General features: G+C 39.4%; 2 protein-coding genes across 2 annotated transcripts in view; both read right to left on the bottom strand.

The window, feature by feature from the left end:
- Positions 1–4,383, bottom strand: part of LOC146328737 (proton-coupled zinc antiporter SLC30A1) — a 7,053-nt gene extending 2,670 nt beyond the window's left edge. Inside the window, exons 1-3 of the mRNA XM_084716488.1 lie at positions 4,255–4,383; positions 2,384–2,995; positions 685–969 (exon numbers count right to left, since the gene is read on the bottom strand). Coding sequence (XP_084572614.1) covers positions 685–969; positions 2,384–2,987 — 889 coding nt within the window. The 5' untranslated portion in view covers positions 2,988–2,995; positions 4,255–4,383. The remainder of the gene's footprint in view (positions 1–684; positions 970–2,383; positions 2,996–4,254) is intronic.
- Positions 4,384–12,295: 7,912 nt separating this feature from the next.
- ppp1r37 (protein phosphatase 1, regulatory subunit 37) lies at positions 12,296–71,775 on the bottom strand. Its single transcript, XM_084717731.1, has 13 exons — positions 69,970–71,775; positions 45,946–46,043; positions 36,900–36,945; positions 36,641–36,741; positions 30,268–30,387; positions 26,184–26,334; positions 25,847–26,002; positions 24,695–24,807; positions 20,296–20,437; positions 20,026–20,192; positions 16,528–18,112; positions 16,322–16,421; positions 12,296–14,235 (listed from the first exon to the last, which is right to left on the bottom strand). The coding sequence occupies exons 1-12, from the start codon at positions 70,730–70,732 to the stop codon at positions 16,345–16,347; spliced, it is 3,519 nt and encodes a 1,172-aa protein (XP_084573857.1). The 5' UTR covers positions 70,733–71,775; the 3' UTR covers positions 12,296–14,235; positions 16,322–16,344.
- Between the last annotated feature and the right edge of the window lie 314 nt (positions 71,776–72,089).

The following is a 72,089-nucleotide window of genomic DNA, read 5'->3' as shown; positions in this document are numbered from 1 at the left end:
AAATCCTAAATACTCAGTCCAACATCGCTTATCAACTTATATATCTGTTTTGATCTGTTTTTTAGAAAGTCATACAGATTAAACAGGTTAGCCAACACCACTATTAACTAAGATTACGTTAGATACTGTGAGCTAACACTACGTTATACTACCATTAGTGAACACTACTGTCTGGTACTGTTAATGACTATTAGTGAACACTGTGAAAGCTAATGTTAGCAAACACTACAATAAGCTAAAATTAGCGAGCCCTACCATGAGCAACTGTTAATAAACGCTACCGTTTGCTAGTAAATGTTTGTAAGATAGCTTCTACTACAGGTGGGAAAGTTCAAGTTAGGGCAGCTTAACGGTTGTCCAGTTTATACTTTAACTGTTGATCTGTAGGGTCTTTTTTCTTTCTTTCTTTCTTTCTTTCTTTTTTTCTTCACTAAATCAGGCTCTAACTCAAATTACCGTGGTTACCAAACACTAAGGATGTTCAAAAAAAGTTTCTGTAATACGGCCCGTGGACAACAAAGAAAACAGAAGAAGAGCATTTTCCTTAATAACCTTTGACTATCATATGAATTTAAAACACGAACCTCTCTGGTTGACTTTGGATTCATTGTATGTTGATATATTGGAAGTGGCTCTTTTCTTAAGGAACACTTAGATGGGAAAGGTGACAGTCCGCTCTCTTACCAAGATGTGCCACGCAGGCGTTGTCTTTGGAAATGTCTGTGATGTCTTTTGAATGGCTCAGATCTGTAGCACCACTCCCTGGTTCACAGTCCTTGCCGTCCTGTGGAGCTGCTGAAGGCAGATGGACCTCTGGGGTTTGAGAGTCAGGGATGCTGGAGGTTCCTGGGTTACAGAGGACAAGTGCCCCGTTGTGGAGCGAGTCGTCCACAGCGGATTGGACTTGGGTAAAGTCGTACAGGACTCTCCCCGACTCAGCCTGGCTTTTGGCCTCCTCTTCAACCAAGACTGTGGGAGTCGAACAGAGGAATGAAAAACAAACATGGACACTGTTTGATATTTCTTACAGCTGAATATACACTTGGCAGCTACTTCAAAGTGAAATCTGTCAGGGCAATAGCATCACCTGGACAGGCACACTTATTCTTCTGTATTATTAGGTAATACCAGTGTAAGTATATACTTTAACAACTTACAAGTAGTTAATTTTGATAGCATCTTAGTTCTGCTATTGAATGTTAATGTTGGAAACAGGATGTTTGTTGGGACCCAGAGAGGAGCTCTGCAATCGTATTTAAAATCTTAAGTTAAGCAGCAAAATGCTAGCTAACTAGCTAGGTAATTATTGTAGAAGATTAGCAGGCTAGTTAGCTACCGTTTTGCTAACATTAGCTAATATGATGTTTGTACAGGTCCCCCAGCAACATCTTTTAACCATCTTCAAAATTTGGTTTTCTTTTCAACATAGATTAGCCTAGCACATAGCGCATCTAAGTACGTGAAACAGGAAAGGAGAAAGGTTGCGCTGGGTACCAATTTTGCTCAACTGTTGTTGGAGCGCAAAGCAAAAATGAGCGGGGCTTAGACAGGGACAGAGCCAGGCTAGCTGTTTCCCCTCTTTTCCAGTCTTTACGCTAACCTAAGCTATCTAGGTACTGGCTATAGCTTCATATTGACTCTATCACAGTAACAATCTTCTCATCTAATTTTATTCAAAAAGAATGTTTCTCAAACCATCAAAGTATCTTTATATCCCTGATTAAAGTAGTTTGTGATTGTTGTTTAGTTTGAAAGTGTGAATGTGCAGGTTTCATGTGTTTCATGTTAAATATGTATCTGAAACTCCTACCACACCTTTTCAATGGTGCAATTGCATCTGAGCATTTTTGTAACTTTATTAAGTTACAAAAACCTATCCTCATGCTGCTATCCCCACTTTCACCACCTAGTAGACTACTCACCTTGTCTTTGAGGCCATTCAGTACAACCATAAGCACTTCTGCTGCTACTTTTTTTCCAAGATCTTTCTGCAGAAGAAATGGCCTAAATTGTTCCATTTTCCCATGCAGACATCGCAGAGATATTTTTTTTTGGTTCCTTCCTATGCATATGTTAGGTATAAAAGCCCTATACTGGCCCATTTCAGACAGCAGCTCTCTCTTGGCTCGGTTTCCAGATCTTTTAACCATCATCAGATCTTTTCAGAGCAGGAGCGTCTGATGGTCTCTATGAGGAACTGTGGAGCTAAAAAGATAAAGCAAGTGTCCTGAAGAGTATAAACTCCAGCTGTAACCTGTTGTTCTCATTAATTTCTTAGAACTCACCAGAGAAGCATTTGTAAGTGTATTTATTGACCACTTATGAAACTATTTATTTGTACATCAGCTCTCATAATAAACAGGTAATCTCTCTGTAATGTTACCTTTGTGGTTCACTTCAAGGTGAGATTCAGTCTCCCGGCCTGGCTGATGATCCCAGTTTAGCCAGACCACAAGCATTTTATGAAGCAGGCTGACAGCGCTAACCAGCACAAGCAGCAGGGGGCGCTGCACTGGATGTGGCTCCAGGGAAAAGCCGATGATTTCCATAACATAAGAGAGGCAGAGAGAGGCCAGGAGGAGAGCAGAAATGAAAGCCCCTACAGTCTGAATCCTGCAGCTGGTGTACGAGAGGCCGCAATCCAGAGCTGGCGGAGAGATCTGAGACTGAGCTAGGAGGGTTGACCCATCAGTGGTGGTCAAGGGAGTGCCAGGTATAGGTCTGATGGGTGACCCTGCAGGCAGGTTGGCAGGGGGTGCTGCTGAGGAGGAGGAAGCATGTGGAGGAGACGCAGTGGCGTCCAAAGAGGGGAGAGGAGGTTTTATTGTGCTTCCAGTTTGAGGAGTGAGAGCCATGCGCATGAGGATGAAGAGCGTGTGGAAACCATCCACCAGGATGATGAGTGAGTTGCACAGTTGACTGATTGTGACCTCACACACCAGCAGCAGCATGGTCACTCCCAGCATGCACCAGTGTAGCACCCTCATACCTGCAACTGGAATAAATCATACACTCAAACACAAATGCTATCACTTATATATGTATATATATATATATATATATATATATATATATATATATATATATATATATATATATATATATAATATTCAGTATTAATCATCCCCCCAAAACTGAGGCCAAAACATGTTGATCGCCCCCTGGTGGCTACAGGTCATAAATCCAACCCAATCTATGTTAGCAAAGAGGACATGGGCCGAACTAAAAACTCAAACCACACATCAAGTAATTTTTTTTTCTAGATATTATTGTATTATTGTTTAATGATATACATTTTTGTCAGCAATTAAATTTAGATGTTTGTTGGATGGTTGTTTAATAAAATGAACTCACACACTTGACATCTGAGCAACACTGGATGTTGCAGCTGTTACACTTAAGGTCAGGATGTTCATCAGCTCACGCGGTTCACACAAACCACTGTGCTGTCTGAGCTGAGCAGTTTCCAGCCTTTTTGATGTAAATTCTTTCTATTATTGATCACAGTGACGACCCCTGACAAAGTGACAGATTTTATGGATTGTTCATGAGTGTTCCTCATATTTTCAGGAATTTTTATACAATTCTTGTATTAAATATGTTTTTAATTGTAACAATTATACATACTGAATAGAATTTTGATATATACCCACACATACACCCATGAAAATGGAGAAGGTCTTACAACCCCACATTAAGCTTTGGTGACCCCTAGTGGGGGTCGGGACCCCCAGGTTAATCACTGTCTTAACTGATTAGATACTTAGTTATGATGTATTCATGCTGCTGTTAGCTTAATCTATTAAATTTTTTTTTTACATTGATCATGAGCTTAGAGAGTAAAATATTTATATATATATATAAATGTAGTCAAGTAAAAAGTATAAAGAGTATTTCCCTCTGAAATGTAGTTGACAAGAGTTATAAAGTGGCACAAAATTCCAAAACTTGAGTACCTCAAAATTGTATTTATGCAAAGTTCTTTAATAATGCAAATACTTTTCTACTTTTAGTCAAGTAAAGTTTTGAATGCATCCAGTGTTCTTGCAAAAGAGTAGTTCTACATGGAGGTATTGCTACAATACAAATAAGTAAAAGATCTGACTTCTTCTTTCACCACTCATGACTAATCCAGCATGTACATATAACACAACATCTATCTGCACAAACAGAACTTGGAAATCAAAATTTAAGACAAATGCAACAAATATAGACAAGCTATGCTATTTTTTTTTCAGTCTAAAGTTGAATTACCCCAGAAAAGTGGACGACCCTCAGCCAGCAGTCAAAGGCAGGTTGGTTCCTTGGATGTGATCTGTGCGCTGAAATCAGAAAAATGTCATTCATGGTGCTCAGCACCATCTCTCCCTCTCTCTGTCCCACCACACTCCTCCTCTGCTCTAATCGCAGTCATGTGAGCTGGGCAGGGGGTGGGTGGGGGGTATCGTCCTCTCCTCAGTTATCCCTGTTTGCATTCCCTCCTCAGCCAGTCGGTGGGAGAAAATGCCTTCAGCGGACACATCACACAGCCCACCCACCCTTCACACACTCCCCGAGCACATGGAGTGAAGCTAATTTGTGCTAATTAAATCCCCATTGTGTTGTCAGGATTACAGATACCAGATCTGGTGTTACGTAACCAGATCAACCAGAAAACTTTGCCCTTTTAACTGGAAACATCAGGCAGTTTAATGTAGAATACATAGAATAATCAGAATGATGTTATAGTTCTGCTACAAATACCACAGACTCACAGTACATCCACATCTTAGTGATATTTAAATTATCATCAGGTTGGCTGCAGTCTGGGCTGCCATTGATTTGATTTTGTAAAGAAGTTTCTATTTCTTGGTAGAGCTGTAAAAAAGCCTCTGATGTTCCCCTCAACTGTGTTTTACCCCTGAATAATTAGAACATCAGAATATACCATTAAAGAAAAGAGGGAGCACTGTGATGTGAACAAAGCAGGTGCTACTATATAGTTTCAAACTGAAACATTTCCAAAGGTCAAAATGCAGCAGTGCTGAAGCTGCTCTGAATTCCTTTAGCTGACTGTCAATACAAAGTCATGCTGTGACGACAAACATTGTTCAAACAGTTCGCCGCAAAATCAAAAATGCGTATTTTCCCACTCGCCTGTAGTGCTACTTATCCATCTAGATTTGTTGGTCTGAGTAGCAGAGTTTTGAAGATGTCGGCCGTAGAGATGCCTCCTTCTTTTGACTCACTGTAAATTCAGAAAATGCCTTTTGTTCCACAAATTATTTAACTTTTAATGGATCGTTATTATAAAAATGCATGAAGAAAATGGTCACTGTATGGACCTTCTAGCAATGCATAAAGAAATCTTAAGTAGCTATGGGTAAACACAGGATTGAAGGGTTTTCCCTTTTAACATCCTAAAGAAATCCTGGTGATTTTATGCAACTCATTTTTTCCTCTTATCCTAAGATGAAAATTTAAGGGACTCCTTAGCCTAAGTAGTTTTATGCAACCAGGCACATGAAAATTTATCAGGAAATCAAAATTTGGGGATCTGATGCACAAGACATTCAGAATATTTCCTTTTGATAGAATAATGCTGTCTTAAAAAAACAAAAAATGTAATGTAAACATCATATAGGCTTATTCAGGTTCAACTTATAGCTTCAAGAACTGGAGGAAGCTGATGAGGAACATAAATGTGGAAGAAAGAATAGGATGAACTGTCCAACAACTTACAGTGAGTCTGCATGACAGTTTTTCTGATCAGCAGCCATTGTCACAAATAATAATTTCAGGACATTGATACGTCTTGAATTGTATACATTTAATAACGTTAACCTCCGTATTGGTCATACTAGACCAAGTATGGGTGTAACAAAAAAACCCTCAGGGCCTCGCTACTGAAGTCAACAAGAGTCCGTTTTATTGCTCATGAATTCAACTCTTTGTAAGAGGAGGAATGTGTTTTTCTTTCTTTTAATAGCTACATGGTCCCGCTTTAAAGTTGCTTAAAGGTCAAAGTAAAGGAATAATTTGTGGAAAAGCACTTACTCATTTTTTTGCCAAGAGTTAGTTAGTAGTTAGATGGAATGATTGATACCACTTTCAAGTGTGTACAGCAAATATGAAGTTACGACCAGGAAACAGCTAGCATAATCACTGGGAACACAGGGGGAAAAAAGCTAGACTGGCTCTGTCAACAGATAACAAAATCTAAATACCAGCACATTTAAAACTCACTGAATAAACTAAATATTAGGCTAATGGTAGTTGGTCATCTGTAGAGTTTTAATTTTTGTATTTATTAGCTCTTTCAAGCTCTGTCGAAGTGGTGTAACCTCTCTGTCCCCCTCTCAGACCTCATGACCCCGCAGATGATGCTACAGTCCCATCAGCCCCAGCTCTTGTGTGCCAGGGGTGGAGGGGTTTGTTGCAGTCCACTGGTCTGCGAATCAACATGCCAGATAGGGGCTGACACCACAGATAAATCCCTACTGTTCTACCAGCATGCCAGCACATTCCTGAGGCACGGCTAAACCCAAGGAGGGTCCCAGTGAGGAAGCATTTGACCACTTGCCACTGTCCCCTAACGGAGAGAAAGGACCTGGGAGCTCGACCAAACTTTAAGCAGCTACAAAGCTGGTTTTTAGTTCTCGCACTGCGCTTATGAGAATTTCTTTAAAGCTGCTTCCATAAATGTTTTGGCCAATCTGAAGCAGTGGAGCAATCTAAAACCACAGCTCTGACATTTCATCGCCTCATCATCTTATATCAAACCTGTTAGTCAGTGCTTGTGTATTCACACATCTAACTCACATGGAGCAACACAAACTTTAGTTATGCTTTGGCAAAGAAAAGTAAATTCAGTATATACTCTTAATTTTTTAGAATTTTCTTTGGTGTGGATTATTTGGGCCATGTGAAAGTTTAAAGCCATAATTCTTAATTCATAATTCTGAGAAAATGATCCTCAGTGAGATTTAACACAGAGTTCTGAATTTAATGTCAAAATACAGAAAAGTCCCCTGCTCTCTGTCTGTATTTTCTTATTTTTTGCTCATGGTTTTGTTGTGCTAGGGAGCATTTGACGTCCTGGTGTGTTCAGGAAAAACTCAGGAAAATCCTACTGACTCTAATATCAGACTTAAAAGTTTAAAGCCACTACATGGAACTTTCATATTTTGTTATTTTGGAGGCCTTTGCGGACAAAATCTGTAGTGTTTCCACCGTTTCTTTTTAATTTGCTAACGTAGTACTCGCTGTAGCTTTGCCTGGGTGTGTGTGGAATTGGACTCACTGGCTCTTAAAATGTTCCCTGAGTCTCTCTTTACATGGGTGACAACGCAGTCGTGAAGGGTCCAGTCACAGGTCATCTAACCTGCACAGGCACACTAGTAGTTGGTCACTCTGCACAACCACAGTCCACAGCTGCACAAGGAGAGCAGTACATCCCCCAGATCCTTTCTCATGAGGTCCCAAGGTTATGGCTTATCGGGCAGACAGACTGTCTCCACGCTCTCTAGTAGAACAAAATACATGAACAAGGCCGACAGGTACAGTGATTTAGAGCAAAGAGGAGCTTCTTGTTTTTCACTTATGCCCAATAGAATTTGTGCACACATAGATAGATGCATCAGGCCCATACAAGGTAGTGTGGCAAATTCCCAGGAATGTCAGGGGACAGTTAAATACCTTCACTTGAAAAGTAGCCTTCAGAATTGGGTTGGCAGTCGCAATATTCTCTGTGTAAATTGTATAAATAGTGTTGTCCCAATAATTTCATTCGCCCAGCACTGCGCAGATGAAAAATAAATTCCCTCTGGACCTTTGAAACGTCCAGAGGAGAACACAGTGCAGCCTATAAGGAGTTAATGTTTACATAACAACCTGATCCTGGTCCAGTTTGAGTCCCCGCTGGCTCAGAACAGGCATCAATCAGTAACAAATAAAGTCCTGCTTCTTCTAACCGTAGACTGAGGAAATTAAAGTGGCTCGCCGTCTGACTGTCTGTCTATGAATCTAACCAAGCAGCTTCACAGAAAGAAAACTTCAAGTTGATGGACTCTTCAGCTGTCCACCCTGAGGCGCACCATCACATGTTTCATGTGTGGACTGAGACGGAGCCTCAGGGTGAGGACATGAAGAAGTCATGAAAAAACAGAAGACAGGAGAACAGCAGAACACTGGAAAACATGTTATTTCAACCAGAAGATCATAAGACAGAGGCTATCAACGCTTCCATTAGAAAGAATAACTTGCATATTAAAGGCTAAACAGGACAACTTTGAGAATATATGGAGGCCATTCATAGATTTAACAATGATCAAGATTAATTTCAACTAAAAATCTGAAAAAAAAAATCATTTTCATTTATTAGGTATTGTGTCGTATTTACATTATTTTCCTCGTATCTTTTATGCTGATTTCGTCTTGTTATGTCGTTAACATCATTTTTATTGAGTTATGTCTGTTGTATGTGATATGCACCAGTGGATACACCAAGGAATTTATCTGTTTTGTGTTACTGTCCTGTCAATTTAGGCTGAAATCAGTATTGATGTTGGGAATAATATAATCAATTTGATTCAGTTCAACCCTTTAAATGCCTTAAAACTATAAAGTAACAAGCTGCTTTTGAAAATGTAGAAAGTAGAAAGTATAGAAGTGTGTGTTAAAATGTGGAGAGAGTAAAAGTAAAGTTAGTAAAGTAAAAAGTTGTCTGAAAAATAAATACTGAAGTACAGATACCTGAAAAAACTCTGACCCTGTGTTATATGTTAGAGACATTTGGCTCATTGGGGTTGACAGTAAGTGTTGACGGCAACATAAAATCACCTTTCAGTAGCTTCTGATTGTTTCACAGTCTCCCCTCCCTGTACCGCTGGGAGTGGATTAGTCTGGAATTCCTTCAGAGGAGAATTTACTGTACTGTACTGTACTGTACTGTACTCGACCCCCCACCACCACTTCACACCCTCACTGCAAGAGACATGAACCCAGAAACCCATGTCTCCTGGAGACAGGGTCTCACCAGCTGTGGGGCGCGGTGGTGAGAAGTTTTCTTTGCTTTATTTTATGTGCAGGTATGAAACACACTTCTACCTTTTCTTAACCTGCTGGTTTACTTTTTGGAGAGAGATTTTTTTTTGCCACATGGTTCAACAGCAGTGTCGGTGGATCAACCACTCCAGACTGAACTATTTCAACAACTATTGGCAGGACTGCCGTGAAATTACGCACAGAGCTTGTGATTCTCTAGCAGGTTAACATTAGTGAATATCATCAGACCCTCCGGGAAGTTGTGATGTTTTCACTGCAGCTTTTCTGCAAATTTGACAAATGATCGTAGCTTCCTGTGAGTTCCACCAATCATAGCCGTCCCGTCATACAAAGAACACGAGGTTAGTAATTATTATGGATATTTATCAGCGCTCTGTGCAGTTTTATATTTCACAATTTGTGCTGTTTTGCTGAGTTTGAGCTCCATAAGTTTTTGCTTTTTTGTAGAATACCCTGCATGTGCACTTCATCATTTACAAATAAATGTCAGTTCGTTAGAATTTTTGCAATCCTGAGCCATTTTGGTACAGTTACCTCCTCCAAACAGAGTGCAGTATTATGGAAACTGTTTTTTTTGCCTTTTGCTTGCTCTTGCAATTTTATTGTGTAAAATGCCTAAAAACATTGCAACATGCATTTGATTTTTTGAAGTAGAAATGAGACATTTTAGGCTCCAACAATCCCCCCAAAACCCCACAAGATCCTGGAGAGACTGATTAGTGAAATATCTCAACAACTATTGAATGGATTTCCATGAAATCTGGTTCAGACATTCGTGTCCCTCGAGGGATGAATTGTAACAACTTTGGTGATTCCCTGATGTTTCTTCTTACACCATGATCGGGGCAAAGTGTCAATTTCTCCACAACTTCAATGGACCGATGTTGGAAACAATATTGCATGACTTGTTCACTTTCACTGGATCTTCCCCTGAAGAATTAAAGATGAGATAAAAATGGGCAAAAGTTATAGAATAACTTTTAACATTAGAACTACCAGGGCAGCCAGTTTGACTGTTCTTAAATTTCCCAGTGTCATAAGTTTGTTAAAAAAAAAACCCATGTAAACCCATGTGAACTTAATTGAATTTGACATGGCAAAGATGACATTTTATTCTAGTAGTTCATGACGTGTGAATGAGAACCAACAATCAGCCATCTTCAAGCCACTAAATCCAAAGTGTCATTAACGTGACGACCTCGTAGTTAAGACTTAATAAACAACCATCTTTCTACAGAACTGCCTACTGCACATTTAAATGAAAATTAAACCGAGCTAATCTAGTCACTCCAAAGCACATTTTAATGAATAAATCTGAAGGACTATTGTGGAGGATTTAGTGGCATCTAGCGGTGTGACATACAACAAGACATGAATGGACAACTAACAATGAAACAGAGGCTCAGGACTTGGAAAATGTCTTTTTTTTCTTTCCACTGTGTCTTTAATGATTGCTGTGTCAGACAGTATTCATGTCAACTTCAAAGTTGTCATTTCAAATGATATATCTGACTTAACACTCACGCCTCATATCAGCACAAGACTAGTGATGTAAATAGAACCAGATTTAATAGATATGGTGCTAAAATGTCACTGTGCAGCATTTTAATCCTCATAAAACCAACTGTGTAATCATACAACCATACTGATGACACAGAAGCTCCCTATGGCTTTATTTTATTTTTATAACCTTTAAATGCATTGAAGCATTCAAAATTATCTAAGTTTGTCACAAGAAACCAAAGCAAATATTTCAGGAATGTAAAAAATAAAATTTCCAGCTTTTCTACTGACAGGTTGGGAACTGGTGGCAGATTTTTGTGTCAGTGCCAAACATACAAACTACCTTCATAATGTCTCACTGTAACAAAACACTGATTGTCACGTTGCACCCAAACTGCCAGATGCTAATTTGCATATGTTGGGAAACTTGTATAATTTGCATAACTAGCAATAATTAATGAAATCACCTATATGTCATAATATTTCAGTAACTGCTTTGCTGTATTGGACAATACTGGTGTGGCTTGGGAGGTTATTGAAGATCCTGAATTAATTTCTGACATTTTCAAAATTCAAAATGGACATTTAAACCGGATGCAGCTATATTCCAACTCCTGTGGACCGATTCTGATGACGCTCCTGTCGATTTAGAGGCTTTAGAACGCACTGAATCAATTTGTTTGCAACGATAATGTATTGAAATAACTTCAACTTGGTTATAAGTTATAGAATGTTTATGAACACAGTTATCTCATTGACATTAAAATTTCTTTGAAATTCAAAATGGATGTTTTAACCAAAAATAGCCTTATTTTAACTCCTGGTGGGCCGATTTTGATTAAGTTCAATTTAGAAGTTCTAAAGGATGCTGAGAATCGATTGATAACTTATTTAAATAACTGCATATGCATAAATGATGATGATGCATAATGCACATTTTCATGCACAGCCCATTACACTGTGAGGTGACTCATAACTGGGTATCAGAGGGAACAAAGGACAGAACCATACTGAACTAGAATAACATGTCTATGGCTAAATAATATCCTTACATAAAGAGAGGAGGAAATATAATACAAGTAAAATACGTCTAACAGCTGGAACATGAGTTGTTGAACGGGTTTTAAGCAGAAGAACCTTTGGGTTCAGTGCGATCTAAAGTTTTTATATTGACTGGAACTTCATCAAGGTGAGTTGGAATATGGCTACTCAAAGATTAAACATCCATTTTGACTTATGAAAATATCAGAAATGAATTCAGCATCCTCAATAACCCCCAAGCCCACCCCAGTATTTTCTCAACTACTGTTCATATAAGTGATTATCCTAATTATGCAAATTGCCCAACACATGCAAATTAGCATCTGGCAGTTTCGTAACGCCGGGGACTCAATCTTTACATTTCTGACATAAAACTTTGGGCTGCTCAACATTTCCGAATTCATGATTCTGGCAAGTAGATTAACAGTGAATCACAGCGTACGTATTAGTTCTGATAAAGTGAAATAAAAATATGCTTTTACAGGGACTTTACTTTTTAATATTGTATTATATTAATAACTGTTTTACTGAAGGGATATTTTGATTCTCTGCAAAACTGGTCTGTGATCAAATAAAACATTTTCATAGAGGGTTCAAAGATCACACATTTGAGGAAAAAAAAAAAAAGAAAAAGTCACCGGCAGTCACCTGCAGGATCCAGACAGTCCAAAACTTAGTAATTTCATTAAAACATTCAGTCACATCATTAGTCATTACATGCATTTATTTGAGAGGAACAAATTTCGCCATACATATCTTTGTGATTACCAGCACATTTCAATTAAGTTAACAAATTATTATTAAAAATTTCTAAAAATTAAAGCATAACAAACAGTGGGGGGCACACTATCTGTTGGGTGGAGAGGAACAGGAGGGTTGAATGCTGCTCCTTTAAAGAGAAAAGAAAACAAACAACACACCTGCCTGTGTCTGATTCGGGTGGGGTGGGGGGGGGGGAGAGAAACAAAGCAGTGTAACGCAGCTCTCTTCACGAACAAGTTGACATTTCATGTAAAGTTTCACTGCCTTGCTCCGGAAAACTCAGGACAGGAGTCGGATTTTGTTGTACATGATGCTTTTCAGTCTCCACTGGAGGAAAACAACACAACCACCAGCGCCCCCTTGTGGCCACAGCTTCACCCAGCAGAGTAGTGTTAAAACAACAAGGACTTCGATGAGAACTGTTCGCTCCTTCCTTGTGTTTGCTTTCATTACTGCTCCCCGACTGTTAGTGTAGTCAACCATTCAATCGTATTTACCTTTCCTCCCAGTACAGATTTACCCCACCCTCCCCCAAAAAACAACAAAACTAAATATTTGCTCTAGTCTGAATCTGAAATATACATCAAAAAATGGGGCTAATCTTTAAAAGCAACCCCCAAAATGGAAAAGAAAAGATAAAATGAGGATGAAAGGGGGAAAACATAAATCAGAAAAGGCTCATATAGCTATAAAATAAATACAAAATAACTGATTTCTCAAAGCAGCCAAACAAAAAAAAGAAAAAAAACAAAGACTGAATGTAGTGAGTTTGAAGGCAACATGAATGATGAGGAGCTGGAGAGAGGTGAGATGGCACAAGGTACCAGTGGAAGACTGAGGGACAGGAGGAAGGACAGAGACTGAGCTGCTTTAACACAACGACAAAGACTGGTCGAACAGAAGCAAAAATAGTATCTGAAGTTAAAGAAAAAAAAAAGATAGTTTGTTTTACTGTAACTCAACCAGAAGCAGACATCTTGCTTTTCGACATTCGCAGAAGTTCTGGGGAGCAAACTACTGACTACCGACAGGGGACGCTGATTCCTGAGGGGCCAAAGTGAGCAGAGGATGAGACAACAGACAAAGGGGGGTGGGAGGTCACTTTGGCAGAGGTCCCTTAAGAGTTCATCTTCTTTTTTTTTTTTTTTTTGTTTCCGAAGGGGGCGAGTGGGGACACGGACATAAAACATTTAAACAGACACGTTAACATCTTCACCTTCCTCGGATATAAAAGCCTTTTGACAGCGACCTCAAGTGTTTAAAGCCAGCAGGTCCGCTCAGCAGGGTCCGTCACCGTTTGCTTCCAACCGCGCCGTCAAATCCGCTTCTCTCGGGATCACCGTTATGTCTTTGTGTGTGTGTGTGCGTGTGTGTTGCGACGACAACTTTAACTGCTAGTTGAAATCTACACAAGAGAGTGAGTAGGGCTGTGAGAAAGGTCCTTTGTGTTCTGTCTTTGGTTAGTGTTTTCTCCTCCCTCCTTTGTCCCCCCGTCTTTCTCTCTCACAGGCGACTGCTTGTTTTGTAAAGATTGCAGATTGACAGAATGTAGTGATAACAGTGATGATTTTATTTCATCTTCCTCATTCTCTGTGTGCATATGTACGTGTGTTTCAGTGGTTGATGTAGTGTGGATTCCTCATTAGTCACAGCCGAGCTCCAGAAGTTGAGTTTGTCCTTTGCTTCTTGCGATAACGTTTCAGAATTTGCTTGTGTTTTCATGTGTGGAGAGCTTCGACTGTAACACCAAGTCTTCTGTCCTCTATGGGAAAGGTTGTGTTGGTGGTAAAGTCAAAGAAACGACAAAAACATTGTAGGGCAACCAGTCATGTAGTAGAGCCAGACAAACTATCTGAGTGCTGTTTTCTCCTGTCCTCACAGTCCCTGTGGAGAGAGGAGATAAATTAGCAGAATGTAGCAGAGAGCATCTGTAAAATCAAACACAATAACACAATAATCCATGATTGATAAGCTACATATGTCTCATGTCTATCGTTTTTCAGTTAAAAACAACTTTGATAAACTGGCTGTGTATGGTTAAAGAATTTAAACAGTGGGTAAACAAGGAAATCACAGAGTGGTGAAGTTTACAGGAGGATGTGGAGAATACGCAAGATAAATATGATTTGGATAAGTATGAATTCTATAGCTAAAAGGAAAAAAAACTAAGACAGATCCCTCTGTGGAAGTGAATGCCGTGATCCAAATTATAAACACTTCAGAAAAAGGAATAGAAATCAGAACCACATCTGCTCTACACCAAATATTGATGACGGACATTCAACAAATATATTAAAGAAAAATGAGTACCAGAGTTTAACATTTCGGATGATGATTGGCAAGACCACGAGTACAAAGCAAACCAAATATACAAGTACAAATTTACCATGTCTGATAGAACGTGAAGCAATAAATGCAGATAACTCACACATACTTTGGGAATGCCACAAAATTTTAACATTTTGGAAAATTGTATGTGAAGCTACATGGTACCGTACTTTTGTAATTTGAACCTTTCTTAAAATATAAAAATAAGGGATAGGTATTGGGAAAAAAACTACTGTTAATAGCCAGTAAGAAAGCTATCACAAGGAAATGGGGTCAAGCGGATCCTCCTTGTCAGGAACAGTGAAATCTACAAGAAACACAGCTGGTGGAAAAGTGGGAGAAATGGACATTATTCAAAACCCCAAACAGACTACTGTCGACTACTGACGGGACCAGCTGATTTAGTGGAGGACGCTGAGGGCGTTTTCACACCCACCTCGTTTGATCCGGACTTTTGGACTTATCAAATCAGTCTGGACCAAAAAGCTGGACTGTGGTCCAGCAAAAAGAGGTGGTCTAATAATAATAATAATATTATGGTGACAACAACGTGAATCTGTTCATTCGTCTCTCCATAAACGGCCTCTGAAGTCAGGTAACCTGGTGAATAGCAAACACGCCTGATGTCAAACGTACGGCTAGAGGGAGATGCGCCCCACGTAGGTGATGATGACAGAACGTAGGCATGACATTAAAGTTCTTTAGACTGTTTGGATAAATGCAATGTGAAACCAAAACTAACCAGACCAGAAGTAAACAGTGTCTCAAAAAATTAACTTTTTAGGTGTGAAACGGATGGTAACCCCCAAACAAACATTTATAATTTTTGTATAATTTTATTTTTGGGTGTTTGTTTGTATTTTATATGTGTATAAATGTTGAACAATAAAATCTTACGTTAAAAAAACAAAAACAACTTTGATAGCGTGGCATTGAAATCTATCAATCAGTCTTCACGATATGAATTAGTCTGAGATCTCTCATTTCATTTTTGACTTCCAAGGGTCACAGACCAAAATGTGATGTGGCGCTGAGCAACACATACACATTGATCTGGTTTCAAGCGGGAAAAAATGGCGACCTGGTGGCAAACTTTGTTAAATTGCAGCTTAACAGTACTCTGAAACGTGTTTCTGAAAATATTTTAAATTAGAAATAGGTGTTAACTGAGTGAGCCTGACATGTTACTGACATGTGACTTTTCAAATCTGGACTGGTGACGCTCCTCCGTCAGTCATCATATCAAACCTACCCATGAATAAATGGTTGTGATTGTTCCGACAAGATCCAGAACGAGTGGAAATCTGCGGCCAGACACATCTGTCAGAGCAAATGAAACATGAGCTCGCAGCTTCGCCTGTTTCCTGGGCTACCACTTTGGGTGACTGGACGGTGTTTTAATGTCGAATGACAGATTATACACAGCCTCTCTAGGTTTATAAAACTATCCATCTTCTTGAACGTAAAATTATTTTGCTCAGCCTGAGGACACTGTGGTGTCTGAGGCCACTGCAGCACTTTTTGCAGCAAAAGAAGTCACTAACAGAGATTCAGTAAGTTTGGAGAAATTAAATTAAATTCTGCAAAATAAAGTCCCTGCTTCACAAAAACTTTTATTTGTGTTTTTTTTAATTGTACATACATATAGATGTTTTCCTCAGAGTCTCATGGTGCGTCTCTGCCCGTCTCCAAACTGGCTTCTAGCAGCAGCTCCTCCAGCTCCTGTCCACAGCTGACACTCACTACACAAATGACACATAACACACATTATCAAACAGGGTTTTCACACCTTAAACCAACTGCACATCTGACTCTGTCATTCATAGATCAGTGATCACAGCTGCTCACCGTGCTCCATAACACAGCTGCCAGGTTTGGGGCTTTCAGTGTCGAGAAGATGCAGGGAGAACTCTGGCTTCAGGCCGTTGGGCAGAGCTGAACCGACCACCTCCCCCTCCGGAGCCTCAGCGAAACACTCGCCCTCGTCTGCAGAGCTCTCGTCGGGAGAATCCTCGATTTCGACCAGGGCAGGTTCAAGACTCTTGGAGGCTTTTGCTGCCGGAGGATTTGACTCTGGAGCTTCACCTTGAGTGACAGGTGGTGCTTGTTGTTCGGTCTGGACAGACAGACCAGCCTCCGTTTGCTGCTGTGGTTCCCCTTGGCCTAGCTGACTAAGATTTTCATTTTCTGGCTGGTTGGCCTCCTCCTCTTCTTTTCCTTCTTCTTTTTCCTCTTCTGTTTGGTTCTGTGACTCCTCTGATGCAGATGCCAGCTCGTTCTGCAGCTGTTCAAGAGCAGATGTTAACGGCTGCTGCTGCGTTTCTCCAGCAGGGATACTAGTCTGAGTTTGACTCAGTTCATTTAACTGTTTACACTCTCCTTCCTCATCTTCTCTACGACGTTCCTCCTCCTTCCCTTTCTCAATTCCTTCTATACTCGTGAGCCCAGGTTGGGGGCTGTTAGTGCACTCTGTTGCCTCCTCAGTGAGCTGCCCTGATGAGGCGTCTAAAGGCCGGGCTGGTGCTTGTTGACTTGGATCCGTCTCTCCTGGGTCTAAAGTGCTAGCTGTCACCTCCTCTGTGGGCTGACTTGCAGATGGTGGCTCTAATGTGTGGTTCTGTGCAGTATTTGGTGTGTGTGCTACAGGACTCTGCTCCGTCACGTTACAGTCTGTTGACGGAGCAGATGAGCTCTCCTTCACGCCCTCCTGTGTCAGTTGTGTTTGTGTTTGGGATGATGGCGGCAGCGGCGGCTGTGCCTGCTGCGTGTTGACATCTACATGCTTCTTCGAGGCCTCTTTAGCCTGGAGGTGTAGCTGCTGCTGCTCGGGCGGGCTCTCCACCCGGGTCACCATGAAGATCTTATGACCCCTGCCCGGACTGGAGACGGATATACAGCGACCAGGAGATGGTGGCGTGCCGGGAGGAACCGGGGATTCTGTGACGGTGATGCCAGAGATGACGCTCGGCCCGCTGGCAGGTGAAGCCGACGGGGACGAGGGCGCACATGAGGCACTGAGGAGGGGCTGTGCGACCCCTGTCTGTGTCTGGGGAGCAGTCTGGTTTAAACGAGTAGAGGAGTTTGATGTGGAGGAGGACTTTGTTACCACCTCCTCTTCCTCCTCATCCTCAGTGTCTGAGTCTGACTCCAGGCTCAGTGGAGGAGTGCTGGTGTCAGTGCTCGCTTCTGACTGGCTGCTTGTCTGTCCTTCATTTGCTGTTGCTTCTCCGTCTTTCCCCTCCGTTTTCTGCTCTGCTGCTGGCTGCTCCTCTTCTTCCGTGGTCCCATCCTCTGTGGCTATTTCAGCCATGGAGGCCGACTGCCTCATCTTCTGCTGTGTTTCCTCCTTCTCCTTCGCCAGGATGAAGTTCCTCTTGCAGCCATTCTGGATCTCAGCCAGCAGGGCACGCTGGGTCTCAATGAAGCTCTTCACCTAAGCGACAAAAACACACACGTTTTCTCTAACATGCACCATAAACCACAACAACATCAGAAAAAAACTAAATCAAAGCAATCCCTACAATCTCTTTTGAGCCCCTGCCTTCCTTCAGTCAGCTGTTTTAGTCATATTTCTTTCAAAAAACAATTTTCTTTAAAAAAAGCTAAGCCTGGAGGCAGCCCATCTCTTTCCCCTCATTTCCTGTCATCTCTCCACTGTCAGCTATCTAATAAAGGCATAAAATTCTCAGAAAAAATCATTTTAAAAACAGACAAAAGATGGTTTATTCTGCATTGTTGTTACACAACAACAAAATTCAATGACAAGACCAAAACATCTCTGTCTTCTCTGTCTGACTTCTCTGTAGCCCATTTGTTTCTTTCGAAGGTCTAAATCTTGAACAAGAAAATCACACATATTTACTTTCACTTTCAGAAAAGGCTCAATAATTTCATGTAACAGTAAGGCACTGTAGTTTTTACAAAACATCACCCTAACAGGAGTAAAATGTGCATTTTTTCTGATTAACTTAAACAGAAGATCTGGTGCTCTACTAAGTATTTACAGCAGCAGGGTGGCACACTTAGAATTTGTCAGTGTTCAGTAAAATTAAAAAAACATTTCATCCAGTCCAAGAGTGTCGTGCTGAGTCTTGCACCGGGTCAGATCATCCGCAAAAATGTTGCATAACAGGTAAAAAAAATATATTAATGTAAATTCACGGGTACAGACGCTGATAAAAATGAACTAACTGTGGGCAGGCAGTGGGTGAGATCTAAAATGTATTTTTTCCTGGAGGAATCAGAAATGAAAATGATTGTGCAGTATTTTTAATATCTAAAATCAGCCAATCAGTCATAATATCAAGCCTAATCAGCTGCCAGAATTTTATTTTATTTTATTTATTTATTTATTTATTTTTTGTGAAAACCTACTACACAAACCTCGGCCCCCCCTAAAATCACATCCGGACGAATAATGGGACAACACTGATTTGGCAGCGATGTAGACGAGCTGCTAGCTTGTACATGAAAATGGACGACATTGAGGCAAAAACAGAACATGGAGAATACCCAACTGTGGAAAACACATAGTTGGAGGCCAATTTGGACGTTTGGGAGAAATTTGGTGGCATCAGAGACTGTGAGAAGAATGTGTAAGCAGCTTTGGTGCTTGTAAAAAAGTGCCAGAAAGTATCAGCTTTTGATAGCTGCGAGCTTGGCAGATTGTAGCTGAGGAAACACTCGACAGCTGCAGGAGTACAGCTGCTGCACCAGTTGACAGAAACTTTGCCAAGAACATCAGTGAGTGACAAGATGCTGACTACGAGTGCGTTTAGTTCTGGGCTGGGCCACAGGACTTGATTTGACTTGGAGATAATTGTATACAACGGGTCATGTCAGGTTTGTTAAACTGGACCCATGCAGCACTCTGGAATAAGTGATATCAGGCTTTCAATTTGCTGTTCGTTTTGCTCTTTTCATGGGATTTGCTGACAATATGAAAAATGAATGCCCACAAATGCTCATGTAGATACCAAATGTAGGAAAAATAGAAATGTGTGCATGTCTACGTCTGTTTGGGACTATATTCTATATGATGTTCATGCCCCCATGCTCACTAAGGTTGTCAAAAGTATCAATACCACATTGTTAAAAAAATACAGTACTAACATTTAACAGGGTTGAAAGTACCACAGCTATAAAACTGGTCATTTAAGTGCTCATTCAAAACTTCAGTTCAGTTCAGTCTTTTTTTTCCTTCTTGAAATCTGGCTAGCAGTATAGCAAAAGCAGAAAATGTTGAGTGACTTCTTTTGTACCAGCACTGCATTCAGGCTGTTTTTAAAAAAAAAAAAAAAATTGTGTATTGAAGTTTAAAATTCTGGATTTGTGAGAACCGCTTACAGTTTCTTTCTTGGGCTCCCGGTCCAGGTCGAGACGCAGCAGAGAGGTGTTGACCTTCAGGGCAAGCGACAGGGCCATTAGTCCGCCTGTTTTGATCTCATTCTCTCGAAGGTCAAGACGCAGCAGTCTGGGGCTCTCAGCTATGAATTCAGCCACAGCTACAGCTCCTATAGCACAGATGAAAAAGGAGTCAAAAAATGAAAGACAGCAAAAAAAAAAAAAAAAAGAAATCCTCCTCAGAAGCAGAAGCACACAGACACCAGCTCCTACCTTCGCAAGACAGTTTGGTGGAAGCGAGGCCCAGTCTGAGCACAGAGCGGTTGGCAATCAGTCCGTCTTTCAGCTTGTGGACCCCTTCATTTCCCACCGAGTTATGGCCAAGGTTCAGAGTCTCCAGACTCTGGGTGCATGGCTGAAACAACAGAGGAGAATGAAAAGCTTTGACAATCTGAACAGAGATATAACACAGTTGAGCGTTTCCTTGTAGATGGGAGGGTGCAGGTATTAAAAAAAAAAAAAAAACACATTATGCTAATAAAAGTGTAAAAGAAACCTGTGTATTATACTATCAGCAAGTCAATTCCAATAAAATATCTCATGCATAGTTTTATGTGCAGTTTTTTGTATTTACATTAAGTATTTGGGATTTTTTATTTTAATGGAAGAGAGTTTTGATATTTGTATTCCTCTGGAATAGATCAGATAGATTTCCTCTGAATTAATTAGACTCCTTCCAATTATCCTTCCTGTTAAGCTACTAATATGTTTACTGCCCATTTAAACCTCTCAGTGAGTGTTTCTGGTGGTCTGAGACCTAAAACACATCTTTTTCACAATGTAAGAAATCTTTATTAATGCTTTCAGTGTACAGGCCTTCTCTTTGTACACTGTTTACTGTTACATGCCCAGCTGTACCTTCTCATCACATTGTAGCAGTAAAGTACCCTGTGGTCACTTCCATAGTAATGAATCAGCAGCAACAACAGTCATGGGATGTTATCTATCAGAACGAATCGGGGTTTTAGGCCATTTTTTGTGTTCCCTGCAACATCTCACAAGCCACAGTAAAAGGAAAAACAAACAAAAACCCATCAGACAGATTTCTTGGAAGAGCTTGAAAATGTAGCATTTTATAATCCAAATGAAAACCACCATGTGTTTCTAAAAATAAGAGGATTGCTGAGTTGTAATACTCTATTATTAACAACACGAGAGAGGTTAGAGGCATTTATTAGCCCGTGGATCTCAGGTTTAATATTTTTGTTTAATCTGATCAATAGTTACTAATCACTTCACTCAAAGTGCTGATGATTATTTTTAGATTGCAAAGAAACAAACATTAAATTCATTTAATTTCCAGCTCAACACCCCTTCTGTCTCTGTAAACACTCATCTACATACACTGCCATTATAGTAAGAGTTCATAAATATTTTTTTTCCTGGGTTACTGCTTCATGCATGAATGACACATTAGATGAACTACACATCAGGCTTTCGGGGGAAGCTGGTGTTACACGTGTTTGGGCATAAAACAATTGCACACCAAATACGTTACCTGCCCACCGCCCTTACAACTGTTTTGCTTATTTAAAAAAATCTTCATTTTTTAATACAAATCAAACCCATTTAGTTGTTTTTTGCCTTACAAACAAACAAAAATACTAAGGCTTTTATCAATACTTAGTTGGATGACAAAGGCTACAATTAGAAACTGAAAGTTTCTGCTCAGTAGAGCAGCAGCAGAGTCACAGGACAGAGTATCAGGAGTCAGATATCAAACGTAACGCTGTGGGCTGATCACAACCTGAGATGAGGTTGCCAGAAAACTTGATATGGTTGTACAGACTGAAATCAGCTGGAAGGGAAATTATGCAGAGCCAAAACAGAGTGGTTATTACCAAACAGTCGTGGGGTGTGTGCAGACATACAAGTGAGTATTCTGTTTTTCAATACATTATCATGAAAGCATCAGTGGGTGCTGACATGGCTAAACCAAGGCTAACTTTGCTAAACCACGCTAGTCTTAAAAAGGAGCCAACATTACAACCGCCATCTTCTCAGTGTTAGTGTTATCTTACAGCTCGTCTGTGGACGTCAGTTACAGTTACTGAGGTCTGTGTGTGGGATGTTTGATGCACCCTGCAATTTCAAACTTAGTAGTGAAGCAGCTTTCTAAACACTTGTTTTGTTCAAAGTAGATCAAATATCTGATGTTAAAGATCAAAGTTAAGCACTCTAACATTACTAAACATTGAACACAGGGCTCAGCAATAAGGGCTGCTTGCTCACAATGGCAAGTAAAATGCAATGTTGAGCAAGTAAATCTGGCAAACCACTTGCCCAACCAGGCAAGTGATAAAAAAATAATTAAACTATTTTGATAACAGATTAAGTATTTCATGAAGAATGGCAGACAATGTTGTTTCAGCCTCTCAATTATGGAGATTTCCCACTTTCCTGTGTTTATTATGATATTAAACTGAATATCTTTGGGTTTAAGACTAACAAGACATTTTAAGAACGTGGACTTTGAAAAACTGGGATGGACACTTCACTAATTTTAGTCTTTGTTGTTATATTATAGCTGATGATAAAACAGTTCATATAGGACAAGTAAAAATTGACTTTGGGCAAGTAAAGATGTGACCCATTTGCCCGATCGGTGAAAAGTGAAAACAAAAACATCAGTGTTGAACCTCATTTTTTTGGTAAAATGTTTGGTGTAATTTGTGACACTGGTGTTTTCATGGTTTTATTAACAGGGGGAAAATTCCTCATTCTAGCATCTCTACTACACACATTTACTTATTGTCAAACTGAATAAGTATATAATACCAGTGTATGACAGCTGTATGTTACAGTGATATATTGCTTTTAAACAAAAATACACATTTTGTTAATACTTTTTGTTGATTATCTTGATTGACAACGCTCTGTGTCATTGTGAGAAACAATACAATTAAAATTAAATATGCAGCTAATTTCTGGGTTAAATGCTTGTCAAACATGAACAACATTCAAGCTTCACTATAACACTGTTCATACTGAAGAAAAGGCAGTTTTGTTGCAGTTACACTTGGATAATAAGGTTAATCTCATCTCATAAAACAGTATCAACAAACTGTGAATAAAGTGAGTAAGAAACATGAAGCAGATGCTGCATTATAGTCATTAAATATTATTCATGCTGTGTTTGTCAAAATTTCTGTGGATCCATTAATACGACAAAACTGTGACAAAACATTTGAACATTAAAACAAGCAGAAAAAAGTTTATCTCACTCTGACACGACCGAGGCTGTAATGACTCAGCGCTGTCCACATTTAAACGCTGTCGTGTTAAAACAATGAGTGTGAAGATAACAACGCTATCATTTAATAACAGACACGAGACCAGTGACTTTAGTAATGGATTATCTGCACCAGGCTGCTGTGAAATCGAACCAGGAAGAACGGAGAGAAACGGCGAAACACAAAGAGCAGGTCCTGAGCTCACATCTGTTCACTGTCTGCACAAAATGTCAGGAGTATTAATGAAAAGCTTACATGGAAACGTTCGCTCATATCAGACGTCATAACAGCATATTAATCTCTCATCCACACAACTGTCACTTTCAAGTTTACACAAGGAAGTAAGGTGGCAGGTTCTCTAGTGAAATGCAAATATGAGTCATTAGTGATACCGTAAATGCAAAGTTCTTAATCTTATTTGTTTTAAATACGATCTCTCAGATGCTAAGTAGGTCAATATGCTGCTTGGATGACTTTTATGTTCACATCTCGTCTTGAGGAGATAATTTTCACCACCCCTGTGCTGTCAACTGGGATACAAATCAGCAGCCACAGGTGTGAATGCACACTGGTGCTGCTGCTGCTGCTGGTGATGGGCAGACTGCAGAATGGTTGGTTTATTACCTGTAATTATCCACACAAAGATGACTTTTTTAATTAGTAAACTATAGCCTTAAAAAGACAAAATACAACACATACTAGGCGCAGGAGTATGATTATTTGAGACAATATTAGGACAACATTAAGGAAAAAGAGAGAAGAGGAAGTTTTTTATTTTTATTTTGTATTTTGAAAATTAAGTTGACATGTCGAGAATAAAGTAGAACTTTGAGTATTAGTGCCAGGCATAACAAAAATAAATTAATTTAGCATTAGCATTATTATAAATTATAAATGTTATGAATAAATTCAAAATGGTGATAATAAAGTCGAAATGGTCTTTTGACTTTATTCTCAATATTTTGACTTCATTCTGATAATGAAAAAAAATCTTCCTCCTCTGAGATGTTTTTTGTTGAGCCTGGCACTAATGCTGAAAATCTGTCATTCTCAAATAATAAATAATTAAATTATTTTTTTTACCCTAATAGCTGGACCTAGTACCCTTTCACAGTACGGGAGATTTGAGCTACAGTAAAATGTGCACATGTGAAAGTAAACTGAGATCCAGCTGCCCAACATGAACACGCAGGAGGAGAAACGAGGTAAAACAAACAGCAGAGCTCTATTTTGATCACTTCTCTGATAGAGTAATGAGGAGAAAATTGAATTCTCCCTGCCTGAGCTGCTACACACACATCTGATAAGTGTGCAGACTGGCCTTATTGTCTGTGATTGTGAGCGTGAGTGTGAGTGTGAGTGTGTGTGTGTGTGTGTACCAGTGCAGCAGCGAGGTAGCCCATGCCGTTGTGTGTGAGCTGGTTGTTCCATAGCACCAAAGTGACAAGACCTTTCCTCTGTTCTTTTAGTCCTTCACACACGTAGGCCAGACCTGCGGCCACAAACAGAGACACAGACAGCGTCAGTACAGCTGTGTTTTACTCAAAAATCCCACAATTTTAACAGAACGTCATATTAATTAAAATAAAATGTTTAATTTGAGGGATGATGTTTGCATTACTTTATATATTTTCTTGACTTTCTATTTCCAGAAGCCGTTTTTTAAGACCTAATTTACTGTAAACTGTAAACAGTGAAAAGCGTTATCCTGCAGGAGCACAAACTATATATTTGAATGAAAAGGGACATAAAATCTGTTTTGGAATTTCTCTTTGGAAACAACTAAAAAGCAAAATTGATAAGGCTTAACTACACTTCAGACTACAGTTTTAAGAGCCCAGTTATAAAGTCAAATCCTGTGTATTTGGAAGTGTTCATATGTGCCAAAAAAGCATTGCAGTGTAACTTATTTTAAAAGGCTAGACTAAGTTTGACCATCAAAAACTGTATCCCAATGCTCTGAATGACCCTCCACTGTTGCTACATTTAGGCTTACTTTGTCTAGCAAATATTGACTACTCAGCTCTATTACTCGCACCACTAGTCACTAAACTACTACAGCACATTGCCAAAGTAGATCAAATTTAAAGGGAAATTGGAGAGCACAGTGGAAGAACATGTAAATCAAAAATAAAAAGTGAAGTGGCAATTAACAGATCAGCCAAAAAGTTAATTTTGTACCCTGTGCTATATTCAGCAGTGACAATTACAACACAACAAAACAAAGAGAGCAAAGTATCATACTTTCATTAACTGTAGTTTGCTTCACACCCTGAACAGTAATCAGAATATGAATGTAAATGAAACCAAATTATCAAACCTAATAAGATGGTGACTGTTTAAAACAAGTCTCTTGATAAGCCTGCAGCCATTTACAGATGAGATCGAAACACTCATCTGAGTTTGTGTAAAAGGTATTGAGGTTTATGCATAAACAAATCTTTTTGTTAACACCAAACAAACAGCTGCACCTTGAGGAAACATTCAAGATATATTAAATAACTCTGAAGTGCTGAATCACTGTTGTGTACCAGAGTCTAGGATGTGGTTGTTGCGCAGGTCCAGGATCTGAATGTTGTAGTTGAACTTAAGCAAGTTGCCAAGTTGAGCTGAGTCCTGCAGGCCATTGAGCTTGTTGTCTGCCAGATACAACTCCCGCAGGTTCATATTCATCTTCAGAGCTGTAGCTATAAATGATAAAGGAAGAAGAGGGTCATGTGAGAGGCAAAAGAAAAACAAAACGCCAGGAAAAGAAGACTAAAATCAGAGATAAGGATGACACTGAAGGCGGGGCTGGAAAGAGAAACCCCTCATCTTCCTTTTGTACATCCTCTCCCATCACCCCCCCTGGCCCCCTGCCATTCTTACCCAGTAACATGAGTGGTCTGCCAGACAGGCCAGCGTTCTCCAGGTGGAGGACTGCCAGGCTGCCACTGATCCTGAGTGCTCGTGCTACAAAGGGAGCCGAGTGGTCCAGCAGGGGAGTGTTACGTGCATCGAGATACTGCAGAGAGCTCGTCTGAGGGGGAAACACCAACGACAGACGTACCGTTAATAAGGTGTGCTAAGGTTGAAGTACCCACGCTCAAAAAAAAGAAAAACATATCAAGATGAAAACTATCTTTGTGCAATAAAGCAACTCGATTATAAAGGCAACAGAGAAAAATCATGCAGGTTAAATGTAGTAGTGTTGACACAGGTTGCAAATTTTGTGTTTTGTCCTTAACAGACAGTTGATGAGCATTTTGCATATACCTAATATTGTTAGCGTTTTCATTTAATTTTTTTTTATTTTTTCCCCTGTTTTTCCTCATTCTCACAAGTTTCCTTACCAACAAATGGCTCTGCCAGACAAAACAATGTCCAACGAGGCATAATTACTGCGATTTCTAGACTATTGAATAATTATACATTAAAACATTGAAAAGTAAATTCTTTATAACGATTAATGGATTAATGAGTAATCATTAACATCCCTAGCTGTCACCATATTGGCATTTTAATACTATCAGGAAAAAGTTGACAATCTTAAGGGCATAAAATTTTAGATTTTCAATAAAAGATAAACATAACAAGGCAATAACATGACAACAAGAAACCTAACTGTTTTTTTTTAGAAACATTGTTTATCAATTTAGGCCTTTAAAAATAACTGTATTAACTAATTAAGTAATCTTAATTAAGTGCCAACTAACTGTTGGAGAGAACACACATTTCACACCTCTGAATGCTCTTCTCTAGTTGGATACCTTTGATCTTTATTCCTAGCCCAGCAATTTCTCGTTACCTGTGATTATAGCTGCTGTAGCAAACTGACAGCTAACTACGAGCTTCATCAGACTCCATACATAAAACATTATCCTCGAATGAGCAGATGCGAATGATAAAGATGACGTGTATGCACACTGTCGCCCAGATGGAAGCACTTATCATCCTCATCTCAGGGATTCAAGGCCCTGCACCTGTCCAAAGCATCAGTGCGTTAAGATGCAAACTGAAATGAGCTACTACGACTATTTATTGACAAGCTACTGCACAAACAATCTTCACGCTGGAATAGACGCGAGGTGTCTCATTAATCATCCGACAGGGGAATGCCTTTTGGTACAAACACTGATCAGATGACAAATCAGCTTCTCACACAGTCATAGTTGTGATTGCAGTATGACTGTGCTGCTCATACAGTTTTGTAAACATGGGTATCTTATCATTAGTAACTGTGATTAAGAATATGCTGTTTATCCCTCTAGGAGAGAAAGCAATGAACCGGATCTTAGAAAACAAATAAATAGACCACAGCATTAATAATAAAGTCTGCAAAGTCATTTGTGGCTTGGCAAACGGATTAGTGTTGCTCACTGCGGTAACACTGCCAGGCCAGGCAGTGAACTTCAACCAAAATATCCACAAACTCCACAATCTTGTGACTTAATATATAAATGAAATTGATTAAGTTTGCTTTAATTGTTATACAGTTTGGATCAGGATAAGTTCATTTAGTGAATTTATCATCTTATTACCTTAAACAGAACAATTTGGTTCAGGCAAAGGAAGATTCAAGGAAAATAATTGTATATTATTCTGGTCTGGAGTTTTTGAAAAGTTGGAAAAGCTGGATTGTGTACCTGTGCAACCATCATTTGTTAAATTTCTCTTTTGTTTTATTTATTCACTTTTTTCCTTACCTTCTTTCTTTTTGTATCATGATTTGAATGTCACGAAGGCACACCACAACACCCTGGTTCTATTTAGTAAGAGTGGTTTTATATTTTGAATTTTATTTTCAATTATTATTCTGTCTTTTTATTTTCTTTGATGGTCCTTACTTGCTTCAGAGTAATCTATTTTAAAACAGTTTTACTACTTCCTGTTACAACTGAGTTTTACAGAAGGCTCAGAGAGCTACAGCTTTTGTTTTAAGTTCAACTGTATGAAAATATATTGCTTGTATGGACCTTAATATAACCCAATAAAAAAAATAATACAAAAAGAAATGTCTTCATTCTGTTGAAACACAATCAACAGTTCCTTTACCACATGGTTTATTTGATTATATATATTAAAAAAAAACTGTTCAAACTACCCAGCAGCTGTTTGTATCCGTGTGTTTTCTCACATGTATTGCTTGAAAGGTGATATTCTAATGTGTTTGCCCAGCAACCCATTTGTATTCCTAACAGTAATACGTGATGACTGACGTCAAAGTGCAGCATAAAGGGCACAGGCAAGACTCTGGAAGAGCAAGCGAGGGAAAGCCCGACCCTTATGTCTGAGTGCTGACAGAAACTAGCAGCGCTGCACGGCACAGGTTCAGCCAGAGATAAAAAAACAGCGGACAGATCGATCTTCTCCCCTGGGCACGAAGCTACAATTACAGAAGTAGAGGAGAAGACTTGACTTTACGTCACTAGTATTTGAGGCCAAACATTCTTTTTTTTTTTTCTGGTCAAACAAAATGCAGAATATGAAATATTTCTCACAGTGAGGAGCTTTCTGGCTGAAGACAACAAACACACTTCAGTAAAATCCATTATACCCCTTTTTCATTTCACAAATTACTACTTTTATTGTGCATCCTCACAATATTTCACTGCCATCATCCTGTTCATTCTGTCAGAATGCAACCTGTAATCACTTCAATATGATTATTTACACTGGTGCTGCACTGTCAAACAGCCTTAAATCAAATATTAAGTTGACTTCTTAAGAGGGCCTGTTAAGGTGTTAAGAAGCTGACAAACAAACCACAGGTTTTATGGTATCAGATATGTGCCTTTAGCCTGATTTCAAAAGCTCAACTTCTGATGAATCCATCTGCTGGACATGAAATCTGTTCAGAAAACGATCATATAATTGATCTGCATATATTTAGGCATATGCAAATCCTTTGTTAACCACAGTAACACCTTGGCATGCCATCCCAGGTATTTTCCCTGATTAAGAGGTCAAAAGCTGTTAAAACTGCTGTTGTATCCTACTTTGTGTACTTTGTCAGTCCATTAAAAGTGTGTGACAGTGATCCCACTGTAATAAGCCCTGAATCACGACTGTACAGGATGTCTCTTTTTCATCCTGTCTCAACCTGTAACTTATTATTTAAGACATGGTTGATTTTAAGTCTAATGACACCAATAATGCTTATCAGATATTTTTCTGTGGCAACAAAGGAGATAAACACACAAATCAGAAGCATTAAAGTGCTGCATCAACTTCTGTCAGGCACTGGAATTTGATTTCTTCACATCGGTTCTGACAATCACCAAAACTGTCCAATGAGTTATCTGTCAGTCTGTAAAACTTCACTCCTCTTCATTCATTTGTAAAGATTCAGTGTGAACAATGACTGGACCAGAACTGAATTGCAATAATGTATTATATTTTTCTTTTGATCTGGACCAATGAACCGGACTATAGATGCAGAAGCACCATGGCACTATTCTTATTTTTATGCCTTTATTGTTGCTGTGTTGGAATTTTTTATGAAAAAATGAAAATCCTTAAACGTATAATGGCAGTCATAATACACTGGACTACTACTACTATACTTACTATACAATATTACTTGCACTTCATAGTCCATGTCCTGTTTTTTTTATTGTATTGTTCTTATTTTGTACGCTGCAGCACAAAAGCACTGCATTTTTGTTCCCTCACTGTATACTAAGCATTGTATATGGAGCTCCGATATTATTTTTGTTATTAATGACATTTTTTATTGAGCTGTAAATATGTTTTTGTTGTATTTAGGTGCATTTATGTGGATATTTTATATTCTAGTTTGTAGTAATGTGGTTTTGACTTGACTTTTTCCATTTAATGTTGTTAAATGCTTTAACGTGTTTACCATTATTCCTTGGATTGCTGTGTTTTGCTGATCCACACAAATATATCCATATTTCCAACCTGGCTGTTTTCTTAATATTATCCACAGTAAAGGATGACGATCTCTCACCTTTCTCATCATATGAGCCGCGGCCTGCCATCCTCGTGTGCCGATGTGCTTGTTGAAGGAGATGTTGAGATGCGTGGCCGACTCGTAGTACTCGATCATGTCAAACAGAGCTGACGCACCCTGAGAGGGAGAGACAGATATTAGCCATCAGTTCAAAATAAATATCACAGTCAGTCACAGTGTCAAATCCCCGAAAGAGATGTCACAAGGTACAGTGTGGAACAGATGCGGTTGCCGTGGTAACAGTCCCTCGGGATAGGTGAGAACTGCCGAGGTGTTTCCACAAGGGCCTGAGGTGAAGAGTGGTGAAGGACACCTGTCTGTGTCACTGTCCACAGCTGCAAATCTGAACACTGTAACTGCTCTTCTGGATACAGTACTCATGATGTTTATTCCAGAGTAGGACCGCAGCGGACATTTTAAAAATTAATCTGATTACTTTCTTGATGAATCAGTTGGATGGTCGACCACGGTATGAATACTGATGGCTATCATACCATATACGGTACATTTGCTTATCTAAACCACGCTTTAAAAATAAAAGTCCTGCTTCTTTTTTCCTTCCAGTTTCTTTTGTTCAAATGGGTATAGAAGCCTATTTCTGCCAGTAACAGAATAAAAAACATCCCCCATTGTTAGTCATAATTTATGAGATTAAAAAAATCATAATTATGAATTATGAGACAAAAAGTTATGAGATAAAAGAAGTCCTAATTATATAATGATAATTTTGAATTAATCTCATAATTATGAGCTTTTTTAAAATCTTATAACATTTTATCTCATAATTTTGACATTTAATCTCATGATTATGACTTTTTATCCAATAATTATCATTTTTTAACTCATAGTTATGAATTTTTAATAAAATTTCAAATTTTCACCCCAGAATTTTGATTTTTATCTCATCATTTTAAATTACATAATAATTATAATAATTATGACTTTTATCTCTTAATTTCAACATTTTATCTCATAATTATGAATTACCATGAGGATATATTTTTCTTTTACTAGCAGAAATTGACTTCCATACATCTCTTTTCAAAAGAGAGACCTTTCACACATACAACTAAACTTTGTTAAAAAAAGGGACAGGACATATTATTTTGTGAGCATAATATAGTGTTTGTTAAACGAGAACTGAAAATAACTGTGTAATACACAATACTTTGAAACTATGATATTTTCTGACATGGTTATCATATCGACAAAATCTCATGCTGATTACTTATTTGTAGGGTTGCATCGGTGTAACACGCTCGTCATTTCAGCTGCATTCTAGAGATAATCTGAAGAATGCCATTGATGACAGGCTGCAAAATTATGTAAAACCATCAGTGAATTGAGCTCGTAGGGAATGAAACCCTGTTTTGGTGAGGAGGCGAGGCAGGACTGAAATGTCAGGTGATGCAGCACAGGGCCAAAGTGCACTCATGTGATCAGAGTGTTTTAATCTCATTTTGGTTTTGGTGCTGCTGTGTGGGTGCATCTCTCTCACCCATCACTGATATACTGACTATGAAAAGTTGTTGATGACATGAGAGTGGAGGTGGATGGCTGGTTGTTTTCACTTTTCTGCATTTTTTTTTTCATTTGCTTTCCTTACATAACAAGTTATTAGCATTTTTTTTTTCCAGAAAAATAGCTACTGGGTCATTGTGTCTCATGTGTGGATTGTGTGTCCCTTGTGTCTTTCACTCTCCAACAAACCACCGCAAAAAAAACCTTAACAGCACAGAAATAAACAGCCAGTGATGAATTTTTGCTCCTGTGCAGCCAATTGCAGGATGAGATTAAAAGGGGAGACAGAGCGTATGAGTTTCTTCTCTTCTGAGGCTGATGAGAAGTAACAAAATCAGACAGGCTGTAACAGAGCGTCTCTTAACCTTTTCCCCTCTGTGTGTGTGTGTGTGTGCGTCTGTATACTGGGAGACATAACTGAGCATACACAAGTGTGTTTATCTACAGGGTGGGGGAAGATGAGTCACATCCAGTCCAATAAAAGCCAGCATGCATTAGTTCTCCCCATGCCTGCTCCTCCCTGGGCTCCCATCTCTCCAAAACTATTTATTCTCCTTTCATCCTCCCAAATCATTCCCAACTAGACGACGCTGCTGCCGATTCGAAGCTCCTGCCAAATCAAGCCCTCTACTGTATGTTTCTCAGTCAGGCTTCAAAGATGAATCCCATCTTCTTCACTTCCTCTTTCGATTCCTTTTCTATCCCACCATCCTCCCTTCTCGCCTCCTCCAGCAACACTTCCTCAATATTTTCTCCTTTCAGCGTCTCATTTCATCTGAGCTCAAGGCGAGACATTTGTCTCAGGCCGAGATCCTGCTGCTCTCTGGTGACTCAATCACTGACTCATTCAGCTACTTCATTCACCATTTCCGGGGCAGTGTTACATGTCGGCTGAGAAAAGTGCATGCGACACTCTACCTTTGTTTGGATTATGTGAAGCTCAGGTGTGTTTAAGTTCAGTCAAAAAAAAGTAGATGTAAAATACTGCTCGTGAACGAAACTGCTTTGTGGAAAAATAAGAAAACCTGCATGTCCTGTCATCATGAAAACCAATATTTGTTGTTGTTTTTACAGGATGACTTTATCCCTGATGAGTCAGGATCTCCTCTTTTAGCTAATTTTTTTTTTTCAGCACTGCGTGTGATTTCAGTGGGCAATGCATGTGGGATTAAGGAGACATGTAAATTCCCTCAAATTAATGGATATGAAACACCACCTGACACATAATCTGTTGTTGTACTACGATACCACATCAGAATTACCACTGTCAGGTGAAGTAAAATTACACTACAAAATGAATGAAACTGATAAAGTCTGTCCCACTGCAGGGAGAAAACTATGAGTTCACCTTGTCGTGTCGTTGCCACATGGTGGGGCTGGACCTATACCCTGTAAGCAGTATAACGAAACACAACACAGACCCCATCTCAGGGCTAACGCAGGTAAACACCTTCTGGCCCCAGTTACACCTGGTATTAATAAGTGATCTGTACCTGGATATGTTATCTGAATAAAAACATCCAATTCATTGGTCTTTGCTTTTAGTATTGAAATGCATATTGAAGGAAGAATTCTGCTCCAAAATGAGAAATACATATTTTTCCTCTTACCTGTAGAGCTAATTAATTATCTTAGATTGTTTTTGGTGTGTGTTGCAGAGGTTTGGAAATATCAGTTGAGGAGATGTCTGCCTTCTCTCTGATATAATGGAGCTAGATGGCACTCAGCTTAAGGTATTCAAAGCGCCAACAATTACATCTGAACAACTCAACAGCAATGTTTCTTCAGTAGAATCAGCCAGAAAAAAAACTCTTCACAGCAAGGTCACAAAGTCTGTGAATTATCGTGAGTAATGAGGTCATGATTTCTGGAGAGAGACACTGGTGCTGAATTTTTCAAATGTATTTTTTTTGGCACTTTGAGCCCCAGAAGTAGAGTGTTATTAAGTTCCATTATCTTCCATAGAAGGCAGACATCTCTACAGCTGACATCTCCAAAACTCAGCAACTCACACCAAAACTAGATGGATAAACAGCACCACAGATGAGAGGAAGACTATGTATCTGATTTGATTTTGGGGTGAACTGTCCCTCTGATATATATACTCTTCCATGTCCAGATAACATAACCAGATATATGCATACTTCATACTTTAATGTCAGATCTAAAGATTAGAAAGATTACATTATTATTAATTAATAAAAAAGTGGGAGAAAAAGGGCTGCAGCCACTTATTAAATCCCTCATGCTATATAATAACTGAAACACAGTTATTGTCTTCTAATAAATAATATTATGAATCATTTGGTTGTTGGTAATTATGGCGTGGACGCTTGTAAAACTTAAATCTCATAAGTTCTTAAGATGGAATTTATGTGGTTTTGAAGCCATTTGAAAGCGTTTCTCATGTTAAAGGAGAAATATGTAATATATTCACTGTAGTAAATCACAACAAAACCATTGATGTGTCATCAGAGATTAAGGAAACACGCCAAGTATAAATACTGGCTTTTATGACAACAACACTACAGTCAGCATGTTCTCCTTTCTTCTACTGTGTAACGTCTGCTTTTATATAATTTTATGTAATAATCTTCTAGAAGGAGTAGATGTTTGTAACAGTTAAATTAAGCAATTTGTTAATGGAGTCTGGCAGGCAGTGACTGAACTCTAACTCCACGGTGTGTATTTTCAGTGCAGTGGGCTTTTTCTTCAGGATAACAGGCTGTACTTTTACACTGACAGTTATAAACAGCTGTGTACGACTCGTCATCGCTTGTCATTGTCAGAGTATAATGCGTTCTTCTTGTGCTCATGTAGGTTCAGTGTCATTGCAATCTGCAGGCAACCTGCCCTCTGAGCTTGGGGAGGAGGGGGTGGAAGGAAACAACTTGCTCCAATATTTTCCAATATTTCGGACTGCAGTACCTTGTTATGAACATTAGGGTGTTACATGTGTCACCTTAAAGGCAACCTGTGGAGTCACTCATCGATTATTCTCTACACTAGTCTCTGTGGTGTTAATTATGTCATTTCTGTTATTTTTCACGCAGTGCAATACATTATGGTATACAGCTCTGGTCAGTGACCATCAGTTGTACATTACTTTTCAATATCCATAGTGGGATACTGTGAATCTACTACATAGGGTACAATCATTCTCACTATACTTTATGACAGCATTACAAAATTGCAAAGACACTATATAGCAGACTATATGGTGAGTACTGAGTTATTTTGGACACAGCCAATTGCAAACCATTATTGTTTACATCCATTTTTACTTGCAAGCAGTCTTCTTCTTCCTTGCCTTTGTTGATGAATTGCTACACCTTTTTAGTGTGTTACTGCCAACAACTGTTGATCTGTCGAACAGTACAAAACCATCAGCAGTGTGTATCATCTGTGGGCAGTGGGGGTGTTACAATTTTGATATTAAATCAAAAATTAGTTGAATTAGTTTAATTTCGATAACTGAAATCAAAGGCAAGACTGACGATTTCCACAAATCAAAAAAACAAACAACAAAAAAAAATGAACAACAGCTGGAGTTGGAGATGCATCCAATTCTTTGATTTGCTGTCCACCGTCGCTACATTTATCTAGCAGCTAGCTTAGTGTTTCCGCTGTTAACATTTATCCCTGGTAGGGAACATTTCATACAACTCTGCTATTAAGAATGTAGGATGCTGCTGAAGTAATGTTGCATAAACAGGTGCTTCTGTGACAGCAAACATATACATACAGTAACCATTATTATATGCTCATCTAGCCACAATACAGCCGACTAAAGGAAGTTTACTACCCCTCAAAGCATGAAGCACTTTTCTTTGACTGCGGCATCCTGCAGGCACCACTTCACTTTCAACAACAAACACGCTACATCACCTCAAAGATTTCAAAAGGGGGGCTGGTTTCGCAGGTGAGAAAAATCAGGCTGTTGCTGTCAAGTATCCTTCTGTGATCTTGTTGTTCTTCTTTTTGTTTTTGTGTTTTAAAGTTTGTTCCCAATAGACTGGTGACATGAGTTATCATTAGAAGAATTTGAAAATGTACATGTCAGTCGTCAGGGCATTGAACCATGGATCTATAATCAAAAATTGAATGGAATAATGACCTTAAAACCGAAAGTGAAATAGAATCGTGTCACCCCCCTGAATGCAGCCGCATGTTTTCTAAAGTGTGCATCCACATGATACAAACAAAATGGGAACTGACTCTTAAAAACATTGGCTCCAGAACTCCAGAGGGATTTTCTTTCTTTTCTTTTTTTCTCTCATGGTAAAGAAGAAGAGGGCTACATTTATCGCACCATCAACAGCAGGACATTGGGGCCTAAATAAATTCTACAGTTAAAGGGTGAAAGTACTGACACAGCTTTGCTCAACAGCAATAAAATAATGAGCAGTAATTAAAGTGACCCTTCCTACCCTAGAGAAACGATTCATTTGGGACTCTGGCTAAAAGCAGAGTTTGTGTCTGTGTGTGATACAGTGCTGAACAGTACATTTAGAGCTCTGCGTGACAGGAAGTCGTCGAGGCCCGAGTCCCCTCTGCTCCACACTGCAGCACTGTCTATCTGTGCGTGTCTACAGCCCAAACGTCCCTTAATGGTGTTTACACAAGCTGACATCTGGAGTAATCAGAAAACCCATGACAAAACAGTCCACATCCCAGAGCCAGAGTGGTGAGAGTGAAAGGAGAGTGTGACTGAAGGAAAAAGACAGTGAAAGAGGGTGAGAAAGAGAGACATGCATGAATTAAGGATGAAAGCTGGAAGTGTGCTAGCTGCGCCGAGAGAAATGACGGACGAGAATGAGATAAAGACAGATTTTAAAAGGCTTCTTACATCTTCATCCAAGTTGGTCTGCTCCAGGTCTATCACCTTAAACTGGACCCTCTTCAAAATCTCTTCCAGAGACTCGCATGCTTTGTAGTCCAGCTTCTCACCTGAAGACACACACACACACCTGATTTTCAGAGGCACAAAACGTGTACATGTTGTTGCATGAAATAATGAATTTCCCAGAATGCAGAAATCTTAGCATCTGTTGATTCCCACAAGTTAAATTTAGAGCCTTGACTAAGACTGTTGTTTCGGTTCTTACCTTTTAGATCTAAGCATTCATTTCGCTGTGTCAGGTCTTTCAGTTCCTACAGAGACAAAAAGAAACAGTGTCGGTAAGAGTTCAGCTCATATATTACCCCATGGAAGCAACTCTGCTCCTCACGTGTTTAAACTTTCACATCAACATTCAATAAATTAGTACTAGTGATAAAACACAGATCTCAAACACAACCACTGTAGAGTCTGATGTGTGCAGCTTTTCATCCCACAGCTGATTGCTTCCCTGAAACATTCTGAACAGATCTGCGAACCAAATAGAACAGAACATGTCTGAATTATCAAGAATAATAAAACAGATTTCTTGGTGTGATGAAAGACCCCCAAATCTCCTGGAAACCTCATATAACATGTACGAGCAAAGTTGGCAAGGAGCATTGCAGTTCTAGGCAAAGCTAGACACACACAGGGCTATAAAGCATTGTACACTCCGTACTGCTGTCAAGTATTACTATATTTAAATAATTGAATAGGGGTATGGGGGATCGCCCACAAACACCCTACAACCATTATGCATACTGCAAAAAAGAGGCATAAGCAAAGCAAACAATGTCGGATATCTGGAACACACTAGTAACCTATTTTTTAAGTCACACGCATTGAAATTTAAGGAGCTGGTGGAATTTAAAAGAGCACAAATTATATACAAAGCAAGAAACAACCTACTTCCTGGCAAAAGACTGAAAATGTCTTTGGACAGAGTGGGGAGGATATAATTTAAGAGGAAAATTACATTTGAAACAACAGTGTCTTAAAAGCATATGCATGTAAATTTATGGGGTTTGTGAAGTTTAAAGACAATTTGAAAAGAAATTATTTGTGCGAGGTACAGAAATAAGAAAATGGAATATAAAGCACATGTCATGCTTTTGTTATCAGTTTTCTCCTTTCACAGACTTAATATGGGGTTTATAACGTAGGTATGAAGAGCACAGTTGTGTACTTGTTGTGAATTGATCATGGATGGATTAGATAAGGGGTAGGGCTGGACAATAATATTGCATTCTCCTACTCCTTTCAGATGTCAAATGTTAATTTGTGTTTCTCATTCATTATTTATTGTTTGCTTGTTTCTCTATAAAATAAATCAAATCCAGAATTGCACAACAACTTGGCAACAAATACATTACATTTCCTACAGCTGCTTCACAATAAAAGCCTCTGCTTGACTGGTGGGAAAATTTGAAGCAGCAGCAGGAAATATCTGGTTCACATCAGCAGCAACATCTCTTTTTTAAATTAGCAGCACAGCCACATGTGTTGAGTCACCACCTTAGTGCAAGACACAGCTTTTTTTTTTGAGGGGAGTTCCAGGTTGGCTGCGGTTGACCATGCCCATTGACATAAATAAAGATGGACAACGGGTCTCCACTTCCTCCTACTGCACAAAAATAAAGCCATTATATGAGATATGAGCACTGCCATCTTACGCTGGTGCCATCATTTAGAAAGTCTGCGCAGTAGTGATCAGGGTTGGAGTCGTGCTTTCGAGTTCCTGTCCATATACCCGACCCGATCGTGAGCAGGGCTCAGCTGTCAATCATAGCGTGGAATACCCTTTTCAACCATCAAATAACTAATTAAACCAAACTAATGCAGAAAAATGAAAATCAGACAGTTAGCTTGTGATGCTAAAGCACTGAAAAAAAAATTAATCTGTAAAATTCAACAGCAGTGTCTCCAGAAATCATGACCTGGATACTCAAGACAATCCACAGAACTTGTAGTGAGCAGTTTCATGTAGGAACTACTTTCTTTCTATCAGAAAGTTCCGGTAGATTCTACTGCAGAAAGAAAATAGTTCAGACATGAAACTGCTGGCAACAAGGTCTGTGAATTATCTTGCGTGACTGGCTCACGATTTCTTAAATATCGAGACAGAACTCTGCAACTCACACCAAAAAAATCTAGGTGGATGAACATCACTACTGGCCAAAAATATATATTTTTTTATTTTGGGGTGAACTGTCTCTTTAAACCAACCCTTTCTCAATCTAAAATGAAGACAAATTCAGCAACTGCATGGCTCATTCTCGAATCCGTGAGCAGACAGTCTATGAGTGAGCGTTCGCCCAATCAGATAAGATAAGAGATAAGATAAGATATTCCTTTATTAGTCCCACAGTGGGGAAATTTTCAGTGTTACAGCAGCAAAGTGGATAGCAAACATAGTAAAATCAACAGCAAAAAGAGACAATAAATAGCAGCAAGCAATATAAACAGGGAGATATAACTGGGAAAATATATAACATAGGAAATGGTAACAGCAAATATACATTATTTACAAATTTACACCATGGCACGGGGGAATTGTAGATATTGCACACTGAGTTAGGAATTTTGGTACAGATATTGCGCAGTGGATGATAATACACCTGGTTGGAGTATTGATATTGCACGTAGGAACACCAGCATACAGCAAGATCTGTCGGTGCTGTTGTAGGAGGGTGTAGCCTGTTGTTGTTCTGGTGTCCAGTAGGGTGCAGCGATATATTGAGCTTGATCGATATATTGATTCCATGTTCAACAATCCAATATGATCGATGCAAAGTGAAGAGATCGATCTATATCGTCATCTTTATCTATATTAAAGTACACCTTTATTTTGAAATTCCCATGACATGTTAGTGCCACAAATGTCTGGAAGGGTTCTGTCATGAAACTACAGAATCATAATTTATTTATTATTTTAATTATTTTAGTTTAGTTTTAGTTTTGGTGACTTGACAAAAATGTAACCGACTGTGTTAAATGGATGTACGATATCTGATATTGATCACTTACCCCAGGATTGAACTGAAATCAAACTGCTGTAGATATTAGTAAATATTGTATCAGTGTCCAAATAATCAATATAATATTGTGTTGTGATGAAACTTTTACCCCACTTGCGTCCATGGCCTAAATGTGCCTTGACTATTCAAACTGTGCATCCATTTTTATATGCCACTTGATTCTTTAAACCTGAGCATGTACAGCTGTCCATCTGCCTCTGTGTGCTCAACTTGACTATATCCTGTGATGTAGTCCGACACCACGGCATCACAGATCAAAAGGTGGAAAGATATTTAACCTCTTGCCCTGGTAAAACACCCAATCACCCACTCAAACACAAAAACATAGTGTGCTGCCATCGAAACTATGTACCAGCAAATCCCTCTCTCTAGTTGGCTGCCCGGCCCATTCAGCATGAACCCGATAACCTCTGCCCTCGTGCCACACTGCCATCACTTATGTGTGTGCGTCTGAACATACGGACGATGGTTTAGTTGCACTGCGGGTTCATGGCCTCCTGCATGACTCAACAGGTCCCTAAACATGATGATGTTATGTGACAAATGCCACATGTAAAAAGCTGTACGGTCACAATACAAACAGGAGGAAACACTGTGACACTAAATAACTCACTGCAGTAGCTATAAAGATAAATCAGCTGTGAAACCGACTGAACCACTCTCTCTGGGTAGCATAACATGAAATATTTCAACAGTATTTTCTCAGTGCTTTTGGGTTTTATTCACAAACTCTGGTTCTTCTGCATCCAGATGGTGTTAGCTATGTAAACAAAAGCACACACACATTTAAGGGATTTAACGGCAAGACAATCCTCGCCTACAATGGTCATGGGCACCTGTCAGTGAGAATGACTTTATCAGTGTAAATACCTCTCTGACAGAGCTGCCAGAGCCCAAAAATAGTGCATGACGCACACTGTTCCTCTGCACGAGTGGTGGTATGGGCGTGTGTGTGAGTAGACTACATCAAGCTACAGATTGCCTTTCTGATTTTGTTCATTAAATTCTGTAATAATTCTTGCTGGGCCTCTGATACATATATTTGCAGTGGTGTTTTAAAAGACTGAAGTACTTTTTAGTCAAATTATCCTCTACAAGATTTTCTATTAGTCTCAAGTCTATAAAGAAATATGACAACTGGGTGTTTCATAAACAATGACAGGTGGAGATTCCTAATGAGAACGATTATATGTCTGTACTTAGCCTTTTCCACTCCCTCCCTCCCTATCACAGAGACATTTTTGCCTTTTGGAGGAGGGTAGTGTCTTTAGGGAGAGATAGCGGGGAACCTAAGGCTGTTTTTACACACATTGTTGTGATTTTGCAGCTCAATACTGTTTGTCAGGTTTTTCTAGTCATAAATGTGTATTAAATATAATGTTTTCTTTAGGCGCCTATTTAAATTTTGTAAGTTTAGAGTTTATAAGAACTTAGCACATTTTGATGGAAGTGTATGATGACCATTCCCATGCTCTATTACACAACTAATGATTATTTTCATTGCTGATTGTTTTGTCTATTTATCAATTAGATGTTTGGTCTATAAAATGTCAGAAATAGGTGAAAAGTGTCAATCAGTGTTTCCCAGAGCCCAAGGTAATGTCCTCATATATCAGAAAATACTCACATTTAAGATGCTGGAATCAGAGAATTTTGATTTTCTTTCTTCAAAAATGATTCAAACTGATTAATCCATTATCAGAATAGTTGCTAATTAATTTAATAATCAATTAATAATGGATTAATTTTTCATTAATTTATTAATTGATTATATAGACATTCACCTGGGTATTAGTGAAAGCAGAGGGACACTGCCGTATGCTGGAGCTGCAGCCAGCGCTAGTAGCGGATGGCTGCGTAACGTCTTTGGGGCAACGGGCAAACAGCATTGAAATATTAATAGGTTATCCTAGTCCTGTGTGTGTCCTAGTTAGTATTTCTGGTGCCAAGTAGCAATGGTAGTGATGTTTAAGTGTTTACTTGACTAATGATGCACATCCTTATACATCTATACTTTAAGTCTGTTGCCCCAAGCTGCACTGGATTTATGTAAAGTTGGTATGTCTGTAAAGGGGTGTCCATAAAACCCAATTTCATTTGGATATCTTAAAAGTGAGAAGTTGAGGGACCCTTTCGAAAATGGACATGCCAGTTTTATCCTTGCTAAAATCTAGCCTTACACTGAAGCATTATTTAGCCCCCTTACAGACAAATTCATGACAACGGATTTCTTGTGTCTAGTTTCATATGATGATAGCAGTATCTTTACTCTTGCACAGATTTACAGTTTCTGCATATTCTTTTTATATTGCATAATAGGGAACCACTTGTCCTTGAGGGAATCACAGCAGCAGAAATGTGACACGTGGTTACCAAGTGTCCAGGTCTCAAGCCTCTTGTGGGAGTTACTGTAGAGCAGGCATTTGACATGCAGCTGCTAAATAGTGACCCTTATAAAACACACAGACACAAACAACTGGGCAGAAATGTACATAACCTGTAGGGCCCCTGGCAAGCCGCCACGTGTACAGTGCAGTTGGACTTAATAAAGAAAGCATTTAGAGTGAAAGAGGAAAAACCGGTAAACGGCTGAGCTCCTCTTGCAAACCTCCCTTTCACTGATCAGCCATTTGGTCTGACTGGCTTGTTTATGTGGCTGGTTACTGCAAGGATGACTAAGCAGAAATGAGAGGGGGCGGTTATGAACCAAAAGACTACAGAGGTAGGGAGGGATGGAGAACAGCCAGACATTGCAAACATGAGCAATCACAAAAAAGGAGAATATGATGGAGGGGAGAAGGTGGGACACCTCTGTAAAGACCAGGACTCCCAGTGGAAATGTACCCAGACTATAGGACTAAATGAAGCTGCAGTAGCAACAGCTTAGCACAGAGATGTGCATTTCCACAAGTAGCTGAGAGGTTAACCCGACTTCTTTCTCTCAGCTGACCGGGCGTGTGGGGATTTCTTTGCAGAGTCTCTCGAATCACAAATGCGTTTCCATCTGGGGCTCACTTTACTTCAGCGTCAACACTCACACATGGAGACACACCTGCAGGTGGGGAGGCCCGGTTAAGGGTTTTATGAGTGTGCAATGCAGTGACTGTGTGACAGAACAAACAGGAGAAAGTGCTAATGTGTCCATCCTGCAAAGGCCAACAGTGCCAACTGCTCCATCAGCCCATCAGTCTGACTGGAGGGGAATCGGTTTGGTGACGGAACGTTCCCACACAAACACAATCAGAGAGACAGCCAGGAACCCAGATGTTTGCATACACAGACTATCAGCAACGTCAGATCAAAATAAAACTTCCAGTACCGGCCGGGGCATTTATTTACTTTAGCAGAGAGAGTTCCAGGTCACAAGCCATTATTTCTCTGGACACATTCACATGAAACATATTACTTTCTGATGCATTATCATATTTCCAGCAGTCATTTTAACTCCAAGACAGTATGGCTGGGTCTTACATGGTCAGTTTTATTGTCTATAGGCAGGACAAACAAGACTTTGTCTCCCTCAGGTTCAGTGGTCCAAAACACGGATGTCCCATTGTCCCGGGGACAACAAAAATAGCACCTGTGGGACTAAAAATAAGGATTGCCTGCTTGCCAGGGTCAAATAAAACGCCACATTGGGCAAGTAAATCAAGCAACTCACTTGCACATCTGGGAAAAAGGTAGAAAGAATTGAACTTTCTTGATGGTTAAAGTTATGAAAAATGGCAGAAAATGCTGTTTTCAACCTCTCAAATATAGAAAATTCCCACTTTTATTGTTTATTATAATATTAACTTGAATTTTAGACTAACAAAATGAGATTTAAAGGCATCACCTTAGACTGACTGGGATGGACATTTTTCAGTATTTTCTGCCATTTTTAGACATTGTATCCTTAGATTAAAGATGACAATCAACTTTAGTCTTTGTTGTTATTTGATAACTGCTAATATAAATAAAACAATTTGTACAGAGGCAAAAATAAACTGACTTTGGGCAACTGAAAAAAACGACGACAACAAAAACAACCATTCATTACCGTTGAACCCTGACCTAGGACACAGATATGGTGTCTGGGACAATCCAGGGACAATACAAAAACTTATCATTACTAAAATGTCAGAACAAGTTTACTGAGTTTGTGTTTTCCTAATCTTGGAACCAATCGGCCATCATTTGACTATGATTTACAATTCATACGAATTCCCATATGTCTGCAGATTCTGCTTTCATATGTCAGTATCTGTTTAGATTAAGATTTTCCCCACATGTTGCACCCTATGTAAGTTCAGTGAGGCCTGTAATATTTGGATAACAAATGAACAGTGCAAAAATGTTAATATGCAGTGTTATTCAAGGCTGCTTTGTCATAATTTCTGTGCCAGAAAATTTGCATGTGCTAATGGAGCTGCACCATATTGGTCACTGTCAGTATATGTGTTCTGTTAGTGTTGTATAAATAATAGCACTCTAAAAATGTATGCAATTACGTACAACTGATTGTACTTGTCTTAAGAAAGGTTTAATCAGCAGCAATTTCAGAATTAAAAAAAAAAAAACTTTGGGAGAATGGTTTTCAAGTCTTGGACAGTTGTTAAAGTCCCACCTCTACACAACCACACAAAAACACTTCTTATATTCAGTACAAACAACTTCCACATGACATGAGGAAAGATACGAACATATTAACAATCTCAACACAGATCACGCATGTGCACCAATTCACAGACAAAGGCACAAGGTCGGCAGAAATATAAAAACAGCCCTGAGGCTTCCCCCACTGGATTTGAAGAACTGCTTATGCAGAGGGATTATGAGACACATGACTGTGCTGGCTAACCCACAAGAGAAGGCAAAAAAAAAAAAAAAAAAAAAAAAGACACGAAATACTCGTCTGCCTGATGTAAGAACCACCCTTGTTGAAAAAGGAAAAAGGCCCACCTCAACTGGATACCATCATAGCACTTGTCCAAAGTCATGCCCTGCCCTTAAAACCACACTAACAGGCTTCTGAAGTGTTTTTCATCACTAGAAGAAAGGTTTTAGGATGTAATTCTTGTAACTAAATTTTGTGCAATCTCACGGACAGCAATCTTCACAATTACAAATAACTTTTGGGTGGAGCTACCAGGACTTCCTAACTGTTCCCAGCCAGCTTGTCCAGCTCCTGACTGTGCAGCACAATGCTGCCACAACTGAACTAGTTTCTATTATTGTATGTGTTGTATAATCTTAAGATATATGTTGTTGTTTATACCCAGCCATTTTGAACTTGCACAAAATGTACTCTTGTTATGGTATGGGCCAACGCCTGCCCCATGTGACGAACCCTATTGAGTGTTTTGCATGTATGTAAAGTAGAATATATAGTCCCCCTGTGTGCCGAGATGCCGCCCATTGTACTTCTTAGTTGGCATCTTGATGACCGCGAATGGAGGGATGCTCAGTCTCAGCAGCAATTTTGTCACGACAAGCAACATATATTCAGCCAAGTTGTTGCTCAATGTGAGCAGCACGCCCCTGTGTCTCTACTTATGTACATTATGTACTTGTGAGCACAATACACTCTCATGTTGGAGCTTTTGCCACCACAAAGTAGCCGTTGGCAGCTTCATGACAGCAGTGTTTGTAGAGACAAGGAGCGCAGTACAGCGGAATTGGCCACATCAAATGGGAGTGAAAAAGGAGCAAAAAGCAGGAGCTCAGCAGCAGGCTAGGGTTGTGATGGCTTTCCACTCTGCCAGGGGATTTAAGAGGGGATTATGACGTTCCACTAGAGGTGGCAAATAACATAATTTCATGTAGAAACGGCCCTTCTCATTCATCACCTGTTTCACCACTTGTTTTCAGAGTTTCACCGCCTCCTAATTGGGTGAAATGGATATTTTCCGAAAAAAGGGACACAAATCTAGAGAGACTACACTCCAGGGGCCAGTTTATTAGGTACACCTGACTAAAACTAATACAGTTTAATATAACAGGCCTGAAATAATACCCTCACAAGGGTTATAGTGCTCAGATTTTGTTGAAGCTGTGATTATTTTGCTGGCTGCAATTTGTGCTGCTGTTGAATTGTAGTGCATTCTAGTGATATATGTTTATTATTTATAATATAGGGAAAATAATAGAAATATCGGTGTATAAATGTAGCTAATAAACTGGCAAGTGAGTGTATATTGCCAATTTTACAACACTGTGTCTGTTGATTTGCATTTGTGTTAAGCTGCACCTCACCTGTATCTGTTTGAGCACTTTGGGAATGGGTTTACAGTTGAGTTTCTGACAGGCCTGTTTGTAGGAAGAGAGGATCTCCTCCACCGTCACATTCTGAGCTGAAAAACACAGAAAATTAGAAAGGTTAGGATTGCTTTTATTGCTTTGTTGCTTTGAGCAAAGCTGTCAGTCTCTACAAGGTAGAGCTCACACACATACAAAAGAATCAGATGAGAGAAAATTTACACGAACAACATCAGAATTGTGTTTTTTTTGTTTTTTTTAAATGGGAGAAGGAAGCTCTGCACAGCTCTGATGGTCTGACAGGTGCTCATTTGTGAGGAAGTCTTGCTAAATAAAAAGTTGTACAACCTAGAAAAAAACTAAGGCACTTTGTGAAATAATACTTAAAATGTATTGTTCAAGCACAGGCAAACAAACCATACAAACCAACACATAACAATGCTAGGTTTTCTTTGAGGTCTCTGACCCTGATGAAGATCAGGACACTGATGAGGACTGAGGTCAGGGACCCAGATGAAGACCTAGAGTTGTGTAGGAGTGTTTGTTTGCCTTTGCTCAAAGAATAAAATTAAAATGCCTTAGTCTTTTCCAATCATTTTTTCTCACGTCCCTTAATACTGCCTGATATCTGTTGACAATCTTTGTTATTTATATTTCTATATTTATATTTCTATATAATGCAGCTGCACACTGAACACACTTCCTGTACATGCATTAAAGCTAATAATCCAATTTAACTATGTGTGACAGCCATGACAGCTTTCATCTTTTAATATTTTGTATTATGAGTCAGGAAGTTTGGGACAGGATTTAGACAGGCTTTCCTCAACCTAAGTTCAAACACACCACAGTTGCAATATAACCATGAAATCCATGCAAAATGTTTTTAATCCAGAGTGGTTCTGCTCATATCACTTGCTGGCACATGTTGTCATATCATGACACTGAGGTGTCTGTGCCAACAGAGCAACACATTGAAATGGTGACTTTCTGACAATTACCATTTGCAGAGCAAACAAGTATCTGAAATGTATTGCGGTTTTAGATGGTTACATGCACCATTTAATATCAAGTAAGACTTCCTGGATTTTGGTTTTTATGGATTGGACTTTAGTTGGATCTTCCCTGATGCCCATCTTGAATGTCAGCCAATAATATCTCTACACAACTCGTGCAAATTATCAACATGATGAAATCTCAGACTGTCTTGGTCTTACATTGAAAATGGTCTCTTTTAGTGTGACCTCTTTGTGCGTGTGCCTTGGGGAGCACTCTCTTGATAGAGAGGATCAGAAATCGTAACCCCTTTAAGGGCTCCCCTACTTAAGTCAGCAAAAAGGACGTATTGTTCTTGGTGTGTGTGTGGGTCAGCCGCTGCTGCCTTCCCAGACTGTTGCGGGGGCTAACTCCAGTCAGATGACTGGGCAACATTCAAACTCACTGTTCTGGCTGAGAGACTCTGCTGAGAGATGAAGTGAGGCACTGACAGACAAAAATAATGACAGAAACAAATACAAAAAAGGAAAAATTGTAAATGTGTGCAGGAATTCAGAAAAATGAGGACATAAAAGTTGATGAAGAAAAATATCTTGATATGCATTCTACTAGCACTTGACTTATTTTACACTATACTGTATAAGTAATGCATACAGATAAATACATTCACAGTATCATGCTGATACAGACAGACCGTGTGCCTATGCTTCAACTGTATTAACATATGGGGCTGGCGTGTGTGTGTGTGTGTGTGTGTGTGTGATTCTGACTGTCCTGCAGTCAGCATTTTCTCCAAGGTGAGAATTTGTCCGCTTCACTTTTCGGTTGCCTCCGTCTCCTCTCCTATTTGTCTCCCGCGTGTCTCCCATCAGTTAAACTCATGTTATCAAGTTCAACACCCACTGTCTGTGCAACATAGTGACAGAACAGACCAGACAAACCAGCATTACTAAAATAATAATAAAATAGTTTCAGCATCGACCTCATAAGCAGCTCCAGTAATGTATAGATTTGGATGGTTGAATCTCTATGTCTGTATGTTTGCTCAAGCACAGGTCTGAATGAATAACCTGCCTGTGGGACAAAGAGGCAGTTTAATACCTGCATGAGTAGCCATGCATGTCTGACCAACAGTGTTATTCACCATCTCAATGAAACGTACAAACGCTGAAAATACTACAAGAGGCGAAACTGCGGTTAGTCTGAAGGAATGGTGTGTGTCAGACTAAATGAAAGAGCGAGCGAGTGCCACATGAATATAATGAGAACGACCACAACACATCTTTGACTTGTTTTGAGACCCAGACCAGACATCCACTCGAACGGAAACCAGTTGAGGCTCGGAACTGAATGTACAATACATGCACACACATACAAACTCAAACAAGCTGGTCAGATGAGGACAAGGTACAGAAAACACTTTGCAGGTTCAAGACTCAGAAATATGCATACAGACTCTTATAACCAAATTAAAAGGTATGCATTCACATGGTTCTGTCTGATCATTTTTAATCATTATGAAATTGTGTGCACATGCCTAATTTCCAGCAGTGACTTTTATAGGCATCCTGCCTCTTTATTGCATTAATGAAATGATGCAGCAAAGCCACCCTGTTTTTTCCCTAATAAGGTCACATAATAAACATAAAATCCCTACTGAAATAATAGAAATAAATACTTGAATATCTATTAATAGGTGATCATGTCATCATATTCAGGTTTTTGGTGTTTCACCTGGTTGTTGCCTATAAGTGAACCCCAACATGCTTGGTTATGTTATGCTGCTTAAAAAGTCCTTGTTTATATAACGTTACTATAGCGTCGCTGGTCCAGACTGTGAACAGCTGTTTGTTGATGTGCTGGAGACAACTGGCTGATATGATCATGACTGTGCGATAGTATCAGATACATACATTCACAGTAAGCAGTGCTGGTCCTGTTTTCTGACTAGTCAAAATGCTCAGTTCTCTATGCAATGTGCTGTCACTGTCTACCTCTGTGTACAGCTGCATGATTACAGCCAAAATTATATCAATATTGAGATTATAATTATCACAATTATTCATTAACATTGAGAACAAGTTTTACAATTTTTATTGCATTTTCACATTTACATAACAGAGCACTGCTTTCACTTCATGTTGTCCGACATTGCTGCAAATGAACCAATCTGTGCATCAAAACAAGACTGGTCTTTATTCACAATCTATCTCCTAAAAGCAAAATACAAATAAAACTGTACCAAAACTCTTAATACAAAATTAAATCAACACAGCACTGCTTTTGCTTTCATGCTGTGCTTCATTCATACAGTGACACGCTGGACAAGGTCAGGGATTCAGTGCGGTAACGTTAACATTATTCTTCGTGGCCTTGATGTATTAATCGTACTGCAGTTTGTGTTGTTCAACCACCTGAAAAAACAAGGTAGTAATGTTGCCTTGCAGTACAGCCAAAACTCCCAACTGCATCCATGGAACAAAAGGGACTGGAGTGCACTGATTAATTCACAGCCTTTAATTGTGCAAAAATACTGATGTTGCAACACTTCTGTGTCTTCAGAGTCACATCATTCAGCAGCATTTTGCTGAAAGAGACACAGAGAGCCCTGTTTCTACAAGTCAGTGCACTCTTTTCATATGATTTGTTCTTGCTTAACATCATTTGCACCAAATCTGAAATATATAAAAACAACGGATAATGGTCTGTTTCAAGGGACAAGCACTTCACCTTCTGTTCCAGGTACCTGATTTTTCGTTTTGTCTCTGTTTCTGTATTAGATCTCTCTTCAACTCTGGACTACAGCTGCAAAATCCAGGAAATTTTGTACAGGTTGCTGCTGCAGGGTGGTTGGTTGTTTAGGAAGTGCTTGATTTGATATGCAGTGAAATTTTCTATGAACAGAGCTAGTGTTAAAACACATGCTACCCTAAGCGTAGCATGTGTTTTAAACATCAATATCGCAGTCAATCATGTTTGGTTAATTGTAGGAAGCCAAAATTGTGACCGAGTAATTGTAAATCTGTGATACATGCTGTTGCAGGACAGCAACAGAGTTTCAATAGGAGGACATAACATGCTGGAGGGTCATGCAAACCCCTCCAGTTCCACCCTCTACTCTTCAGGCCTGACCAACTGGTGCAGTAATAAGGAGTAGAACCGTCTTCTGGCTTAAAACCTGCAAACACGACCAATTTTGTGTGCAAACCACATGACTAAACCAGTGGCTTTGCTACCGGGAATCGAACCCTGGGATTTTGCTGTGGTGCATGGGAGCTTCACAACTGTCCAACCCATGTGCCCTTAAAAAAAATTCCTCAGACTAATTAGTGCCGTACAATGAAGCCAACAACCACTTGCAGCACAACACTGCTGTTAAAAACAGAACAGGATGGTCTTTCATTACCTTCCAGTCTGAACTTCCATCACACCAGTATTCCTTTGAAACGTGCGCTAGGTTATGGATGAGCCTGCCTGCCAAGCACTAAGAGATCTATGTAAGATCACATCACATGTTCTTACCATTACAATGCCAGTTCATATGTGGGGAAATGGTTTTGTGCATATGCATCATTTATACATTTTGCCCGTGAACAATACACTGAATGTCTTGTCTTATCTCCCAGTTTGATATTATCACGATACTTAGGAGCCAATTCAATACATATCACAATACTTAAGTACTGCAGTTGTGTATTGCCATTTTTATTCGCTTTTTAAACACTAGACCATGAGGAAAAGTTGAAATATACACCTGTAGAGATTATATATCATGAGGTCTATGTCCAAACACAATGCACATCACGTGTCAGTCAGTCTTTCTTTTTATTGCAGCAGCATAATTGATTTTGTGGATAAACATAGTAAACAAAATACTTTTGAAGTAAAGAGTTTAAACAGTTTAGCTGTTCCTGCTCAGCAAGTTAGTAAACAACAACAATAATTTCCACAAATCGTAAGAACTATATGCATTAAAGTACAAGCACACATCATTTTATTCTATGTATGTGAAGTAAAATGGATCTATTTGTTAACATACTATGGCTCATGATCATGATGCTAATTTTCATTAGTGTGTTAACAGAAATTCCCATTATTTGTTAGCATCACTAATGGACTAAGTGCTAGTTATTTATATGTATAAAACAGATTCAGCAATCCAAAAATCGATTCAAAAGATGCACCAGGAAAAAAAAAAAAAAAAAAAAAAAAAGAATCATGATACTTAACAGAATTGATTTTCTTTCCTACCCTAAAAGACATGTTAGCTTTATGTCGAAAAGCAGGTGCTGGGTTGAGGTCTGTACAGAGAGTTTGGTAAAGCAAAGAGATGGCACTAACATTTTTAATTAAGTTTCTCTCTTCTGTCACAATTGTGATTATGATACATCTCCTCTTACTCAGCCTTCATGGTTTAAACTAGTCCTTAATAAAAAACAAAATGTTAGTAACTTGCGGCGTTGGTTTCAATCATGCATGCCACCTTCCATGGTTTTGTTGTATTTAAGTACAACTCAATTAATCCAGATTTACATTTGTGCTTTTATCTACAAAAATATCTATGCACAGAACTGTGGATTTAACCTAAATGCCACTGCTGCCAGTGTGAGAGCCTTGTAAATTTGTACAGTACAGTGTGTACGTTCCAGTGAACACTGTGTCCTTGGAAAAGTGTTATTGTGCAAAGTCGCTGTGGAGCAAGTGTGTGTGTAAACACTTCCTGAGGGAAAGGTGGGGTTTGGGGGTGGGTGGAGGAGCCGGTGAGGGTCCCTCAATGCTCACTACACAGTACTTTCTCACATAGCTCATTAATTAGTTATAGAGAAGGAGAGATGAGCGAGACAAGAGAGTAAGTAGGAAAAGAACACAGTTTTATTTGTTTAATGAAAATGATCTAAATCTATGACTACTGTTAAGAAACAAAGAAAGCAGTGTAAGCTCAAATTGAATACCTCAGCAAAAAGATAAAACTGTGAGCATGTGAAAGTAGGAAATTGTGAAGAAGAGAAAAGAAAACCAGCAACAGAGAGCTACTCAAATGCTTGATGTTTAACTGAATTCAAGCTTCAGCTCTGCAGGATCATTAGGAGCTGAGCTACAGCTGTTGCCTGCATTTCTGCTTGCTCTGTCTTTGTTTTATTGCACTCCCTCCAGTGCTGCTGGTACATGTATGGAGGGAGTGGCGATGAGGAGGTACGCAGAAGGGGGGAGAGAGGGAGGGGAAAACTCCGCTCCATCTTTGGAAATCAGGGTAAAAGGAAATAGAGAATATGCAGAAAGAAAAAACAAGATGTTTATCTAGAACTGATCACTGAATATATCATTTCCAACCAGTTTAAGAGGGTCGGATTTCACACACCCAAACCCAAACCCATGCCCCATCAATCAGCCCAGGCCAGTCAGAGTTCAGCTGCAATTCATTATTATATTATTTCATAAATCCAAGTTAAGCAGTCAGGCATCCTAACTGCGCCATCTTAAATTTGTTCTGACCATCCCTTCGACAGACAGAAACCTGCTCTGCGTGTTGCACCGAAGAAGGGAAAAAATAAAGGGAAGGGCAGCTGCTTAAATAACACCTAGGACTGAGATTTCAGGCGTGGAAGGGGACAAGAGAGGAAAAAGAGAAAAAAGAGAGTCCCTCTCTGCTTTGAATCAGTTAATCTGCTAAATGACACAAATGAGCAGCTCGCCCCTTTTCTCCCTGTTATTGTTGTTGGCCACCATCCACTGTGCAAGAACACACACAACAAATCAGCTACTGCTGCCATCGCTGGCGGATGCTGCTACAACAGCACCTTGCCTGCTGACTCAGATAAACAGAGGTAAATTTAGTACTGTGGACTTTATGGTTAAGAATGATGATGAGCTTTTGACCACTATCTTTCTGGTGCACATTTTGGCCTTTAAGCGGAGGAAACATTTTGAACAAAGTGATCAGCAGAAGGCTGGAGCAAAAAAGAGTAACCCTACCAGCATCTCAAAATATACTGAAAATATTCAAAAATGCTATGTAGGTGCAAATAAATGAATTAAATGGGTTAATATATGACCAATCATTAAATTATTTTTCTTGTTTCTAACCCTCTCCCTCGTCATTTAGGAGGAGTTGAAGGTAGTCAAAAGGAAATCAATATACTCAAAGCTAGGTGGTCCTGGGAGATCTGAAAATCAATTCAGTATAATCTTGTTTGTTGGGGGTTTGCCCCTAGTCAGAAAAAAAAACACACTAACATCTGGCTTTCTTCAGCGGAAAAGGGTACACTCAGCATTCATTCCCGGGTCAAATGCCTCTGCAGTAGTCATGAGTATTTATCGACTCCAGTTCTGATTGCTAAATTTTGAATTTTTGAAGGCTTGTGGCCTCTGCTGGTAACTCCTGTGAGTTTTTTGCACCTTTTCCATTCACGTGTGCTGGCTTGGCATGACTGCAACAAGGGTTTGCATCATGGCTACCTGGCTGACGGCGTGTATTTAACTGATGACATGCTTGTCTTGAGTCGCGTGGCATCACATTTCCTTCCCCACTGGAACACTCTTCATCCACTGAGCTGGACTCGATGGCTGAGGGAGGTAACGGAGCATCTCAAACTTCAGGAACTGGGATTCACAATATGTGGCCTCTCTGACAAATCCGTCCCTTTTATTTATTATCCTTTATGTACTTTTGTCCATGTAGCCCCTCACAAGATAAGACTAACATTGTGCAACTGCCTCTTTTGGCTTTGTTTTTAACATGTGTACCTATTTTACTTTACCACTACTATTATTTTTATTATTACTTTCTCTCTCTTTTTCTTCAGTGTTTTCTTTTCATATTGTTGTGTGGCTGTTCTGTATTAAAAAAACACACACACACACAAACAGTGGCACATGTCATTTCCTATAGTTTTTTAACAGTAAATTTAACAGTTATTTAAAATTATTATAAAGCAGCACAATCAGGAAATGTTAGATTTTCATTAGCAGTAACTTAATTTGAAGCGGATACCTGAATGACCAACCAGAGATGCAGGAGACAAACTAAACTTCACTCCACAGAGATTCAGTTAGACGGTACAAAAGTACTGAAAGCTGAAAACACAGACTTTCAAAAACAAATTTCTTTCAGGTCTTCTGCACAGACAGTCAAGTCTGCATCCAATCTAGCCTTGGCTTTCCAATGCAAAAAACAAAACAAAAAAAGCACTAATTTTGGTGTAGAAACAGCAACTCAGTCAAGTGCATCATGAATATACACAAGACATGAGGAAACAAGACATATCTTTACCAAGTTCTTTAATAATCCGTGTCTGTCTTATCTCTACGCTAACAAATTATGTCTCTGTTGCATCTGTGCTGCAGTACACAGCCTGTTGGATTGGTATCTTGGGGCAAAGAAAAACTGCAGGCAACAAGGGAGGTATACCTGCCATAAATTATGAATCAATTACTTAAACTGAGCAACGGACAGAGCTTCAACAAGTACAGGCACATATGTTGAGGAGAGATCTGTATTTACAGTAAGTCAAAGCTTTCTAAAGAAAACGTTTTGTGAGCAGATGTTCAGTCAATCCTGCTACTTTCCTTCCACACCTTAACTGTACCGGAACTGTAGAGCATAAGGTGAGGCAGAGGTTTTCAGAGGAAAATTAACATGTCATTTTACTTCAACAATGGAAGACTGACTAGTAAAATAATTACTGGCCTTTGTATTGGTTCATATCACCACCAATCTGCTCTGCATTTTAGCCTGTACTGTGCCGTCTTTGAGTACTACCTTAGTACAATGCAATTCAATACAACATCCATCCATTTTCTCAACTGCTTAACCTGTTTTAGGGTTAGATTTCAGAGAGCTGGAGCCAGCAGGCGCTAGGCAATGGGAAGGGTTCCCTCTGGCCAGATCACCACTTTTTGACAGTGTCAGTATCCTCCATCAGAACAGTTTGTTGGACGGTCAAAGACCTTCGGAGCTCTCTTTTTTTCATTCTTAATGCAACTATTTCTGTCACTTTTTGTGTTTTTAAACCGAAGTACAACTCTATGAAAGCCTTCCAAGACTGTCTGAAAACATGCACTGTTATCTTTGCATTTAAACAGAGTTGAATCTTCCTCCTGTCTATGATGTCCAGCTTTTCATTCCATCTCTCAGTGTGACAAGCGTGTTAAGTGAGATATTGACCAACTAACATGCCAAATAATGCTCTCAAAAAATCCTTTCACACATGAACTGCAACTCTGCAGTTATCTAGAAACTACCTGGACGAGCAGTATGTATGACCACAAATGTCTGCATTTTTTGGTGCGGACTTAACCCTGCCTGCTCCAGTCCTCCGGGAGAGCTGCATGTGTGTATAGAGCAGGGCAATGTCTGCAGCAAGTGGGTGGGTGTTTTGATGATGCTTTGTTGTTAGGAGCTGCTTGCCTGTGAAGCCACTGATAGTTTTGTTTTCATATAGTTTTCATATCTGCCGATTTGTATCAGCCGACACGAGTCTATAAATATTTTCTGAGCTTTTTCCAGGATGGCAAAGACTTGGTGAGACATGCCCTTGCCATCCTGGGAAAAAATTATATCTGCGGCCGAGTCTGCACACTGGAGTCAGCTGATCTCCGCAGCTCTCACCCTTCTCCACTTCTATTACAGTTTATTAATTTCAAGACTCTGTATTGATATCAGTGCAAAACCTGTCATGGATGAGTCCTCCTCCTTACTCTGCTGGCGCCACCCCTCGCCTAAACGAATGCATATTTTTCCTATCATGTGTGAACACGTCTGATGTGGACAATCTCCTAATACATGCTGCATCTGTGAAAGGGTGCATTCAGACAATGTCTGGGCCTGATGCTCAGGACGTAGTTTTGAGCACATATGTGAAAACAACTCAAACTGTAAACCCGGCCCTGACATGGATTACTTGTAAAAACGTGTTTTTGTACCAGAAATTTGACTAAACACTTATTTATATATCTATTATTCTTTTGTGTATTCATTTTATTTCATTTGATCCTACTGTTATTCATGTTCTATTTCGCCTTTAACTGTTGCTTTATTGCTTTTTTATGCCTTTTCTCTTTTAAGTTACAAATAGACTTGCCTTACTCAGTGCTAGGTCACGTCGAGTTCAAAGAAGTATATAATGTATCAAACATATGATAAAACTGGTTCAGCAGGTCACACATGAGTTACCAACTAGCACACATTCAGATGGCAAGAAATTCAACTGACAAGTCTCCGAAGTCCATTAAATTCCTAAAGAACGGAGTGACAAGCTCAGTCATGCCTGAACTTCTAATAGACAGGCTGTTCTGTGATTCTTTGTTTCCCAGATTAAGTTACTTATTTTCAATTACATTCAATAATGCTACCTAATTAAATGCTGCCAATTCCTCGTGTCAGCTCATCAAACCAATGTCACGTTGTGTCATTTATTTCTGATTTGCAATTAACACAGCCAAACAAGTCTCTTGTGGTGCAAGTATGACAACTTATCAAAAACCATTATTAAAAGCAGCAGCTAAAAATACAAGACTTCTCCTCTCCTCTGTAGCTGCACATCATAACACTGCAGTCAAAGCCTCTGCCACCGCCCACAAAAGGTCAGAGCAGATCGACCCACAGAGTGCCCACAGCGTGAGCGTGGGCTTTAGCGCCAGACTCAGTTTGTGCTAGACTTACCGGGACAGAGGAGTGGACTGGTGTATGGATGCTAACTGAACTGTTACCATCACCACAAAAGGCTGAAAGGGATATGGATCAGAACTTTAAATTTCTTGCTCCATTGTAAATGTTTACATTTTCAAAGAGGCAACTTTTACAAGCTGTAGTGTAGTACTGCAGAGATGGCCTACAAATCTTATTCCCCTGATGTGAGAAAACGTTTGTTTAGTAGCCTACAGCTGCAACTAATAGTTATTTTCAATTAATTTGTTGATTATTTTCTTGAATAATCATTTAGTTGTTTTATCCATAAAATGATGGTGGCAAATGTTGATCGCTGTTTCCCTAAGCCCAAGGTGACGTCCTCAAACGTCCACAACACAAACATATTCAGTTTACTGTGCAGCCCTACTTCTCAGCCAAACACTAAGGCAATCATTGCAAACAGCTCCTTTGCTATCAGTTTCAAAAACACCTCAACACCGCAGACACACTCACACCTACTGCACAACTGGTCAGAAACAACAGACACAGTATTACATTTTAACGCCTTTAACAGCTGATACTTTATGATATAGCAATATAATCGTCCTAGAATGAAATACTGCATGTAACAGTAGCATACAAGTTTTGCATTTCCTAGTGTTTGTATAATGCTTAAAAACAAACAAGGGGAGGATGTTGGCTGTGGGGATTTTAAAAGTTTGTTGAGGACTTGAAGCTCTGTCTATTTTTTTTTTTTAATAAATACTCACACCTGGCCAGTTTCTGCAAAAAGTGGCATGATCATTGCAGTGTAAGTTCTGGCAAGTTACAAAGAAACTGCGTGACAACTCCCTTCTTCTAAATTACTGAAAAGAGGTTTCAACTCTTTTCACACTTTTTCAAAAACATCAAAAGGAACATGTAAGAGCCCTAACTATTTTCTTAAGAAAGCCCTTTGAAATGACTTGATGTTGAAGCCAAACCTTCAGGGCCTGTAAAAACCTGTGATTCACATCTTCCAAGGTGCTGAAAAAGAGCTAGCACCTCACCTACCTAGAAGCTGTTATCAAGTAAAGACGCTGAATAAATGTAGACAAACATCATTATCTTTGCACAAAAAAATCATCCAATGCCAGCTCTTGCTCCACATTCGTACAAGAAAATGATCATTTCAGAGATGTTGTTTACCGCACAGAATCAAGGATAAGTACAGAGTAAGGTTATCTGAATTGTTGAGAAGGGATTCAAGTGAAGTCTGACCCAATTTCTGTACATGTCAACATCTGTTTATCCTCCTCGGCCTTGCCATATTTGTACCTTCATTACTCACTCTTATTCTTTGTCGAGCTAATAAGAAACAAAGTGCAAATACGCAGTCTAACTGGCACTGTGCGTTCTAACCTCACTCCAACAGCAAGGAGGAAACAAGCAAAGACAAGTGTTTGAATGTGTGCAGAGGAAGACACGACACTATTTGCAGAGAAAGACAGACAACTGGGAGACTTGGCACAAAGAGAGGATTCCACTGAAAATGTACGACCTGCATAATGTCATGGATTTTCTCTGTTTGACTCGTCTGCACAGTCTGGTTTCACAAGTTAAGAATGATACAGCTTTTTCTGCGTGTGGAGCGCTTAAGAAAAACTTTGGCAGAGATTGGGAATGTGGTGAGGACTGTACCAGCCTCAGTCAAGCTACTGCAGATAAACACCTGCTGTCTGCACACATCTGGAGCTGCCTGGACGGCGGCAGTTTCAGGGAAGCATCATGTTAAGTTACATAACAACAAACTAAGAGAGAGAATTGTGGTCTGAAAAGGTTGTCAGCTTGTGGACTGACCTAGATTATACTTGAATAAATTGTTATGTAGCAGCTATTATGAACTACAACATGATAGAAAGTATGATCAATACCTTAAGCTGATCTTTTTGAAGCCATTTATCAAGTCAAAATGCTTATAATGAACAGTTATGACAGAGACAACAGTGTTGACAGGTTACATGCTTCAAGAGGAAATACTTTCTAGCCAACAATTCCAAAGAAGTGCTCCAACAGAGAAAAGTGGACTCACTGGAGCACTCAGCAACACATGGAGGCCATGTGTCTGACTGGCAGAGCCTTAGAGTTTAATCCACTGTGTTTCAGCTGATGGCCAAAATCTTCAGCAGTCTTCGTGTGATGTGTTGCCCTTTTGACTGAAACCATCTAAGTTTGAGGGTGGTTTGCACTGTCAGTTGCTTAGGTATTGTACCACTTGAATACCGTTTCCATCAGCTGCAAATTGCACATTTAGAAAATGTCAAATTATGCTTATTCATTAGTTTGACATTCACTATCAGCTCAATTAATCTTCTAGATGGTTTCGAAAAGGTTTCATAGCCCAAGAATTGAGAGAATTCAAACGATGTAGCTCTTCAACCAAGAGAGCATTCATACTCTTATCAGCTAAATTTGACAATGCATCATTTTCTTTTCTGGACTCTCTCCAGAGAGGATAAATCTGACAACACATGCTGAACTCTGGCTTGGTAGGGGAACACAGAATCTTATGAATACAATAACACAAGACTCAGTTACCAGCCTATTGGGTACCCTTGGTAATACTAATGCAGTCTAATACAACAGTCTTGCAATAATTCTGACCTGCATGAAGGTTATAACGTGCAGTTTTTGTTTTAACTGTTTTGGAGAGTAGAGCAGGACTTATACCAAAGCCAAACCGCCAATGCTGTATTGCCCTTTCTTAGGGCTGGGCAATGCAACAATATTATATCAATATTGTGATATGAGATTAAATATTGTCTTTGAGTTTGGACATCATTGTGATACGGCAAAAGTGTTGTCTTAACGTGTTGTGTTAAAAGCTGCATTACAGTAAAGTGATGTAATTTCCTGAACTTACCAGACTGTTCTAGATGTTCTGTTATTTGCCTTTAGCCACTTAATCATTATAGCTGCATTACTAATAATTCTTTATCAAAAATCTCATTGTGTTAATATTTTGTGAAAGCACCAATAGGCATTGTGCCAATACTATTGTAATATCTATGAAGCATGGGTGGGCAATTATTTTTCATGGGGGGCCACACGAGAAATCAGGTTGTGGTGAGCTATAAGTAACATAGGAAGTGTTCTATATATTGTACTTATACTGTTGGTCACCTTTTCTGAATTGCCATGTGATAATTTGTGGGCTGATTCTGGCAATGTGTACCATGCACGTCACATACAGGTTGCAACCATAAACAACATGGATGTAGAGCACTGAGTGATTATTGTTACAGTTTCATATAAAAGACACAGTTCTTGACCATTACCAATGAACACAGCACAAACCCTTTTCAAAATAAAGGTCTGATGCAAAATGCTATCGACTGTTTTTGCTAGATTTTTAATTTCCATGATGGTCTTGCGAACTACATGAAACCTTTCAGTGGGCCACATCTGGCCCCCAGGCTGCATTTTGCCCAGATCTGCTACTGAAGTATGTTGTCAAAAATATTATAATATCTGACTTTGTCCAAATCACATCATGTTTGCACCATTTAAAAATTTAGGTTATTTTGGAGAAAATGCATATACTAAGATATAAAGCTTATATTATGGAACAGCCCATAAATATCAACATATTATTTAGAAGCCATATCCTGACACGTCCTTGTCATACCCTGTTTTGAACTACACCATTGTATGCTTTAAAGAAAGTACCAGATTTCCTCATGTAAAATAACCAGGGACACACTGTCTACCTGAGCAGCTTGTGTGTGTTGCTGAACCTCTTGCTTTTCATTTGGCACTCTTACTAACAGTTTAGAGTTGTCACAGCCCATTTGAGCAGCGTTTATCATGTGTGGCTTCATCTATAGATTCAGCAAGTCTAAAAAAATATACAGTGACAAAGGTTTGATAGTAATATCAACATCATACCAGCAACATGACACCTTTCACTACAGTTTCAGTGTTTATATCTGTTAAAAATGTCACAGATATGAAAAAAATGGATGAAGGGCAGTATTTCTCTGGTACTCTCTCTGGATTATATTGATGCTAAATTGAAAAGAAGACTGTGGACATGGACGTCTTTTCCCTTGTGCTGAAAACAATAATTACTAAAATATGAAAAGGTTGTCTGACATTGAATGCAATTAGTTATCATTAGTTTGATTAATGGTTTATAGTCTAAAAATGTGTGTTTGCATTGATTACTGACTGTGGCTTATCAGGATAGAAATCAGCTAATTGTACTGTTTTGGCTTCATACAATATAATTATCATTAATTGTTATTGCACTATTGGTTTTGGCCTTGGTGCCCTACATTTTGGCTGCAACAGTCAAATAAATTTGTATTTATCAAAGGCCAAAGTGGCCTTGCCCTAAAAATGACTTACTTCCAAACCCGAGAAAGGTGTTGATTCAACTTTATGATCCTTTTAGAGGATGTAGTTTGTGGTGCTGTTGAACTACACAGCATTATACAGAGAGGTGATTCTGTTGTTTTATTCATCTCAATGACAGCCTCATTTATATCCACAAGGTTAGAGAAAATACTGACAAAAACAAAATAAAAACACCTGTAGAAGTCTGTATAATGCAATGCAATTTAACAGCACCACAAAGGGCAGGTAGGCTGTATTTAAACTCAGTACAGGTAATCACAAAAAGCAGGAGGTGGCCTAGTCATTGTCCTGTTATTTAAGGGTGGATGGACAAGTACCTGAAAATACCGGCGTGGACGCATGTTGGTTTCACACATAAATGGCACTTTGAAATTTATCTGGATTACTGTAAACAAGTCTAAAGCGAAAACAATTTTGAGGTGACAGTGTTTTCACAAGACAACAGCAAAAACGTATGAGATAACATACCAAGCCTTAGGGCAATCGTCCAGAGACAGTCGTGGGTATGTTGGCGTTGCCAGTCCCTACTTCACATGGAAGTGCTAGAGTTCAAAATAGCCCCCCATCTCCCAGTCTCTAGTCCCCTTTCTCTGCCATTCCACACTGCTGTGCTGTGGATAGTGACAGCAGCGTCATTCACACATGACAGCTGGCTGCCTGGATGGTCAGAGGTGGCGCAGGGACTGTGCCTCTGCTGCTTTGTGCTTCTACCAGTCTGAATGACAAGACGGCAGCAGTGAGTAAAGACAAGAGAAGCATGAACATTTTCCAAGGGAGCTTCTCCTTCCAATGAAGGTATAAACTTCCTTTACATTGCGTAAATTACACTGCTCCAGCACAGGTCTACACAGGGGCAGTGGGTCAGAAATAAACAAAGTGAATTTAATGGCTTCTTCTACTGATGTGGCTAAAAGAAATCGCAAGACTCTGCACAAGTGCAATTATGCAAAAACCCTGGAACTGATTCCAAGTAGCTGCGTTCAGATCAATAATTAAAAGACAGCACAGACTGAGGCAGAATCTAACAAAATTACAACATCTGTAACCCAGCATCCTACATAACACGCTCAACCCACAAAACACCAGTCCTCAACTGCCCGTCATGTCATTGGCCTTCGTGTCATTGCACTCACAACACAGACCTCCAGTATTTCAGGTTTTCTTGCACATTACTGCAGACACAGCAACTACAGAGTATAATATTACAACATGTACACATTGATTTCATGCCTTTAGTGTTTTGAGACATTAGGGCTATGTGATATATCAATTACATTCTGTATATTTGAGTATAAATTAAAATGTGATAACAGATTACCAAATCATCACATTTTTCTCTTTTTTGTTTTTAGTGTTGTTGTTCGTAGCCACTGAGGGTTACATTACTTACTCCACATGGCTGCAGGTCCCACCAGCAACATTTCAGAAGCAGAGCACCTGCTTATGTTGACTTGCTAAGATTTTCTTGATTTGGACGCCTTTCCTTTATTTTGTGCTACTACCACGGATAAGTAGGCTATGTAATTAAATAGTTCCTTTTTTGTCTGCTTTCATGATTGTGGGTCTGCATGGGGTCTTTTATTCTGAACACTGAGCGGATTCTCTGTGGTGTTTCTGTGCCTGACTTCCTGTCTGCTCAATCTGCTCTGTGCTGACTGACATGGTAGCTGTCAAAAATAGACTTGGCGCGTATTTGAAGCAGAGCACTGTGGACCACAGAACTGACTGTGCATCATCAGTAGTCTCTCTAATCAGAATCAGATTAATTCCCAAGTAGGCTGCCTTGGTGCATAACAATAAGCATGTCAAGCAGAAAAATATAAAGACAGATAAAAAGCAAGTACTGAAAATCACTAAACTTAAACAAAACATTATAAATTAATAATAAAATATTTGTAAAAATGTGTATAATGCTATGAAAGAGTTGTACAAATTTTGGGCAGGAATGTACAAAATATTAAGTATAGGGATATTTGAAATGCGCAAGATAGTAATCCAAAGAAAAAGATGTGCATTAATTTAATGCTTTTTGTCAGATGGTACGATGGTATACTATGATAAAGAAACAGAGCAGCCATTTTGAACAGTCTCCCACATAAAACCAGGCCTGCATGTGAGAGAGGGAAAGCTGCCAGACTGGACAGACAGTGTCATTATGAGCAAATGACAGTTGTATGCTCTATTTTTAAATAAGAGAGTATTTTGTGCAATGTGTAGAGAAGGTAGATAATATCTGTCACTTCCAGCCACTTTAGGAGCAATAAGAGAGCGAGGAATTTCTGTTTGACCAGGACAGAATGGCTGAGCTTGGATTGTTGTCTGTCAATTCTACCATTTACTATCAATCCTCAGTTCTGCTAGTAATTAGCCTATCAGGGTTACAGTGCAGACAGGCTTAAGGTCAAAGGGCGGGGGCCATCCTAAGATAAACACAGACAGACACTTCTTTTTCATATTTAGAAGACAAATAAAGGTACATGTGCATAGATGGGCAGAACTGCATAATAGATGAGTGAACAAACTAAAGCGAGCCCCAGGGCCTGATACTATCAGCAGGTATTATCGTATCACAGACATATTGGCATCAGCATGTGTTGCTGGTTGGAAAATTAATATCCCAACACACAAAAACCGCAATTTGGGAACAGTGTCATCATTACATAGTTTATCTAGCAGACGCCAGTGTTTACAATACTTTGTAACACCTGAGTAGCTGTGTGACAGCCGAGCGGATGCTGGTGCTCAAGGCAGGGATGTACCAATCAAGTTTTACTTGGTCTGAATACTGCGTTCTGATCAAGTCATTAATTACACAGCTGCACACTCAGGTACACACTAATGGATTTAGTAAAGCAAAGTGAATTTAGGTATATTATGACGTTATTCATATTTTAATAGCTCTCCATCTAAACCTTGCTAGCTTCATTTACTTCTAAAAATTTAACCAAAGCCATCGACTCTAAAATAACCACAAATATCTCAAAATAAATAAATAAAAAATGCTGTTTTCAGCCTCTCAAATATGTTCCCGCTTTTCTTTGTCCATTATCATATTAAACTGAATATCTCTGGGTTTTAAACTGACAAAATGAGACATTAAAAGACATCTGGAAAGCTGGGACGGACATTTTTCACTATTTTCATTGACATTCCAGCCTTAAATTAAACAGGACAACGGCTTTAGACCTTCTTGTTATTTGATAGCTAAGAAAATATAAAAACTATTGTACCAAGGCAAATAAAAATTGACTTTGAGTAAATAAGTTTCTGGCCAATTTTCCTGACTAGGCCAGTGAAAAAAATTTCATGTTGAACCCTGATAACAGATCAGAGATAAAAAAAAAACTCATAGAAACAACATGCTGATGAATATATTTTCAACTTTCATTACACTTCTCTTGTTAGCCTCCTCAGTGAGAGTGTGAACTCATCTCATGTTTTCATGGAATAATAGGGTGTTAATGACACCTATATGACAGCAGGAATTATCAGTTGACATCTGACAGTGTTAACTTGGCTGATTTAACACAAAAATATTTGCAGCCGTGTGGTTCTTAATTGGATGAAAAACTATCTTTGCACATGTAAGTGAAAAAGAGAATTGTGTAAAAGGATATAAAACATGGACACACTTTCTATTGACCTTATTTGCCCTGAAAATCCAGTAGTAGTCTGCCTCTAATGTAAAGTGAACTAACTTCTAGGCTGTCAGGGGCTTTGTCCATTCTGTACACTGAAAGCTTTGCTTATCAGTATGTAACCTGGTCCACAGCCACAACACGTAACATTTCATGGGTCACAGAGCCTCTAACAACCTGGTGCCAAGTGGGCCTTGGGTCTGATGACATGAGATGGAGCTGCGTGTAGGCCAAAGAGCTCGGTTGCTTACAGGATAAACAGTCATTAATGTGAAGGAATTGCCTCTACTGCACGTAGTAGGCTTTAACTTGTTCACACACAAAACTGTAACACAATAAAAACTGTAGTACTCTTGGTGTAGTACTACAGTGACTTAACAAAAACAGTCTGCATTTAAAAGAGTTTGCTGTGACTGATAAGTCTGATAAAATACGAATTAGCACATGCTACCAGTATGAGCCAGTGCTTTTGTAATGGCATGCTTTGCTGATATAAGTCCATGCTGCACCTAGACTGAATTGGCCAGCCAGGGAGGAGGAGATATGAAGGCAGTAGGGGAAGCAACGCAGCATGTTGGGAAGTTCAGGAATCTCAGGATATGATGTAGTATTTGCTCAGGCCTGGAGGGAAAGAACAAGCCTCAAGTCTCGACAAGGAGAGGGGAAAGAAAAAAAAAAACATGAATATTATCTGAGAACAAAATGACACTCATATATTTTACTGCTTCAATTATGCTGGTTAAGAGCACGCTGAAAAAATTAAAGAAAAGTAGATCTAGCTTTAAAAGGTACTACTGGTCTTTCTTGTGTAATTTCTAGCCTCACACATTGTATGCTAGCTGATACCACTGACCTGGACGACGCCAATTCTGGAAAAATGAGAGTGCAGAGAAAGAAATGGAAATATGACACCCCAGCTGCCTACCATTGTTCCTCCCCCTGACTCTGTTCCCTCCTGAACCCCGGGGGTTTATTTTGAATGGCAGCCTTCTTGACTCCAAGTTCACTCCTGTTCAGAAGCTCATTTCTCGACAGTAATTAAACAGATATACTGCACGTTCCTTTGCGAACATTCAGTAGCCATCTAACCAACTCTTCCCTCTGCTCTTACAGCAGTAAGTCACACCGTGCATGGATGAAGCTGCAGGCTCTGCGCATTCAGTTCTCTCTCAGGTTCTCTGGGTCCCTGTCTTATGTCATCTGTCAGAAACGTGACACTAGTTCTGCAAATAAGGGTCTGGACGGATCAAGGAGTTATTGTGGCACTGCGCTCCTAACGAAGCATGAAGAGCCTCTCAGAGGAGATTCAGATACATTTCATTTCCTGGACTTTGTCTCAGGCAAGAGCATGTCCTCAAGATAGATGGCAGAAGCAGGACAAAGGAAAAGATATCCAGGTGAATGTCAAAGGAGGTTCAGCATGGAGACATTAACTTTCCAAAAATGGCACTAGAGGCAATTTCCACATTAAACACATATGACATGTGTAAGGTGCAAAGGAGCAATAGTTTATTAAACCCTCAAGCATATAGTGATTATCAGGCTTTGTTACACGTTATTAAATTATTTAAAGTGGGTGACTGTGTTTTTCCAACCTATTAACATTTAACTTGTACATGCTGTCAGCTTTCAAGTGACATAGTGGCCCATTCCAACTACCTTTACTTAAATTATTGTGATAAACATTATATCAAGCAGCAGGCCTTTAAAACTATGACATCAATATCACCAGGGATGTTTAGCTTTTTCCATAATTTACTGAACAGGATAAAACTGTTTGTCAGGGTGGTAAGTTGGCACTAGCCACAAGCCAAATGCTGGTAAAATATTTAAGTGGCTGATAGACACAAAATAATCATTTATGAGTGGCTAGTGAATTTGAACATTTATCGATCAGTACCTTGTAGATGGTCACATTGTACAAGGTTCATTTCCCACCATGTTATTCGTATTTCTACTGTTTCTACCTTGTGATTGTACAGGCAAACATAAAACCGATGCCACCACGATAACTTTCCAAAGATATAAAATCCTGTTTATGAGATTATAAACGGTTTTGCTGCATTTGGCGTCTTACCAGCATTTAAACCCATTAATGTGTTACTCCAACAGGACACTCTGGATAGGCCTGTCACGACATCTACATTTGTTGGATGATATATTGTCCTAGAAATAATTAATAATAAATATTATTGTAATTTTAAAACAATTTCATGCCACTGGTATAAAGATAACATCATAATAATGCAAATACAGTCTTACACGGCGCAATTAATTCTGAATTCTAAGGAATATTCAGACATTGGAATATCCTAAATAAAAACCTTGCACTTAAATAAATATAAAACAATCAGCACAACATGTTGTTAATAATCGTATGTAAACAAACGTGCATGCAAACACAATGTGCAATATGGAGGTCAGCGAAAATGAGGTCATGTCCAATAAGTCAATAATGAAATTATTGTGTCAGGCCTACTTCAGGAACAGCTGTCATATCTCACCAGTATCCAAACAACATTAATGTGGCCCTCAGTGTTGTATGAAGTTGAACACAGGGCTGTTTTTGATCTGAACACCCTGTAAAAGAGGATCCTTATGGATGTGTTCAGTCAACACAAACATAAAGTAGCAATTGCGAGGAGTAGTTCAAGATTGCCATATCAAACAAACACATATGCTGATTTAAAACTTATTTTCTAAGTCGATTTACAACAACCTGTGTAGCTTTGTTGGTGCCATCTACGCTTGTCTCTGTTTTAGTGGCCATTTGTCCTGGCTCTGGTACAGGATTGTGACATATCTTAATCCACCTAGAAAGCGTGCTCTTTTACTTATCAAGCCCAGGAAACTGCTATCAATGTACAGAACTGAAGACTTATTTGAATTGCTCACAATTCAGCGAACAATGACAATGAGGAATGTATTAAAGGTTTTAAAACGTAAAGATGATAAACAAAGTTAGTCCAATCTGATCTCATTATACCTGGACTGAAATCAACCAACTCAAAAAAACAACAAAAAAGCAAAAAAAAAAAAACAGGTCATTCTGTATCATGTGATCAATTTCACCGCCATCAACTGTCTGTCTACACTCTATATCTATGGCACAATCAGAGGGACCTTTGGAACTTAAATAAACTATGTGATAAAAATGTGCTGTGATAAATAACCTGAGTCCACACTGCAGTCATCCACATACCTGACTGTTCCCAGTGCCATGTGTTTCATAAGGTCCCAGAAATCTTGGCTAACTGCGTTGGAGACTTTGCCCCCGTAGAGTTTGGCTAAAGATATTTCATGTCCAATTTACTATGAGACTGGCTGCCAGACATGGGCACTGTAAACCGATACCGAAACACTTTGAAAGGCAACAGGGTTACGTGGTAAGCAGTACGGGGCTACCAACGCGTACATTATTTTAAGTCGGTAGAATATGATTTACGGTAACATGTTCAGTATGAAAGGAAGATAAGTGGGGGGATATGTAAGTGTCTTTCTGAGTGGCTGTCTGATCAATTGCAGGGATGTTAATAGAACAGTTTATATTCAACTGAACATGAGGCCGTCCATATTAACCTTGCTGCTGTTATGCTTCTTTCTACTCCCCCTCCCCCATCTGGACATCTCGCATCACTGACCCTTGCCTTATTCTGGCCTACATTTTGGGCTTCATACATACACCAGACTATCAGAGGCGAACCCTTAAAACCACATAGGCCCCAAAGACAATAAGAGTCTAAGGTTGGTGGTATAATGTCCAATTGAACACAAATTTGTCTTTTTCTTAGACTGCAGCTAACTGTGTCAAGTGTGACTGCCGTCACAGTACTGTGAGCAAACACCAGTTGTCACACCATGACTAGGTCTATTTATTAAATGATGTGCATTGTCCGCACCGGATGAAGGAGCGTGTGAGTCATGGTCAGAGCATACATGAATTGCCAGCTCCTCCAAAAAAAGAAAATGAAACAACTGTACAGCCCACTTAAGCAGCATATACTCTACATACGATGTAGTAGACTGCAAAAACATTTAAAAAATAACTAGTAAAGGCAGACCCTCAAAAATAACAGACTTGAATCAGGACCAAAGAAAAAAAAAATGCTTAGTAGTTGAAAAGTTACTCATCATGGAATTTTTTAAATTACAACTGAAATTCTGTGGTGATTGAGAGTAATTGTTTTTGGTGGGGAATCCTGCATAGTTTGCCTTTAAGATAAATTTAATCTAAACACATAAGAAAAGAAAATTATTTACAAAATAGTTTTTTCATATTATGTTTGATTTAATCAATTAATTATGCATACATACTAATCTCTATATAAATGCTAGTGGTGTCACGATTCTCCAAATAAACAATTCAATTTGACTTTGGATTTTAAGGTCATGTCTCAATTTGATTAGCCTAGATTTATTTAGCATTAATGTCTTTCACAACATAGTGGTCATGCACACTGGTTTAGAGTGACATAATATACAGCACATTGCTTTCTAACTTGGATTCATTAGCATATGTCTAATTTATCTATGTATCTCCTATTCATCTTTTTACCTATTTATCCCTCCGGTCTATTTGTGCTGCTGTAGTGGCAAGTTTACCTCCAGGGATCAAAAAGTTTTATCTTAAATATATGCCACTTATTGTCATACATATGCATAAAAATCCGCTGTAAATGTAAAGAAGTAACTTCTCATTTTGTTGCAACGTTAAAGGCTCAATTCCTTCTATTAGTACAGTAAAGGCAGTGCCATATCCTGCATGAACTTCCTTTAGACTTGTTTTCACTGAACAAACAGGAACCTAACTAGTAAAATGGCACACCTCAAGGAGTGGTGGGATCCACTCACAATATGGCATACAGCACAGCCCTGGGCCTATAATTAGATGTATATGTTGTTGGGAAAAAATCCAGACTAAGCTATTATGTTAGTTATTTTACTATTCAAACAAATAAATGGACTCGTGTTTGAAAAGGGGGCGGGGGCACAGGTGTTGCCCGAGGACTAGATAGACTTGAGTGTGATCGTGCAAGAGATGACAAGCTTTTAAAAAAAGACACAAAGGAACATTCCTCTCAAAAGACACACCTCTCATGTATCAGTGTCAACCTCTAAGATCTAATCACGTTTTTAAGAACTACACAGGGGATACAGAGCATGACAAGCACATTGTAAATCCAATCTGTACAGCTTTTTAGATTTCCTATGTGAATAAAACCTTGTTTAACTGACATGTTCACACAGGCACAACAGACAAGAGGAATAAATAGAAAGTCATTCACACATTCGGGCATGCAGAAACACACACACACACACACACACACACACACACACACACACACACACACACAGTATTACCATGTCTCCAGGGGTCCTTTGGCTCCACTGCTCCAGAGACAATATCCTCATCTGAGGGAAATGTCACCCTTTTGCCACTGGGTTTGTGTTTATCGTCCCCTTCCTCCTCCACTGAGGGGTACAGTCCAGCAGGGTCTGTGGCAGGAGCCTCTGTGTCGCCTGTCTGGCATTCATCTGAGGGGCTCTCTGTCGTGCTGCCAGCTGGGACATCCTGAGACATGGACTCTGACTCTGAAGTATTGTCTGAGAATGGTCTAACATTTGTGGATTCAGCCTCCAACACCCCACTCTCATCGAGACTCAGATCCACACCTATGTCCATGTCCCCACCATCGTCCCCTTCTTCTCCCACAACAAACTGTGCAGATTCACGGTCCTTCTCTTCCTTCATTTTCTCCACACTAATATTGTCCTTGTGCTGCTCATCATTGGAAAAGATCAAGTCAGTGGCATTCACCACAGCAGGGGAGTCCTGGGCACTGCTTTTCCTATTTCCATTGACTTCGTCAATTTCCAGTGTGTCTTGTGCCTGGTGGTTGTCCTCCTCAGCTGGTTGGAGGTTGTCAGTGAGCTGAGGCATCAGGTAGGTCTCGGAGGCCTCTGTGGGAACAACGATGTTTTGTTTTTCTGTGTTACTGTCCGTCATTAGTTCAGAGATCCGGGGGGTGACCCCTTCTGTGTTGTTGGTAGTGTTGTGATCAACGTCCACATTGCTTTTTGTTTTGACATTGCACAAATCTAGACACTGCTCCTCGATATTCATATTGTCATTGCCAGTGAAACTCAGTCTTAAACTGTGCCAGACAGCCCAGATATTGAGTTAAACAGTAACTAGGAACCAACTGACATGGACAAGCCTGTCTGGCCTCTGTCTCACAATGATATACGTAGATGTGCACCTACTTCTGGTCCTTTTCAAGTGCAACCACAAAATATACCTGTATTAGGGGCGATTTAAGTTATAGTTTCTACAAACCCCAAGTCAGAGGTGACTTTGGCGCATTAAAGTGCAATTTCACACAAATATCAACACAAGAAGTACGTGATACCTGTGTGAAATAGATACTATTTAATCAGTAATTATTTATATGCCAAACTCGGCAACTTTGCTCAACTATCACCCAGGCAGGCAACCAACAACCACTTAATAATTTCTGCCAACAGTGTCCTATTGCTCCAAATGGGAACAGACGAAAAGGCTCCCTGGTCGTCAGCACATTGCCAGCAGTATTAAAGAGCACCAGGACAGTCAATTGAAACGAACAAGTCACTCAGGGTGCCTCCATTACGCTAGCAAAGTGAGCTTACTGCCCGACACCAAACCGATTCATTTGCATGTATTAGAGCGAGCTAATGTTAGCTAGCTTGCTAAAGTTGTTGGCCAACAATGACGTCCAGGCCCGTGTGCGGTCGCATGCCTGCTCCTGTGCGTGAGCCCGTGTGTAAGTCCATTCTCCTCCCGTGTGAATAAATATATTCTCCGGCTGTAGCTCCTCTTGTCTCACCCTCTGTCGCGGTGCTCACTCCGCTCACATCACAGCCCTCGACCAGCGGCAGCAGCCAGGAAAAAAACAGGCGTCACACTCCGAGCAATGAGCATGTTTCGGTGGCTAACGTTAGCGCTGGGAACCGTGCCGACGCGACACCTGCCGCTGCTAAGCGTGCTAATTTTGATGAGATTATGAAGGTGTCCCGGGCCGCACGGGTCTCGAAGGTGTCTCCCTATCCGGGAGAAGTACGCTGGACCTGTTTTTGTCTGGCGTTACCATTCGCTAGCTTGTTGAAGTCCAACAACTGTTTGTTGTTCACACGTCTTACGTCAGCACGTCGTTACCCACTGGGCTACGTTCAGCACACGCAGTGTTACAGAGGGTTGCAAAAAACCATAAATGGGGCTATATTTTAAGAGTTTAGAGCAGGTAGGTTCAATTACCATTATTAGATGAGCCAGTTTTGAAAGAAGTAAAGTGCCAATAGTACGGATATTTACATTTCCTAAGTCTGACCTGTAAAGTTAAGAGTTTAAAACAATGCACCTTAATTTTTTAAAAATCAATTTTCATAATTGGAAAATACATTATGTGGAAAATGACATTATGTACAAAAGAACAAGAAAAAAA

The sequence above is a fragment of the Lutjanus erythropterus genome, chromosome 4, assembly GCF_056507025.1.
Source record: "Lutjanus erythropterus isolate fLutEry1 chromosome 4, fLutEry1.hap2, whole genome shotgun sequence".
Taxonomy (NCBI): Eukaryota; Metazoa; Chordata; class Actinopteri; order Lutjaniformes; family Lutjanidae; genus Lutjanus; species Lutjanus erythropterus.
The sequence above is the reverse complement of the archived record's forward strand: the minus strand, read 5'-3'. Positions and strand labels throughout refer to the sequence as shown.

Coding starts and splice junctions, on each gene's coding strand:
- ppp1r37 (XM_084717731.1), bottom strand. CDS start 70,732: ATGAATATCGAGGAGCAGTGTCTAGATTTGTGCAATGTCAAAACAAAA. Junction 26,003..26,183: donor CAGACCACTCATGTTACTGG/GTAAGAATGGCA, acceptor TATCATTTATAG/CTACAGCTCTGAAGATGAAT. Junction 18,113..20,025: donor GGGAGCCCAAGAAAGAAACT/GTAAGCGGTTCT, acceptor TTTGTCGCTTAG/GTGAAGAGCTTCATTGAGAC.